At 33.7% G+C, this 70,872-nt stretch overlaps 7 protein-coding genes across 8 annotated transcripts; 3 read left to right on the forward strand and 4 right to left on the reverse strand.

Annotated features, from left to right (window-relative positions):
- Positions 1-1,847: 1,847 nt before the first annotated feature.
- On the reverse strand, positions 1,848-6,222 carry LOC21408939 (eukaryotic translation initiation factor). The gene is made up of 2 exons (XM_010099840.1): positions 6,061-6,222; positions 1,848-2,432 (listed from the first exon to the last, which is right to left on the reverse strand). The coding sequence occupies exons 1-2, from the start codon at positions 6,220-6,222 to the stop codon at positions 1,848-1,850; spliced, it is 747 nt and encodes a 248-aa protein (XP_010098142.1).
- A 1,279-nt stretch (positions 6,223-7,501) lies between these two features.
- On the forward strand, positions 7,502-9,246 carry LOC21408940 (histidine-containing phosphotransfer protein 4). Its single transcript, XM_010099841.1, has 6 exons — positions 7,502-7,561; positions 7,981-8,111; positions 8,277-8,345; positions 8,630-8,701; positions 8,985-9,057; positions 9,199-9,246. The coding sequence occupies exons 1-6, from the start codon at positions 7,502-7,504 to the stop codon at positions 9,244-9,246; spliced, it is 453 nt and encodes a 150-aa protein (XP_010098143.1).
- Positions 9,247-14,873: 5,627 nt separating this feature from the next.
- On the forward strand, positions 14,874-19,598 carry LOC21408941 (protein PAF1 homolog). Of its 2 annotated transcripts, none has more exons than XM_024166690.1 (14): positions 14,874-15,185; positions 15,320-15,737; positions 15,775-16,556; positions 16,794-16,862; positions 17,045-17,152; positions 17,242-17,422; positions 17,514-17,590; positions 17,683-17,802; positions 18,010-18,115; positions 18,358-18,444; positions 18,533-18,601; positions 18,694-18,765; positions 18,904-19,047; positions 19,172-19,598. In XM_024166690.1, the coding sequence occupies exons 2-14, from the start codon at positions 15,543-15,545 to the stop codon at positions 19,313-19,315; spliced, it is 2,154 nt and encodes a 717-aa protein (XP_024022458.1). In that variant the 5' UTR covers positions 14,874-15,185; positions 15,320-15,542; the 3' UTR covers positions 19,316-19,598. The 2 variants fall into 2 exon arrangements, with proteins under 2 accessions (XP_024022458.1, XP_024022457.1); XM_024166689.1 differs by having other exon boundaries at positions 15,320-15,717; positions 15,755-16,556.
- Positions 19,599-19,913: 315 nt separating this feature from the next.
- LOC21408942 (MMS19 nucleotide excision repair protein homolog) lies at positions 19,914-31,305 on the reverse strand. Its single transcript, XM_024166696.1, has 20 exons — positions 31,109-31,305; positions 30,341-30,403; positions 30,212-30,266; positions 29,854-29,951; positions 29,071-29,229; positions 28,893-28,952; positions 27,738-27,926; positions 26,956-27,009; positions 25,971-26,057; positions 25,164-25,854; positions 24,004-24,380; positions 23,628-23,701; positions 23,317-23,422; positions 22,272-23,161; positions 21,764-21,839; positions 21,559-21,670; positions 20,820-20,896; positions 20,567-20,647; positions 20,347-20,426; positions 19,914-20,231 (listed from the first exon to the last, which is right to left on the reverse strand). The coding sequence occupies exons 1-20, from the start codon at positions 31,178-31,180 to the stop codon at positions 20,216-20,218; spliced, it is 3,417 nt and encodes a 1,138-aa protein (XP_024022464.1). The 5' UTR covers positions 31,181-31,305; the 3' UTR covers positions 19,914-20,215.
- Positions 31,306-42,349: 11,044 nt separating this feature from the next.
- LOC21408943 lies at positions 42,350-45,240 on the reverse strand. The gene is made up of 4 exons (XM_024166683.1): positions 44,602-45,240; positions 44,075-44,185; positions 43,019-43,988; positions 42,350-42,919 (listed from the first exon to the last, which is right to left on the reverse strand). Exons 1-4 carry the CDS (start codon positions 44,842-44,844, stop codon positions 42,684-42,686), a joined length of 1,560 nt encoding a protein of 519 aa, XP_024022451.1. The 5' UTR covers positions 44,845-45,240; the 3' UTR covers positions 42,350-42,683.
- A 5-nt stretch (positions 45,241-45,245) lies between these two features.
- Positions 45,246-48,735, forward strand: LOC21408944 (clavaminate synthase-like protein At3g21360). Its single transcript, XM_010099845.2, has 3 exons — positions 45,246-45,762; positions 45,843-46,096; positions 48,230-48,735. Exons 1-3 carry the CDS (start codon positions 45,400-45,402, stop codon positions 48,588-48,590), a joined length of 978 nt encoding a protein of 325 aa, XP_010098147.1. The 5' UTR covers positions 45,246-45,399; the 3' UTR covers positions 48,591-48,735.
- A 71-nt stretch (positions 48,736-48,806) lies between these two features.
- On the reverse strand, positions 48,807-54,088 carry LOC21408945 (lysM domain receptor-like kinase 3). Its single transcript, XM_024166682.1, has 11 exons — positions 53,313-54,088; positions 51,978-52,058; positions 51,087-51,386; positions 50,696-50,841; positions 50,498-50,587; positions 50,287-50,392; positions 49,945-50,096; positions 49,752-49,849; positions 49,521-49,662; positions 49,321-49,428; positions 48,807-49,177 (listed from the first exon to the last, which is right to left on the reverse strand). The coding sequence occupies exons 1-11, from the start codon at positions 53,920-53,922 to the stop codon at positions 49,013-49,015; spliced, it is 1,998 nt and encodes a 665-aa protein (XP_024022450.1). The 5' UTR covers positions 53,923-54,088; the 3' UTR covers positions 48,807-49,012.
- Between the last annotated feature and the right edge of the window lie 16,784 nt (positions 54,089-70,872).

The following is a 70,872-nucleotide window of genomic DNA, read 5'->3' on the forward strand; positions in this document are numbered from 1 at the left end:
ATTTGAAAAAAACAATTGTATAAGTTGAAGATGGATGAGAAAAGTGATGTTAGGAACCATATAATAATTTTAATAAGAGTATAACTCAATTGTTAAGTGTAGATGTCAAAATTGATGAGGAAGATAAAGCAGTAATTTTGTTGGCCTCCCTAACCAAATCATATGAGACTTTAGTGACTACACTTTTAGTTGGAAAGACGACGTTGACTGTGGATGAGGTGTCAATTGCTCAGTTAGAGACTGCAAATATGAAAAAATCTAATAGTATGTCTCATAATGAACAAGTTTTAGTGGCGAAGTCAGATTCATATAGGGGTAGGAGCAAGTTACGAGGGATATATTATGATAAGAGAGATGATCATTCTCAACCCTGACCAAAGAAGGATATTGAGCGCTATTATTGTCATAAAAATGGGCATATTAGGAGAAATTGTGAAGAACTGACGAAGCATCTAGAAGAATAAAGAAAAACAATAACCCAAGGAGACTTTAGATTCTACAAATGTTATTGGCGACTGGTATGACAATGAAGATAATGTTTATTTTGTTATTGCTGATGAAAATATTTTTTACTCTTGGATCTTAGATTCTAGATGCTCAGTTTATATGTATCCACATAAAGGGTGGTTTGATTCTTATAAACCTTATGATGCCGGTACTTTGTTGATGACTAATGATTCTGGTACTAATTAAGCTGTTGGAATAGGTACTATTAAAGTGAAGATGTTTGATGATATTGTGAAGAAATTGACAAATGTTAGATATGTTTCTCAACTAAGGAGAAGTTTGATTTCTTTGGGAGCTTTGGACACTTTGGGTTGTGAGTATTATGCGAATGGTGGTTTTATGCACATTAAGAGAGGTGATTTTTTTGGCCATGAAGGGTGAAAAAGTGAAAAACTTATATAAACTGATTGAGACTACAGTTGTAGCTGGAACTATGAAGGTGGAGCCATGTCAAGAATAGTCGTCTTTTGTTGTCAAAAAAGTTGCAGGAGTAAAAAAGTGTAATAAGATAATAACAGTTGAAGATGATAAAGATAAGATAGTGAAAACTTATGGCAGTGAATATGCTTTGAAGAAGAAGAAGAAGAAGAAGACAGTTTCTCGTGTCAAGTTTGATGAGAGTTTGAACTTGACGCATATTTATTCTTGTTGAAGTTTGCATCGTCTGTGCAATGACGGGACGGGTGTCGAGATTGGATACTCAATTATATGAGTTGAGAGACTTTGAGTCAAGGTGGAGATTTTTAGGTAACTCACTCAAATTGGTTTTGAAAAAGTTACTATTTTGTGTTTTTTGGTAAGTTACTGTTTTTTTGTTTTTGGACGAGAGTTATTTTATGGTTTATTATAAGTCTATAAATAAGCGTTTTGTGTAACCCTTTATGTGTGCTTAGAGAAAAGTGTAGAGACAGAGTACCTCATTATGAGAGAGAGAGAGAAAAGTGAGAAGAGAGATAGACAAGAGTGTAAGGAGTTTTGGGTAGAGAGAGAAAGTAATAGTTTATTAAATGTGTAATTTTTAAAACTTTTAGTGAATTTTTTTTCCATTTCCATTTACGTAAGAAATTTTTCTAAACTATCAAAATCTTTGTCTTATTTATTTTTCTATTATTTTTATTTCAGTTTATTTTTTTTTACTACGTGGATGTAGGACGTGTTCTTCTTCAACACTATATATATATATATATATATATATATATGTATATTTTTATAGAGACCAATAATCGCTATATTACATCAACAAACAAAACACATAAAATATTTGATCTACTTGGTTTTCCTCAGTAAACAGAACATCAAAATCTGCAACGAGTTGCCAGTATTCGTAACAATTCAAGTAACTAACATGTAGAGATCCATGTAACAAAATCGTCGAGTGACAGTTCATGCATTCTAGAATCATCGTGGAAGCTGTAAGTGATCCTGTCACTGAAGTCAATTATCTGCTTCCACTTCCTTCCAATGCTAATCTGGACAGCCTCATTTGCAACTGTCTTGGTCCAGAGTGAAATTTTGTCCTGCCGCGGGCGCACACTCGCCACCACACCACAAATCTCATCAAATTGCTCTCCAATCAAAGCCATCAAAGTTTCTAACCACATCGTATCGAGGCTAGATTTTTTGTTGCTAGAAACAGTCCACTTGCCTCCATTGGCACATTTGGGATCTTCCCACTTGGGTTCAACACCAGTTCTGAACAAATAGAAATCCGCTTGCGCAGGCAATTTGCTGGGCTTGAATATTTGGTCATACAAACACCAAAATTCCTCGACGGTGTCGAAAGTGTAGACCTGGCGAAGGGAGGTACCCCAGGCGGCGCCTTGGTTGGGCTCGGACTGGTTGTCGAACCAGAACGTCCACTTCCTCTCCAGCTTGTGGGCCCAGCTTTCGAAGTGTTTTGGATCAGTTTTACACGTGATTTCTCCCTAACAAGTGGTATCAGAGTCGATGGTTCGTTTGGGTCAAGCGATCACACTCGATTACAGTTATAAATGCAGATGGTGGAGCAGTTGAGAGTGTGATGCTTTAATATGCCAGCTACTTAAAATTTTAGTTCAAAGAGGAGATCGGTGAACACACACATGAAGGGGAGATTATTGATAAAAATGCATGTATGTGTTGTCTCACATAAAAAGTTGATGAAGATGTAAAATAATTTATATACATAAAATGGATATATATAGTATGTATATATTCCTATTCGTTAATCAATTTGAGGGGAACCAACCTTTCGTATAGCGAATGGTCAGTAATGCAGGTGAAAAACTGATCAAGCAAAATTATCGAAGAATATATTAACTTGCCAAATCATGCCACGCCAATTAGCTAGTGTAGCACTGTTACATATAATATACGTACCTTTTTCAAAATTCCCTCTCAACCTTGTCCTACTGACAAACAAGACAGCTTTTTACAAACTGTTCAAAACTATGTTAGGCCAATAAAAACTTAACTTTTTATTGCATATGTATTAGCAATAGCGAAATCAAACATATATGCTAAGTTTTAGCTAGGGTGAAAAATTTGGTAAAATTCTGACAATTCTTTATCTTTGGTTCTCTTTAAAATAGCAAGATTGGGAGAAACGAGGGTTTCTGCAAGGAAAAATCTCCAACGTGAAAATCTCTTGACAGAGTTTTAATATGAAAATCAAGAAAAGCGTACCTCTTTCCTCGAACTCTTTCCTACTCATTATAGACTTAGGAGTGCACATAAATTTGGGTTCAATCTGATCTTATTAACCGTTGATTCTCAATGGTTTTACATTAGATTAATTTTGCCAATTGTTAAAATTAATTTTGATTTCGATATCCATTGTGTCTAATCATAGATTATGCGCTAGGGCTTTTTGGGCATTCTAATCTTTATTAGTTTTAGCGCTATGCAATTCAGAGCCTTTAATAAAGAGGACTCAAATTTACTGTTTAATTGCTATGCGATTCAGAGCCTTTAATAAAGGGAACTCAAGTTTATTGTTTAATTTTAACGTCTTAATTGATATCTAACAAATTAAATCATGTCACGTTATATAAAAAATTTAAATTACTTTTTAACTAATTCTTTTGTATTTATAATAGAATGATGTAGTGTAATTTAATTAGTTAGATACTAATTAAAACACTAAAAATTAGACAATAAATTTTGATCCGAATAAAGGTGCTCGGGGGATTTATTAATTTTTACGTAGTCGTCGTTTTTCTTGCTTTTGATTAGAGAAACGCCTCCGTCCTCTCCTTTACGTAATGTAATCAAAATGCCGTCATTTTATATACAGATCACTCGGACACTATGATTAGATTCTACATTGTTACTCAGGCAATAGAGCAATTATGAGAAAAAGAAAATGTTAGTTACGACATTAATAAAAAGCGGAAAAAAATAATAATAACTTCACCACAAACAATGCGTTGTTCTACAACCAACATTAAAGACTACAAATCATAATGGCCCAAAATAGTCTCACTTGGCTTAAGCGTGTAATATAAGTTGATCAAAAAGACGTCAATGTCCTAGGTCAAACAACATGGATCGGAATGAGACGAGGCTTTAGTTAGAAAAGGTGAGGGTTCGATCGACAAAACATTTTTTTTTTAATGGAGAAATTTTATTCAATAATTAAGAGCTCGTTTGGAATAATTTGTGTTTATGCTTGTTCTTTTAAATAGTAAAAGAAGATAATGCCTTAAAAAGTGTTAATTAGTATTTAAATAATACCTCAAAAGTAATTTTATATTTAAGAAGAGTTTTTGAATTTATTTGGGTAAAAAAATCAAAAACACTTCTTATTATAAAAAGTTATGTAATAAAAGAATATGTATGAGATATTTAATTTGTTGTTTATAAATAAAAGGTTAAAAATGTAAATAAAAAGACTTTTTATAAGCACTAAGGAGATGACTTATTTTAAAAGTACATAAAAAAGTCAAAAATACTTTAAGGTTGGCCATCTAAACAAGTTCAAAAGCGGCTTTTAGACAAAATAAGCTAAAAATAGTTTTTTTAACCCAATCCAAATGGACCCTAAGTTGATACCACCAAATACAAAGAAATTTGATAGTTAACAATAAACATTTTTTTTTCCTTATGATACCAAATACAAAATATCTAGCGGGAAAAATAAAATCCTAGAAGTACTAATATGCAGTGAATTGACGAATTCCTTAATTAGGTCATATGGCCCCATTTGAAACATAAAGGGCGCGTTTAGAACTCGTTCTAAAATGATTTTATTTTTTATATAAAAATAAAAATGAAAACGTTTTCAATTTCAGACAGAAATCATTTTTGAAAATGCGTTTGGTAATTTTATTAAGATATTATTTTCAATATAAAAAACCTATTAATGTCTCTCTTTCTCTCTCTCTGCTCGAGAGAGGAGAAAACGAAAATAAAAAATAAAAAACGACTAAAAGTCATTTTTTATTTCTCTCTCATTTTACACTAAATTAAAAAATCATTTTTATTTCTATTTTTTTATCTTTATTGTGTCAAACGCCGTTTTGTAAACGTTATTATTTTTTCTTTCTTGAAAAATGTAAAAAATAAAAACGGGATTAATTCCAAACACGGCCAAAGTAAAAGTTAGATTTGTCAAGATTTTATTGCTGTGATATGGGGTAAGTTTCTATTGACTGATAGGTTAAAAAAAAATTGATGCAAAGTTGAAAGAGGAAAGAGAACATTAATGTACATGTTAATGATATAGACACATTGATGCAGCTGAAAGCTTAAAAAAGTGATTAATTAACTGTAAAAGAGATTCATTTTACTAAAATATATACATGTAAAATATTTTGATAGCTTTTCGGATCTTCGAGGATAAATTCTTGTCTGACATGCGATGCCCAATAAATCATTGCCAATTGCTGAGAATTGAGAAAGAACTAATTAATAAACAGTTAAGCAAAAAGTGGCATATGCCAAACTATATTGCTGAACTTTTGGTTTATAAGTACGTGGCTCAATTTATATGGCACCTTCAAAGCAATTAATACTTCTAATTTGCTACATTTCTTGTCGATTTTCACATTGAGTATTGATGAAGAGACGTTTGGTTCATGAATTAGAACCATGTGATTAGAATTATTTTTTATTTACGTGTATTTTTTGTGAGAGAAAATACTGTAACGAACCACGAATCATGATTCGAATCAAGAAACGAATCTAAGTACCAAACATCCTAGTGAAACACAGCTAACAAGTAGCCAAAAGGAATATATTTCATGCTAGGGTCTCGACTCGACACGATTGACTCGATATTAAATATTTTTATATCAGAAAAATATAGACACATATTTTTCATATTTTTAATTTAAATAAGATATGTTGGGAAGGCATTACATGTGAAATTAACCCAATACACTTTAGGAGTCCAACTTAGGTCTAGGATCATTTTATGCATATAAATCATTTCACATCCTCATCTACTTTTCATTTAGGACAGTATACACATGCATTTTTCTCAACAATCTCCCTCTCATGTACGTATTCACAGAGCTCCCCCTCGAACTAAAGTTTCTAGTAGCCGGCACATCCAAGCATCACACTCCAAACATGAGCAAACTCGAGCATGGGTAAGGGGCCGAAACCATGCAAGTCCACCAAATGCTCCACCATCTGCACCTGTAAATACACCAACTGCGGGAACACCAACACTCCTTGAGAGACAACGTTGGAACTGCAACCGAGTGTGATCGCTTGGCCCATACGAACCATCGGCTCTGATACCACTTGTTGGGAAAACACCACATGTGAAACTAGTCCAACACACTTCAGGAGTCCAACTTGACCTAAAAGGTTAATTTATTGGGTCTAGGGTCATTCTATGTATATAAACCATTTCACATAATCCTTATCCACTTTTCATTTAGGACAACACACATGCATTTTTTTCAACAAGATGAAAGACGTGATATTTATGGCCCATAAAATGAAAATAAATTAATACTTAAAATTGGTTTTATTAAATTTTATTTGAATGGCCTTTACATTTAATAAGTGATACGTAGACCATTTCAAAACTAATAATTTAAAATATTAGATCGACGTGAAATCGACTTAAATTGTCACCCCTGTTTTATGCCAGCTAGAGTTTTATCATCTCATACATCATCGAACATTTTATTCTTTCATTTTGGTGTATCAAATATTATAATTGATAAAGAGTTTCCATCGTTGTGATGAATGATTGATTAAGTTTAGGCAGAAACTTGGGGATGCATGTATAATGCAAAAAAGTTTTTTGAAGGAACATAATGCAAGTGGTTGAATATTCCTCAATTAAGCCCTTCCCAATATCATAAGGTCACAATACTGATGTGCAATGACATCATTAATAATGCTCTAATTTTATTTTTATTTTTTATTAATGAGCCTGCCTTTCCAAAAGAATATTATTGGGATGTGAGTGCATTAAACGCTACAACCTATTTCACTTAAAAAAAGGGTATATATATATATATATATATATATCTGGAAAAAGGGACAAACATATTTAGAATCTGCATGCATATAATATGCATAAATTAAGCTTAATATGATTGACATAGACAAATCCTCAATTTGTATACACGTAATATAAAGAATCAAATTTGCCGCATAAGCCCCAAAAGCCCCCACTGACTTTATACCGCCGAAAAATCTCAATCACAATAACTTATAATTGTCCACGTATATATATGTAAGTATATTATATATTTCATTACACCGTTTTATACTCCCCACCATGATCTCTCTCACTCTCTCACAATAACTTATAATTGTCCACATATATATATATATATATATATATATATATACATGCATGTATATTATATATTTCATTACACTGTTTTATACTCCCCACCATGATCTCTCTCTCTCTCTCTCTCTCGACTTTCCACCATTATATATAGCCAACTTATCCTTTCATTTTCCATCACCACAAACCCCTTTAGGCGTACGTATCTTTCTCGGTCCTTCTCTTACTTTGCTTTTCTTAACATTCGTTCTCAAAATGGAGAGAAATCAGTCGCGCAGGCAGATTGCCGTCACGAGGCAGTCCCTCTTTGATCAGGTTATTTTCTCTTTAGCTATAGCTCTTTTTCCTTTTTTCAAATTTGCCCTTTGTTTTCCTTTCTTAAACATTATCTTGAAATTAATACTCCCTCTTATACTAGTTAATGCATATGCTTAATAAAGCTATATATTATAATTAGCTCAATTTTTTTCTATCCGTGAGCTCAATGCATGCATGTAATTTAGCCAAAAATATGGAAAGAGAAATTCATATATCATGTAGAATGCATCTTGAGTTACAATCATTATGTTCGAGTTAAATTTTCCTGTATGCATGTTTATATGTACAAATATATGCAACTTATTATACAAAAATACTTAAATTAGTTAATAAGGCTAGCTTAATTTGTGAGTAAAATATCAAGCATGCATGATAAAACGCGAGCAGATCATGATCCGTCCAGCTTTACTTTTCAGGGGTTTCTTGACGAACAATTTGTCCAGTTGGAGGAGCTACAAGATGATGCTAATCCAAATTTTGTAGAGGAAATCGCTACATTGTATTACCGAGATTCATCTAGACTAATTAATAACCTGGAGCAGGCACTGTGAGTCCCCTAATTAAAAACCCAACATTAATTAAAAAGTTAATTATGTATATGTATATGTGTGTTATCATGAAGTTAAAACATGATATATATATATCATTCATCAGAGCTAGTAATTGTATACATCTACTAACTACTAAAGTCTTTGATCATGTGTATATGCAGAGAGAAAAGTCCTCTGGATTTTAACAAGTTAGACAACTATATGCATCAGTTGAAGGGAAGCAGCACAAGGTTATCATTATTATCATTATTATTATTATTATTATTATTATTATTATTATTATTATTATTATTATTATAAAACTTTTATCTAAATAAAGAGATAGGATTTGTATGTGTGTGTGTGTGTCCTTCTTTAGAAAGACTTTTATCTAAATAAAGAGATAGGATTTGTATGTGTGTGTGTGTGTCCTTCTTTAGAAAGACTTGATAGAAATGTATCATAAATTAGTATATTCGGTGTTGGGTTTAAAACGACAAACTTTAATCGGAAACCTTCTTTTTATTGGTTGCAGCATTGGAGCCAAAAAGGTGAAAGCTGAGTGCACTCAATTTAGGGAATATTGTAGGACAGGAAATGGAGAAGGGTAAATCAATCTCCCCACCTTCCTAACAATCTCTTCTTCATCACACACACACACACATATATATATATATGGATGGTTAACGAGATAAGGACTTGTATATATAGCTCTAAGATTGGTACAATTTTCTAAGAGATCAAATTTTATTTTTTTATCAAGTTCTAAAGAGCGAAGCTAAATAGGATCTTGTACAATGAAAATTCATATTTATTTGCCTAATATTATATGTTGCATGTACTACCAGTAGTATTATAATGAATGGAATTTTGCCACAACAACCATGCAGATGCGTGAGGACTTTCCAACAGCTGAAGAAAGAATACGGTCTTCTGAAAAGGAAGCTTGAAGCTTATTTTCAGGTGCTTATATTATATTTATTATATTATATTATATTATATTATATTATATTATATGTGTGTGTAAGTCATGAGTAAGAAGTATTTTTTCATAGCGTGTCTTTAATTTGGTCTTTTATTTATTCTTGTTTTTTCTTCATTCAGATGGTAAGACAAGCTGGGCCAAGTCAGGTTGCATGCCGCCCCAAGTAATGGGGTAACAAAATATTCAGCGGCACAAGAGGCTGCTAGTTTCCTTCTTTTTTTTTCCCCTTTTTCGTTTTGCTAATAATTAATAAACATAAATCTGCTTATAAGCAGAATTCTGAACCCTCAGTGAAATGGGTTTAGTTTCCAATGTAATCAGGATGTAGTTTAGGGTTAGTTTTTAAATCAAGCTATGTCATAATTAAGCTGTATGGTTGATTTTCATGAATGCAAAATGTAATGGAAGTATTCACTCTTTCCATAATATTAAAATGGACTTCATGAAGAAAACTATCTGCCCTAATATTATTGATAGTGGCATATATTAATTTCATGTAATTTGCCGAATTGCCTGGAAAATATGCTTTCACTTTTCTTTTTTATTTTTAATCCAAAAAAAAAAACCATTTTAACTGATGACGTACATTTAATTTTGACTCAACCAAAAAAAGTTCTTTCATAAATTCTTACCTGAATATATACTCCTCTCTCACTTTCATATACATTATACGGGCAAAATATTAAATATATATAATTATTAAGTTGTGGTTGCATATATACTACTACAATTAAAGAGTTTTTTTAGGGGACAACTTTTTTTTTTCATTGCTAAAAACAAATTTGCGGGCTGAAAGTCTTTGGTGACGACTTTTTTCGTTGCTAAGAGTTTGCTGCATAAAGTTTTTATGTAACGCCAAAACAGTGTACATTCAGCCATGAAAAATTAATCATATACGTAGAAAATTGGCCAACAGCACCATTAATTTCATCGCTAGAAATACCAAAAGCCACAACATAATTGGTCGCGAAAGGTTCTTCTTTTTTGCATAATAAACATTCACGAAAAAAGCAAATAAATATTTTATCTTACCCCCAGACAAAGCAAGCCAAACCCAAACTTCGAGTTTAAAAGCAACGAGTGAAGAAATAACCCAGCAAACTAAAGAGCAAAAATAGTTTTTTCAAGTGCCTTTCTCCGATGAGGCCTCCTGATAGAGTCAATTTATAACTGTTAAATTTAATCAAAAGCATATCAGGTTAAAAAAGTACGCAATATAAATATTTTTTTATATAAATATGAGCGACTGAAAATAAAACATTTTCGGTAATTTATTTTTTTTATGCATACTTAAAAAAATCTCATTTTCTATTGGCATAAAATTTAACATCATAATTCATAATCAACATGTTTTTGATGGCGACCATATTAAAGAGGATCTCTTTGCGGCTAGTCACGCCGATTATTTGCTAGCGGAAGTTGTGGGACTGATGCGATTAATAGATTAATGGTCGATTAGAGAGCAAATTACATTCAACAATAAAAGTATTACCGTAGTCCCACATCAACCACATGTAAGGGTTAAAAGCGTTTATTAATCTTAGCAACACCCTTCGGCTATTTTTTGGGTAGGCAAACCAATGTCATATTTAACACTATTTTTTTATAGCATGCTAAATCTCTAATAAAGTATGACATTATTATGCGCTAATATCAGATTTTAATATATGTGTAAGAATATCACTCCCCAATACAATATTAGTTTAAGTATTAAATCTAGCATATGTCATAACAATGTTACCAATGAACGTAAAAATGTACGAAAATGTGGAAAAAAAAAAAAAAAAAAACAATGAGGAACCATGGCACATTCATCATCACAAGCTCCCTATCAACATCGATTGAGAAAGAATGAGAAACCTGAACGGCATTGGAGTTAATAAACGACAATCAACTGTACAATAAAACGACGACGACGTAGAAAACACAATTACCTCAAACAACGACAACAATAAAAGGGCTGAGTAAAAACGACGACAAAGAGAGTGACCAGTGAAACAACAAGAAACAGAGAAACGACAATGACCTCAACCAACGAGAACAAACTAGAACCAACGATTAAGAAATGACAAATTGTCAAAAACGTCGAAAACGGCAATCGCCTCAACCAACGAGAACAAACTAACATAAACGACGTGGAAAAAACTGGAACCACAACAAATTGAGAAACGAAATGAAACACAACAAACAAAAGATGAAAACAAACGTGGAAACAACATCAATATGCACCTAAATACTAAGCGGCAATCCGTTTTTGGGGTGGGCTTCTCTTTTTATTTTTTCTTTTAGGTTTTTTTTTTTTCTCTCTTTTTTCTTCCTTATCTTTTCTTATTGCATCTTTTAACCTTTAATTTTTATATGTTTTTAAATATATCTCATTTAAATAATTTTCTTTTCTTATTAAATCTTTTAACCTTTAATTTTTATATGTTTTTAAATATATCTCATTTAAAAAATTTCTTACAGTTATCTAAAATGTTATTTTTTTTCCTAATTATCCTACTAAATTAATTTATTCATCCCTGTATAAATATTTTTTTGACTATGATCCTTATAAATTTTAGATTCAGTTGCATAGCATTTCGCACAAATTTCTTTCTATCTTTAAGTTTTTTTATCCTATCTTTTGATTTAGATTTTTTTCCACTTTTATCTTTATTTCTTTTATTTATTTATTTTTTCCTTAACGATTTATACAAATGTTATACACGCGGTTTTTTAGTAGTACAAGAAATCACAGCAATATATATAAACTACAATCGCCGTAAGGCACGACAACAAAATAGAAATGACAGTTGACAAGATATAAGGACAAAGGACAAAAACGACAAGAAAGTGGATTGCCAATGAAACGACAACAATTGGAAGATGCTATGAAATAACAAACGACAACAACGTAAGAATGACTAAAAAAAACGAAAAAAAAAAGTGGGCAAGATAACAAAAAGGAAAATTGATGATATTAAAACGGCAATCTCCTTAAAAAATGATAACCAAAACAAAAACGACAATCACCTCAAACAACATGGTAAAACGACAAAGATTGGAAAACAGCGACAATAATTAAACAAAACAAATTGAAAACGACATCAATAATACGTGGAGGTCTGGAGGATGGCAATTTGGTAAACGACAATCTTTTGGCAAACGACAATCACCTCAACTAAGGACAACAAACTGAAAACACAAGAGAATGATAAGAAACGACAGAGATTATAGTAAATAACGACGACAAAGATGCAACGACATAAACATCAACAAACGATTACAGCTTCAACCATGTGTGTCTATCGTGGTTGCTTATAAATTTAGAAGGGAAGAAAATATTATATTTCTGATTTTTAAGTTTTTTTGAAAGTAATATTTATCCTTCACAATAAAGGACGAACTTTTTTTTTTTTTTAAGGGAAACAATAAAGTGAAAGTTCTGTTATGGGAATAACCCATTGCTACGAGCTTTCAATTATGTTTTTAAATTTTATGGTGTAAAATGAGCAATGAGTTTTGATAAGTTTAAATGTTCATTTTTGGGTTCACATTCTATGAAATATCATATAAAGTGTTAACGTCCTCTCTGTTGGGAAAATCGGATATTTCCCACTCAAAAACAAGTTCACTATGAATAGTACTCTAAGAACAGTACAATACGCAGCCTACAAACCCGACAGATAGCTACTGAATACTAACAATTATAGAAAAATACCATAATGCAAAATTACTAAAGCAAGAATAAAAATAAAGAACACACCAGGATTTAGCGAGGTTCAGTAAATTGTCTACATCCTCAGGACACCACTGTAGTAGACCACTTCACTAATCTCAAAGAACAATTACAACTTTGGGGTACTTATGACCCACTACTAGGATATTCTTATTAAAGAACCTCCTTAAAGTTGAGTAAGAAGAGATGATTTTTGGATACTAAACAAAGGAGCAGAAAGAGCTTATTTATAGAAGCCAAAAGTCCTAAGCCCCCTTCATACAAAAACAATGTGAGACTTCCCACAAACAAGCTAAAACACAACACTTTCAAGGTAGGTATATAATCTAACTAAAAAAATAACGACGCTTATTTTTATTTTTTATTTAAAAAAAAAAAGAAGAAAAAACTCATGTTCCTTCAGTTTTAATGCCCGAAAGAACTACTAATTTCTAGGCTTAGAAGTCTTTAAAAAAAAAAAAAAGGCTTCATTAGATCCTTAACTTCATGTGAATTTTCTTCAACAATTCGGTTTCCTACAACAAGAGCAACACTTCCGATCTAAAAGCGAGTTTAAACTTGGACAAAATTCACAAACTTGAAAAGAAATGACAAAGTTCTTTATCCAAAACAAAGGTTTTAAGCTTGCATAATCGGGGAAAAGTTCAAAATTAAGGCCCCGTTCATTTCGCTGATTCGAGTTTAGAATTCGAGTTTTGTTACAGTAAAAGGCTCTTACAAACAATCACATCTAACTTTTTTGCTACAATAAAAAATTCTCACATAAAATCACATCTCAACTCGAATTAAAAACTCAAATCAGCGAATTAAACGGCCTTTTGGTTGCTTACATTATTGCGTGAAAATTTTTTGATGCATAGTGAGTTATTATTGTGAAAAGTTGCAGTTGCGACAGGATAAACAAGCAAAACAGAGGATCGCAACTCCTACTACTTCCACACAAGTAACACACATATATTCATAAGGGATTTCATCACCTTCATTCTCCCACCAAAAAAGCGAATATTGAGAGCTAAACGACATTAACGAGGCTGTTTATTGGAGAGAAACTGACCTACATATAAAGCCAATCACTTTCATGTCGTTTAATGTATAAGAAGAATTCCCACATCGTCCTCTACTTTATGCAACAGGGTATCTAATCCTACGATACTTTTTTCTTTCTTTTCTTTTTCTTTTTTTTTTCTTTTTTGAAATTTAAAGGTGGCGGTACTCAGTCGCTGATTTTTTTTTTTAAAAGGAAAACTGATCACTGGAACTCTATCCTATGGAATAAAAAGATGTAAAATTAATTCAGCTAAAAAAGTTAGATATAAAATTATCATTAAATTGCGCCTATAATTAAAATAAAATACTATTTTTTTTGTTGAATATAATAAAATACTTAGACCTCGTTCATTTCACTAATTTGAGTTTTCAGTTTTAAGTTTCTACAGTAAAAAGCTTTCAAAAAATATCACATCTAACTTTTTCTGCTACAGTAAAAAGCTCTCAGAAAATGTCACATCTCAGCTCGAATTGAAAACTCAAATCTGCGAAGTGAATGAGGCCTTAGGTCTTGTTTATTTCACCGATTCGAGTTTTTAATTTTAAATTTTTACAGTAAAAAGTTATCTGAAAATATCATATCTAACTTTTTCTGTTACAGTAAAAAGCTCTTAAAAAATGTCACATCTCAACTCGAATTAAAAACTCGAATCTGCAAAGTGAACGAGACCTTAATCATAATGTGTCTCTATTGATGACATTAGTTTCTACCGAAATTCATATTAAATTAAAAAAGTATATAAAATGGGCAGTTATTATATAAATTTGATGATTAAAAAAATCTATTTTTTTTAAGTAAAACATAGATTTTTCAATAGATCATTTTTAATAACCTTTGACAGGAACTCCCTGCTAATAAAAATGACATTCTATTAAAAAGAGATAGATTATATTTATTTCACATAAACTTAAATTGTGTGTATGAAAAAAAAATTATAATAAAAAAATTAAATTTAAATTTTTATAAAAAAAATACTATAACAATAAATTTTAGTTATGACTTCACTAGTGCAACTTGATCAAAAATATGCACACACCTAAGAAAAATTACATTAAGATCTAGTTTGGGAAAATTACATCAAAATTGCAGGGTCTGACAGTCGGTGACGTGGGAAACAAAATCCGAGATCTCACAAGAGTAGACAACACCGAGCTGGCCGAGGTTGCCGTCTTACTTCTCTCCGGTCACTCTTTCTTCCTACTTTCTTCTACCACCCTCCTCCTCTCAGTCTCAGTCTAAGACCTAGGGTTAGGGTTTGGATTTGGATTTCTTCTCTAACATTCCTCAATCCTAATTTCACTCTCGTCGCCATCGATCCCTCTCTTTCTCTCTCCTAGGTTTGTCTTTTTAACTTGATATTTTTCCTTTCCTTTTTGCTCCCAATTAAGCCCTTAATTTTTTATTGGATTGGATTAGATACTATATGAAATTTTTTATTTTTTTTGATTGCCATGTTTGATCTCCTCTGAAGCGTGGAATTAATCAATCTGAGGAAGTTTCAAGTTTGTGATTCAGTTTGAAGAAGTTTGTGCCTAGTATTCTCTCTCCTAGGGTTTGTTTGCTTTTCGCAATTACAAATTTTTCTTCTTTCTCCCTCTCCACTCCAACTCTCGGAGTGATTTAGCTCTTAGAGAGAGAAATTGGAAGGCTGGGAATTGATCGAGTAGTGTTGGCTTGGGTTTTGAGGATCGATTATGGCCTCGTACCGGCCGTTCGCGCCGCAATCGTCGTTCGGGCCGTCGCCGAATCAGAATCCTCTGGCCCCGCCGCCAAATCAGAATCCTCTGACCCCGCCTCCAAATCAGAATCCTCTGGCGCCGCCGCCGCCGCCGCCGTCGCAGCAGCAGCGGGGAAATCAGTACAACCAAAATTGGGGATTCAGTGGCGGGGGGGGGGGCGAACCAAAATTGGGGATTCAGTGGCGGTGAGGGCTCAGCTCCGTATAACAACAGTAGCTACGGGCCTTCTTCGTCTTCGTCCCAGCATTACGGCGGACCTCCCAGAAGTCAACACCCTCCTCCACCGCTTCCTCATCAGCAGTACTCTTATCCGCCGCCTCCTCCTCCGCCAGATTCTTCGTACCCGCCTCCACCGCCGCCACCAGCCCCCGCGATGCAGCAGCCTCCCGCATACTACCCGCCTTCCCAGTTTCCTCAGTACAACAATCCCCAGCCAATGCAGCCATTGCAGCAGCCCCCGCCACCTCCGCCACCACCTTCGTCTCCGCCTCCGCCTCCGAGCTCACCTCCGCCGCCTCCTCCTCCGCAGAGCCAGGGGAAGGAGAATGTTCACCATAGGGGATTGCAAGAGCGGGATAGAGGGGTTTCTAAGGAGGTCGCCGGGTCTGGGAGGCGAGAACACGGGTACTCGAATCACCACGGGACTCACCATAAACAGCATAAGTATCCTGTCCCCTCAGTGCCGGTGAAGAAATCAAATGGGCCTATGGGAAGAGTGGAGACGGAAGAAGAGAGGAGGTTGAGAAAGAAGAGGGAATTTGAGAAGCAAAAGCAAGAGGAGAAACATAGGCAGCATTTGAAGGAATCTCAGCACTCGGCTCTGCAGAAGACCCAGATTTTGTCTGCAGCCAAGGGGCACGGTTCTATTGCCGGATCAAGAATGGGGGAGAGGAGGGCTACTTCATTCTTGAGCGGTGAGAGGATTGAAAACAGGCTTAAGAAGCCAACGACATTTTTATGCAAGTTGAAGTGAGTATGTTGACATTGACTCAGTCTTTGTTATTACACTTTTTGTTTCCCATTGATCTCGATATTACTCCAATGAATTGAAAAATAAGTGAAATTGTGGACAAAGTAGGAGAATTATAGCTATAGACATTTGGAAATCATTCATATTTTGATAGAAAGTTTAGCAGATAGTAGCTTTGGGACGTATAGAGCACTTAACGTCCATGTACTGACATTTAACTTTTATGCTCTTTGAAGGTTCCGTAATGAACTTCCAGATCCAAGTGCACAACCGAAGCTCATGTCAATGAAGAGAGAGAAGGATCAGTATGTCATTCTCGTTTGTTTTTTAAGACTTTAATCTGTCTTGGACCTTTACCTCTGCGACGAAAATTTCTCTGGCTTGAGTTTTATTCACATTTTAAAGTCGTTGAATTCTGACCATATTCCATAATCTAATTTATTTTGTTCCATATCTCCTGTGGTAATTTTGAGATCCTTTTCTGCAGATATTCAAAGTATACAATCACATCGTTGGAAAAAACATACAAGCCAAAGCTTTTTGTTGAACCAGATCTTGGGATTCCTCTTAACCTACTCGACCTCAGTGTATACAAGTATCATTCTTGACAACTTTTGAGCTACTATGGTTTGGGCTTTTTTTGTGGGTTGGAAAATCTGAACTGTTTATAATTGGTTTGTTTAGTCCTCCCAGTGTTAGACCACCCCTCGACCCAGAGGATGAGGAGTTATTGCGTGACGATGAAGCTGTAACCCCTGTAAAGAAAGATGGCATTAAGAGAAAAGAAAGGCCTACTGATAAAGGAGTTGCATGGCTGGTTAAGACGCAATATATATCTCCTCTGAGTATGGAGTCAACAAAACAGGTAATAGATCAATACACAACTTTACAAAACCTAACTTCTTGAGAGAATGTTGTGAAAACTATGTTATGACCGAATCTTTTGGTATATGCAGTCTTTAACTGAAAAGCAAGCGAAAGAACTGCGAGAGCTGAAGGGAGGCCGCAACATTTTGGAGAACCTTAATGACAGGTTTGCTTGATCCCAACATGGCTATGTGAAATGTCAACAACGGCAAAATCCTTGATCTAATTCTTTTACTAAAATTTTCAGTTATTTTTCAGGGATAGACAAATCAAGGAAATTCAGGCATCTTTTGAGGCATGCAAGTCTCGCCCTGTTCATGCTACCAATAAGAGCTTGTATCCTGTTGAGGTTCTTCCTTTGTTACCTGATTTTGATCGGTATGGATTTTTTTTTGCGCTTGTCAAAATCGCTTGTGGGCAAAAAATCTAATTGGTATCTGCACTTATATTTTTATTTATTTTTTAAAAATTTTAAAGAAAAACACTGCTTTTTTTTTTTTGGTCAACGCCATTAGTTAGTTACTATGGAGAGCTTCAGACACATTTGCAATAATTCAACTGTTGCCTTGTATGCTACTCTTGTAGGTATGATGATCAATTCGTTCTTGCGGCATTTGATAGTGCTCCTACGGCTGATTCAGAAGTCTACAGCAAGATGGACCAGTCTATTCGTGATGCTCACGAATCACAGGTAATTTACCTGGTCTTCAGGCATGCATACAAGGAAATAAATATCCCGGATGTGATTATGTAAAAACATATAATTCACCAATATTGATGTATCTCATTACAAGAACTACGAGAATGACATATACAAGTCATTTTTGTCATGAAGGGAAAGTTTACTGGATGGAGCTTTTTCTTCTGACATAATTAACAAAGTTTTCTCAGAAAATTGTGTTCTTGTTATTCATGCCATGATTTCATATGCAGGCCGTCTTAAAAAGTTATAAGGTGACTGGCTCAGATCCGGGGAACCCGGAGAAATTTTTGGCTTATATGGTCCCTTCTCCAGATGAGGTATAGAGATATTCATGTCATCTTCTTGTATGAGACAACCAATCCTGTTGACATGAAGCAACTTATTTCTATTTTTTGTTGGTGGCAGCTATCAAAGGATATTTATGATGAACATGAAGATGTTTCATATTCATGGGTTCGTGAATATCATTGGGATGTACGTACCAGGCTCTGGACTGTTTAAAAAGCTAACCAACATGCAGGGTTTTTGATTGATTACTGACCTTTTTTTTTTGGACGTCTCAACAGGTACGAGGAGATGACGCAGATGACCCTACAACTTACCTGGTTTCGTTTGATGAAACAGAAGCACGCTACTTGGTATCCATTTGAACCAGACTTTATTTCCATTTTGTGTGTGCACGACAGTATCTCATTTTGGAGACTGGACATGAAAAACATGAAACTCATGCATATGAGGCCGGTGGGTTCTTATAAATTCCTTTTCTGTGCATGCAGCCGCTTCCTACGAAGCTTGTTTTAAGGAAAAAGAGGGCTAAAGAAGGAAGATCTGGCGATGAGGTGGAACATTTTCCAGTACCCGCAAGAGTGACCGTAAGGAGGAGACCTACTGTTTCTGTGGTAGAACTGAAGGATGCGGAGGTATGATTATGGGGCTTTTCGTGTGTGTGTGTGTGTGTATTTTGGTTGTGCTTTAATCATTAGTACAACAATGGCCATTATTCTTGATGCTTTAATATTATTTGACTTGATATGATGCTTTTAGGTTTATTCAAATCCGAGAGGAAGTCTTTCAAATTTTAAAAGAGGCGGCTCTGATGTTGAAGACGGTCTTGAGAGATCGCATAAGGTGGCGCGACAAGAAGACGTTGATGAGTATAGTGGTGCTGAAGATGATTTGTCTGTTTAATTTGCCGTCATAGAAGAAGTTTCGCAATTTTTGTAGCTTTTAGTAGGTGGTTTGGCACTTACGCTGCTCCAATGCTAAGTTATTAAGCCAGAGTGATAAAAATTCCATACTCTGATTTCATTACCATATTGCTGTGTACCTTATATATAGTTTTACTTTCTAACTTTTAGGGGGGTTTATTCGTTGTAGATTTTTTTATCAATACCATTAAGTAACACATGTACAAAAAGATTGGACATGATAAAGAAGTCTTCCACCGCAAGCAACTTTTTTTTTGGCTAAATTCCATATCAAGTAGTTGAAAGAATTCAATTGTAATACTTTTTTTTTTCAAAAAGGAAAAATAAATAAATTCCGTTTGTTGCTTTATCTTTGGTCAGCATTGTGAAGACAAGCGTATGGCATGTCGGCCTGAAGACAAGCGTATGTGCAAAATTGCTACTGATTTTAAAATGTTGCAAAAGTGATAGAACTAGCCAAATTCAAACTGATAATGATGTTTTATCCTAATTGCCTACCAACACAACGACAAATATATTCCTTAAAATAAGGAAATAGAAACATTCCATTAAATGATAATATTGTTTTTAATAGCGTCATTATTATTAAATAAAAAGGGCATATATGATACGACTCTCCCACTGATGTTGCATTTGAGCACTTAAAAGGATCGTGAGATTACCGACCAAGAATGAAATCAACCATCACTCAGAATTTTAATTCAACTATAAACAAATAATTTGCAGAGAAAGAGAGAAGCTAGAAACAAAATTTCAGAGCACTTAGTGTTGATGAACATATATACAATGCTAGATAATCACAAACAAGATATGAATCTTGTATACTCTGCGGGAAGCTCTATCATCCTTGTAAAAATGAATGCTCTTCTATAGTCTATACTCATGCAATTGACGCCCTGTTAAATATCCAAGCAAAACAAGAACCTGTTAAATGGTGAACTGTAACCAACCAAAACAAAAATTAAAACCAAGACAACAGCGACTCTACTTAAAGGTACCCAGAGCACTGACCACGCTTGCTGACATCTGACAGCTTCCTGACGAACAGCCCTCTTCGGATCGTCAAGTGCCTTTGACATAGCTTGTAATACCTGAACAAGTAGTCATTATTATAAGAAAAATGATAAATCATTATGTTTAAGCATTAAGGTTACTATGCCAAAGGCATTATCATATTTGTATCGGCAATCATAGTGTACACAACAACCTCTTGAGATAAAACTCTACTAACCTTTGTTCTCATGGGGTAGATTCTTGTGTGGGGCAACTTAGACATGGCAACAAGACATTGAATTGTTGTCTCTCGAACAAGCTGAATGAGTTGAACAGATACAAAAATGCAGAGTTGAATCACGAATTTTATAAAGTGATGTGATTTAAAATCCATGACCCTACTAGTACAAACTATTTGAGAAAATTTAACAGCAGAACTTGAAGCATACGTCAGAAACAGAATAAACTCCTTAGTAAGAAAGACATCATACCATCATATGAGGGTAAGCAATCAGTCCAATTAGGCAGTTGATAACAGAATGTGCATTCTCTATGACAGCTTCCTCTCCTGCATGGACATGCCAAAAGCGAGTACATTTAGTCATGAGCCACGTTTCATATAGACCAGATGCATGTGCTAGTTTTGTTTTTCCCCTGAGTCTATATGTGTATACTGAAACGACAAATATCTTGCAACAATTCAATTTCATGTTTATAGTTCAGCCAAAATATCTGATGCACGGGCATTCTCGTCTTCTGAGATGTTGCTTTGCATTTTCTTTGTTGTAGGTGTTTTGTTTTGCATTTTGGAATTAGATTCCCTCCTTCACCTGAGATTTCCATCTCAGGTTTATCTGGACTCCTTTGTCCCTACGTCAAACTCTTACATGATTTCAGGTATTTAATCCATCGTACCAACTAAATCGAAGAGAAAAGGCAGTCCGTTCCTTTAAAGATCCAAACCAGGCCAAATTATTAAGCAGATGGTCCTAGGTACAGAAACCTTAAAATTATTTAGAAAAGGTCCAGTTTTTTCTCCAGGTGCAACCTCCAACGGAACGAAACCATTTCTCTATTCTGTTATAGAATGTTAAATACTACAAGGACTAAGGGCATGTTATAGTAAGCAAATTTCGTGGCATCTATGTTTACTTACTGCAATAAGACAAACGTAAACATACAAGTGCACCATAAAAAGCATGTAGGCATGCAAATACATTTTAAACTTACCCTTTTTATCAGTCAATATTGCAGATAAGACTAGCAAAAGACTGTAGAGCTGGTCCTTATCTAGAATATCCTCACTTAAAATAGATAATCCCTCCAGCAGTAATGATATTAGCTGCAAGAGTTATGTAGTATTTTATTGTGTAAAGTTGTTGATCATATACAAAAAATCGCGGCATATATAAGCTTAAGTTTCCTTGCCACCAACCTTCTTAGCTTCACTCACGACAACTATTAGAGGAGCATCTGCGATGATATGCACAGAGGCCCGATACAGCATAGATCTGTTTAAAAGCAGCACTTTTAGTATGTAAAATCAGAAGATTGCTTTCAGATAGGACTTTAAAGCTTAAATTGGTTGACACGAGATTATTCAAGGTGCTAGCTTCAAGCCATCATTCAAAGTCAACAACGTTAAGATACAGAACTAAGTTCTTTAATCTTGTACTTCAAATAGCTAATTACTACGGAAATCTATTTGAGGCCAAATGTTTGCATGTGATTTATGTGCCAATTTAAGCACCTCTATCTCATAGAACATAGGCAAAACTTTTGTTATAAATGGGTACAAATGAGAGCATGCTCTGACGAAGTAATTTTTTCTCATGGGAAAGTAATCTCATCACTATGAAATCATGTCATGTCAATTTGGGAACGTATGGATAAATTCAAAAATTCCACTGTAATTAGTAGTACAGATTAAGAAGTGTGTGTACCTTGAAAAGGATGGATCAAAATTCTTTAGTAAAGACTGCAAAAGAGGCATCACTACTGAGAAAAGATGCTGCTTATAGAGTGGACGTATTATCGCATGAAATATTTTATTCAAACAAACTCCAGAATCACTCATAAGAATATGAAAGGCATCTGCAGCACTTCTTCTTACAGAGGGATGGAAATCTTGCTCAAGAATGTTTTCGAACGAATCCTGCTTCAACTTTGCAGCACGAGTACTGCTGTCTGGCATTAAGCACTCCAAAAGAGTCATGATTACATCTTTTACTTTTTCATGACCACGCAGAAGTAAACCTTTCCCAATCCATGCTAGTCCAACTATGGCATGGACTTGAAGCTGTATATTGTTCATGAGACCAAGGCATAAATCCTTAAGACCCATTCCATTGCCATTCCTCTGTAAGACTTCATTGTCACGAAAAAACCATGATTTTGTTTTGAAAATTATATCCATTGCATCTTCCAAAGTGGACTCCCTTGAGATCTCAGTGCTCTTGGCTTTCGTATCAAATTTGTTGATCATAGAACCCAAAGCCTGAGCTGAAGGAACATGTCCCCTGAGGAGGGTTGTCAGAAATAAATAAAGTATTTCCTTCATGTTTGGAATTTCTGTTCTTGGCCGAACTGCGATAATTACTGAAGCAAATAATGATAGAACCAATTCATCTCTGTGGGAGATATTGTCTACATGCTGAATAAGTTGTGACTCTTCAAGTTGGACAGGAATGGAAGTCAACGAGGATTTCTTCAATAGAAGAGATGTATTTGAAGAAAGTACAGTATAGGCCTTCTGGAGTATGATGTACTGGATTTCTTCTGAACAACTCCCAACAGTAAGCTTCATTGCCATCATTATTGCATCCAAAAGCCCCTAGAGCAAAAACAAATACACCTTTACCACTTCTTGGAGTAGATTTAACACTTTTTAATTAATAATCAAACCAGGTAAAGAAGCAGAAGTGAAACCAAAGATGCTTTTAATAACACCAACAACAAACGAAAAAAGAAAGTAGCAGGTCTACACACTTTTTCCTGAACCTCAACATTGCAAGATATCCAACTTTCCACGTGGTCCCAAATGTTAGTAGCAAAGCGCAACAGGATTTCTTCAAGACCTTCAGTTTCATGGATCCTGGGTTCATTAAGACAAAGGTTTTAATTAACAGAAGAACAATCTAATAATACTACTGCAAATCTACCATATAATATGTTTGGAAAATATGATGAGAAAACAGAGAAATTAAAGCTGAAGTGAGGTTAATTTTCGGTTCTGGTGGTAGCATTTAGCTTTAAGAGAGGGAGGTCGAGCAAATATCTTGGAATGTTAGAATTCATACCACGGAATAACCTTTTCAGAATAGAATTGCAGAAGTTGAATTGCTACTTCGGCAGAGCTCACATTTCCATGTACCTAAACAAACAGATTACAAATTGAAACAGCAATCAGGGTCTTTTCCTAAAAAATATGTTTGAAGAAAAAAATGAAATATCCTCAGTTCTTTAGACGTCAGGCGTCATCAGGCATAACTATTTCCCTTGGATGTCAAAAGAGAATATCCAATAACATAATCACATCTTTTCTCATACATTAATCAAACCAATGGATGTCCAAAGAACCAAAATATCAACTTCTTGACTGAAGACATTCCGAACGTCTCAAAAGAACAGTGTTTGCAGTCTATCAAACAAGAAGTCATAAGATGATTTACGTACATAAAAATCAGATACGTAAGAAAATATAGCGCCTTCCAACCCTTGAACAATATTCAGCATATGATTTCGCCCACTTGCACCAATTTCAGAGACTGCTTCCAGTTTGAGTGGAAAAGGTAAGGTACAATTATCAACAGAAACCCAGGAAACCATCTTTTCAACAACTATAGAATTGTAGCTCTGTGCCTTCTCAGACTCATATCTACTAACGAAAGAGCCAATATGAACTAATGCCTTCAAGGCGAGCTTCCATAAAAATTTCTGGTTGAAATCTTTGAAGATGATTGACATGAGTGTTGTTAAAATATTCTTGAATACATTATCCGATATTGCTAAAAGATCTTCAGGAAATGTGGCCAAGATCTGCAAGCTCCTCACTGCAATATAATGCTATTAAAATTTACACGCTGGTTACTAAATTATAGTATGAACAGCAACTTGAAATGAATGGGAAAAAATCAAAAGAAATAGCATGTAGGATTTAATACTTGAAAATGGATTCCAGTTTGCATCTCTCACAACATCGCATACGAAAAATCATTTGGAAAAAATAAATGCCAATTTGAAACTTAAATAACTTGTGCTTCCGAGGAACCGTCCTTAAAAAAATGCCAATTTTCTTCAATCCCTCCGGAGGGACCGTCCTTCCAACGTAACATGTAGTTATGAAAATGTAACATGACAATTATTAAACGTAACATCGACATTGGAGAGAAGCAACATAGCCTATAGATGACTAAATTCTTTAGTGTCACTTCTCTCTAACATTGTTGTTACATAAATAATTGTAATGTTACGTTTTCATAACTATGCGTTATGTTGGATGGGCCTCCCGCCGGAGAATCCGAAGAAAAGCAGTAATTTATAAACTCTCCGTAACAGATTATAAGAAGGTATTGCAGGAAAAAAATTCAAAACTGCCCCAATATATGATCCTAAAACGCATGTTCCTGTTTTCACTAAAACATGAAATTATGGGTATTGACGTACAGATGATTATTAGAGTGGAAGTACAACTATGCATAATTTTCAGAAACTAAGCACGCATTATTTCATGCTACAGTTTCTAAAACTAGTGTAGGGCAAAGAAAAAGTTATTACGTAACGAACATTGACTTGTCTAAACAGTTAAAATATCTTAACAAAACTAGAGTATTTACCTCGGAGGTAAATATCCACATCATCAGCACCTTCATTAGCAGTTGTTTCAAGGATAGAACAGAGGGCATCAATTAGAGAAACACAAAAACTCTGAAGGATGCAACAAAATGTCTCATGAGCTGGAATAGAGTTTGACGCAAGCTCCCTAGAGTATATAACCAAATCTCTGCACGCTGCAAGGAGTTCCATACAGAGATATAGGGCTCCAAAATTTAGAAACCAATCCCTGGATGAACTTCTAATGGAAAGCTGTAAGATATCCACCAAAGGGCGAAAGAACGTTTCAAGCACTCTATTACAGGAAGCAATAGAAGTCTTTGTGGTAATATATAGAATGCGACCAACCACATGTAACCTCTGTTTGCCTTGCAAAGGAATATCCTTATAACGCCCATAACTTGTCATGGTGTTAAAAACAGTACTTATATCTTCATCATCCACAATCATACTTAAAAGTAAATTGTTATTTTGCATGACAACTGTTTCCAACAGCACTAGAGCTTCAGATACAACTTCATTCTCCTGAAAGCCAAGACCATCTATCGATTCTGAGTAAAAAGATTCAGTAGGCTCCTTCAATGAAGTGCTTATTGCGTTTTTTATAGAACTCCAAAGAATTCCTGCATGTCTTGCCATCCTGTCTGCTCCATACTTTATTGAGCAATAGCTTAAATATTTCAAAGAATCAATCTGCCAACAAAAAAAAAAAAAAAATCAGCACAAAAAATTATGGTGTACTTTCTGTGACATAAAAGTGAATGCCATTGCTCTCATAACCATCCGGAGATGTTTCAAATGGCACCAACCTTTGCTGATGACAGAGAAGAAGAGAGTTTTTCAAGAAGCAAGGGAATGACAAATGGCTCCAAAAGAGGTGTTGATGAGAATGCTATCTGCAGAAAAATTAAACTGTACTGTTCAATTTGGTTGCAAATGTAAATATTGTACATCAAACATTACATAAACTATGAAAGTCACGTGCTAAATTAAAAAGATGCCAATGACAAGTGTAACAACCGTTGGTTGCCTTGCAGCCTTTTTTTACAGGATCAGATCTCTAGGGAAAAAAAACAAAAGAAAAAAATCATCTTGTTCACGCACCAAAAGAAATTACTCATCAATTCAAAATATTCATGAGCCCTCTTATTTTCAACCATGCACTGTGCAATTGGTCTTCTATCTTGTTAATTTTTTCATGAGTTTGCCCATTCCAAGCAAAATCTTAATTGTCTCTAAGCCAGTCCCGGTGCCATAGTAGGGGTACTAAAGACTACCATGGGCATACATACACAGTAAAATCTCTTATGCAAACATGAAATGGCTAAAATAGAACCAAGTAAAGTTCACTCAGACGAGTGACTTAGACTGCACTTGTATGAGGAGGGATAACAAAAAATTCAAGCAGAAGGCAGAAAAAAAGAAGCAAGAAAGTCAGGAGACAGACGGAGGAGTAACAAACATATCTCATATTACTTATCATGATCCTTGGAGTATTCTTTTGGTGGAGTGGAATGGTATAAATAATTGTTTAAACATTTATCCTTGAAAATGATTTTAATTTGAATTAATGTGCAGTTTTTCCACCTTCAAATAGATCATGGGCATATTATTAATATTTAGTTACACCAGAGACTTTCCTGTCATGTTTCTATGAGACCATGACAATCATGCATTTCATAAAATTGTTAATATTTACAGTTTGAATGATTAACGTACCAGAAAGATATAGCACACATAAATCACGAACTACAAAACACTGTAAAATGCACACAAATTTCAATTACTGCATACCATTAGGGCCCTTGACAGGTCATCTCTTTTCACATCAACGTCCTCTACCTTATGCTGGATAACATTAAGAATGAAAACCGCAAATCACATACGATTTATATAAAAAGAAATAAGTAAAATAAGAATGAGTAAAGAATAACACATGGAAAACTAATTTACTGATCAAGGTACCTAGATGGTAAGCAAGGAGTGAAAGAAAATAAAAGAAAATGCATCAAACGTGATATGCTTTTGATGTATAATGTCACTAAAATTGATCAGGAATTGTTCTTTATTTTTTTTAACAAAAAAAGGTTCTATAGCTTTTTCTGTATGCCACAAAAGGCAAAAGCTTAAGGATAGATCTCGGGTAGTTTATTTGGTTAGTTATTTAGCTGAGATACAATTAGTTAGAGTTAATGAGCAGTTAGTGAAGGGGATTGTGCTGTTATAATGAACTGATACGTTGTGCAGGTTACTTAAAGGGATTAAGGGAGTATAAATAGGGGAAAATCAGTTAGAGAGATAGGGAATTCGTGGGAACCATTTCAGCTTAGTAAGGGAGCAAGATGAAGTGCAATCCTATCAACACCTGTATCATACATATTTCTCATATCATACAAGAATTACTTTCTTCCCGTTCTTTTCCTCTCTTTTCTTCTGTTATCCTCCTGTGATTCTCAGAACAAGCTGGCGTCCTATCACTTGGGCCTACGATTTTGTAAACAAGCATGCCAAAAAAGACGGGAAAAAAGAGAAAGAAAATTACAGGGCAAAAGAAGTTGAGATAAAAAATTCCTTACATGAGTAAAATGTATGGGAAAGTAACAGCCCAAAACTTCAAAAAGATCTCTAGGAAAACTTGCAAGTGACCCAGATGGGTTTGGAAATAGTCCAACCAAAGCCGGAATAATGTGAAATACTAGCATCAAGCAATGAGGATCCTTCTCTCCATCCACGGATTCGCAGACTGAATATATGATGTCTTCACCCTTGCCAACACCAAGAAAATTGGTTAACTTGAATGAAGGGGCAAAAAAGGATAGGATAAAAGTCCAAAAGAACCAAAAACTATGAGAACTTCCTTGTTCTATGAGAAACCTATACGGGCATGTCTCATCAGACAGAAGAGAGCACAAGACTAAGTTATATGTAAAAGTCATGATGTTGCGGGAACAGAAAAATTTAGCTGGACAAAGTGAGTGAATAGTTCATAACTTGCAATGATATCCACATTCTGGTGTCCAACCGGTTAAAAAAAAAAAAAAAAAAAAAAAAAAAAAAAAAGAAAAAGAGGGGGGGAGAGAGAGAGAGAAGAAGAAGAAGAAGAAGGTAGAACATATAATTTGGATGGCAAGCTTGGAAGTAGTACCAGTGAAGCGACCTCATTGGGATAGGTTACTAAAAGGCACTCCAGAAGTTCAAAGCAAAGCTGCAAGAACATTTTGATGTTTAACTTAGAAGAATAAGATTTTGTGAAAAGACAACAGGTAAGATAAAAGCACGTCATTTTTTTTCTCAAATTTGAATTTATGGTTGCACACTCCTACCTTCCTATCATGCTGACCTAAAGATTGCACCTGGAGGTTCTTTACGTAAGACAGAGCAACTGCTTTTGCATCAGTGGCAGGCACCATACCAGCAAAAAAAAAAAAAAAAAAAAAAAAAAAAAAGAAAGAAGAAGAGAGAGAGAGAGAGAGAAGAAGAAGAAGAAGAAGGTAGAACATATAATTTGGATGGCAAGCTTGGAAGTAGTACCAGTGAAGCGACCTCATTGGGATAGGTTACTAAAAGGCACTCCAGAAGTTCAAAGCAAAGCTGCAAGAACATTTTGATGTTTAACTTAGAAGAATAAGATTTTGTGAAAAGACAACAGGTAAGATAAAAGAGAGAGAGAGAGAAGAAGAAGAAGAAGAAGGTAGAACATATAATTTGGATGGCAAGCTTGGAAGTAGTACCAGTGAAGCGACCTCATTGGGATAGGTTACTAAAAGGCACTCCAGAAGTTCAAAGCAAAGCTGCAAGAACATTTTGATGTTTAACTTAGAAGAATAAGATTTTGTGAAAAGACAACAGGTAAGATAAAAGCACGTCATTTTTTTTCTCAAATTTGAATTTATGGTTGCACACTCCTACCTTCCTATCATGCTGACCTAAAGATTGCACCTGGAGGTTCTTTACGTAAGACAGAGCAACTGCTTTTGCATCAGTGGCAGGCACCATACCAGCATCACTTTTTCTCCTCAGCAATGCCAAGCAACCAACGAGAGCCCCACGTAAAGTTCTCCAATCTACCTGATATCAGCGAATAATTGTCTATTATACTATGGGAATCACAAAGTAGTACATGAGAACATTTAGAAACCGTAAAAGTGGAATAACAAACGTTAAGAGTCCAATCAAATTAAAGCGATGGGGTGCTTTGCCATCACATCATTAAAGTCACGGTAAAAAAATAGTAATAACTTTTCAATATAATAAGATTTCATAAAAACGGGTTTTTTTTTATAAGAAAAAACTTTAGTGATGATATAATCAATTACAAAATTCATAGAAACAGTTATCAGGTATCAGTTGTAGGAAACCTAAGCACCACAATACAACTTTTTTAACTTACAAATTGCTCAAATTAAGAAAATATATGAATGTGACATTTTAATACAGCCAGACTATACCAATGAAATTGAACACTGTATTCTTGTTTTTACATTTATACAGATATTAAAAAAGTATGTTCATAATTTATCAAAGAAAAAAGAAAATATAAGGAAAATAAGATATCATGCAAAGACAGAATTAAAATCAAAGAGGAAGATTGAACACGCCCAGACCAAAAGAACACCATTAAAACACATCAAAAGACCAATAAAAGGTGCATAGGTATGTGTGTGTTGTGGAGGGGACAGAAGGTCAACTCACCAGCCTATCTGCGAAGAAATCAATTAAGCTATGAATTGTGACATTGTCGAGTGGCTTTAATGAAAGATTTGTAAGCAATTCCGCAAGAAGAAGAATACCTGAAGATGGATACCATCATGAACTTTTAAAGATTTTTCTTTTTAATTATGATTTATAGTTAAGGAGAATGGGAAAAAGTGAAAATACAACTGTCTGGACTTTAGAACGTCTTTTCTAATTTCTATTACGAACGGGAAAAAAGAAACACCCAAATGTACTACTTTAGCACATGGGAAAATATAAGAATATCAAATACCAAACTCCACTTACACCAATATCAAATTGCTCTAAAAATGTAGAGAACTCAAATTCAAGATACCTCTTGCACGGATGACATGATCTGTGGTGGTCAGATACATGTCCATCTCTCTGACCTACATGTAAGGGTTACAGATATAAGCAGCAAAAATAGTTTCAATCAACCTAAAAAGGAAGAAATTTTAAATACCAGTTTTTCAATAGTTACTAAGCCATTCTTTACAAGAGAAATGATAGAATCCAAGCTTGCCGCCTGCAGTCACACACGTTAAACAGACTTAAGCATCATTATCCAGGGGCAAAACATAAACTGCGCGACATAAGTTGCGAAATGCTAAATTGAATCAACAAGCTGTTATCGTTACTTGTAAAAGCTTCAACCTCAAATAAAATAATCCTAAAACTAAACTTAAAAATGCAAACAATTAAAAGAAAATGCTTTGCATCGAATTTGTTCTCTACAAATATGATTCAGCTTGTTTCAGCGGGAAATTTCTTTAAAAAAAAAATCACTTCATACTGATTTACACTCTTTTTCCAATACTTATGGGTATAGATAAAAGTGCATTTTACATGGCATATATGAATTATGATCACTATTTAATATCGGAGAAAACTGTAATTCTAATTGGAAAAGCAAAAACTTTTAATTCATAGAATAGAAGCAAAGAATTTATATCAATTTTCTTACAGCATTTAGTTTTCCGAATGACAAAAGAAAAGCGAAATGTTAAAACCTCTACATAATTAAACAATTTATTACATTCCATTTGCTAGAGCAGAGTCCTAGGTCCCAATTAACCAGAAGAATCACATATTAACTAGAGCTAGGGCTTTTTTCACTTCCGCAACAAAGAAACACCGAATAATCAGGGAAAATACCTACAGTATTATAAATGAACGAACTTCACTTCAAATTGGTGATAAAATTTCACAAAAAGAGAAACGGAGCACGAACCTGTTCGTTTAGAGAGCGAGTCGTGTCGACGTATGACTCAATATGCCGAGTCAACACGCTCGGTTCCGCCATTGTTGGCGAGCAGAGAGATTGTAGGGTTTTGTGGAGCCTTATGAACTGAGAGGTTTATAAGTCGGAAACAGGTTTTTCTGATTTTGGAGCAGAGCGTGCTTTAAAGAAACTGTTATTTGCCTCTGGAACCCTATCATTCCAGTTATTTTCTTTTGACTCACCGGAACTTTTGTGAGAGAAAAGAAATTTTTGAATTTAATGGCTTCTTTATTTTTATTTTTTTGAGTTAAGGTGACATAAGTTTAGATTTTGATTTAAGTTAAAGTGTATTTGAGTCTAGTCTTAATTGAGGATTTATTTAGTATGAGGGTTCAAAATTCAAATCAAGGTAATTTTAATTTTGATTTTGGAACCAGAACATGATTCATGATTTTGGATCCAAATCATTATTCTGAAACTAGAATCAGAATCAAGGGTTTGAACTACCCTAAACGAAGTGGGTGGGTGGTTTTAGAATCAGAAGTGATTCATAGTTTAAAACACCACATCATGATCAAACCGTGAATCAGAACCATGCAAACTAAACACTAATTATGGATGAGTCAAATCATAACCAATTTTTACTTTTTGTAAACAAATATTAGTTTGGACCCAGAATCATGATTCTGGGTTCAAAATTCTTATACCAAACAGTCACTAAGTTTGTGTTTGGATGAGCACATTTTGAGGTATGGTTTGAATTGAGAATCTATTTGAGTTTGTGTTTGGGTGGGTCAAAACTTGAATTTGTATTTGAATAGTATTTTAATAATAACTCAGTGGTGATGGAAATTTTAATATGGTATATAAATGTGGTTTTATTCGTATTTTCATTGTGTACACAGAAAAAAAAATCACCTCAAACGGAATTAAAACGAAAAAAATATGGTGTTTTTAATAATAGAAAAAATAGTGTTCATTAATTTGAGTTTGAGTTTAAGAACTTGAGTTGAAGAGGAAATTTGAACTCAGATTTTAGCCCCAAACTCAAATTAAAACTCAAGTTCAAACTCAAATTTTACAAAAGAATGTAAATTTGAATAAAGTTATAACTTGAGTTCAAAATTTTTTCCAGTTTGGGTGCAAATGAACAATGGTTCAAGTATAGCAACTAAATGGGTCATGGGCTTTAAAGGGAATTGTTGTAAGTTTTAGGCTTAAATTAACATATGTCAGTGGACATAATTATTGTAGAAAATACTATAGTCATGTCATCATACTTAGGAGTGTTCACGGATTGGAATTCGCAGATTAGATGTCAATCCGTATCCAATCCAAAACTTTGGATTGAGATTTTTTCAATCTGTGTCCGATTCAAAACCTTTTTAGATTTTACGAATTAGATTCACAAATTCCACAAATTACAACTTTTAAAATCATAAATTAATAATCCATATAAAATAAAACACAACATGAAATCTTCGTCATTTATCACAACTCAAAGTTTGCAACATCCATAACTCAAATAAACATAGCATAAATATGACATAAAGTTGTTCGACTAAGTCTAAATTGTTACAATCCAATTAACGATGACCAACCAACCAAGTCTGAGTTTTTTAATTTTTTTTAAAAAATAAAAAACTAAACTGAAAAATATTATATACATATATACATTTAAATTATATATTTAGGTTCAGATTCGCAGATTTTACAGATTGAAAAGTGTTTAATCCGCAATCAGATCTAAAACCTTCGGATTGAAAAAATCTCAATCCTTGTCTAATCCAAAACTCTTTTCAATCCAATCCAAAATGTTTGATTTCACAGATCAATCGGATTGACGGATTCCGTGAATACATTCACACTATATTTAGAATACTAAATATACCCTTAGGATATCAATAGGTCTATGACCACGATACCAGTATCCGGCCAAGATACCGGTCATATGTTGGGAATAGTGTCCTAAAAGCATGAGATGTAAAATGATATTTACTATTTATTTAATAAAAGAGTTTATTCATCATTTTATGTGCATATATTTATGAATATTTTATGAATATCAAATAAAATTCCTTGATTATTTATGTAACCTTAAACATGGTATATAAGTATTGTATACGAGAGGATAATGTTTAAGGATAATAATCAAAAGTAATTGATCATAATGAATTTAATTAAAGTTCAGAATCTTTAATTAAAACATTATTAATACATGGCATTCCCATTTAGAATGGAACGGTGTTATCCGCACTGTTAATATGGCGAGATATTGAATGAGTGTATTTCGCATAATGAGATTATGTGGAACATGGACGCAGACACAATATGAATTTCTAATAATTTCCGTTAAGCATAGAAATTCTAATTGAGTCTACCGATGGTCATATATAGGATGATCTTAATCCTGAGTTCTTAACAAACTCCTATTTATGGATTTATGTCTTTTGATTTACTCGGTACGGATTCCGAGACCCTGAATCCTATTCCTTGTATTTTGGAGACATGATGAAATAGGTAGCTGGGAATGTTATTATACGAGATGGAATCCATTCCTTCTTGAGAAAGAAGTAGATAAATAATTCTCTTGAGTGTTGATTCGGTACTTGGATTAGTAAGAGCGCTCTGGTTCATGAATGTGTTTTATGAATCACTATCCATTAGAGAATCAATGGTACTCAAGGATAAAGATGTAATTAGAGAGGTTAACGGATTCTACCTGACTCTAATTATGAATTATTTATGGAGGATTGATCTATATGTAATGACTATATCAAATGGACACTTCGCAGTTTAAAAGTAATTAATGTCTATAATTTCGAGAGTTCAATTCCAAGTTTATAGTGGAGTAACTATTGGAATTAATAGAATTAATTAATTAAATAAAGTGTTTAATTAATTATTAATTTTATTGGAGCTCGGGATTATAGGTCCATATGTCCCCGCGTCGTCCTTGTAATTCTACCAGACACAAAGGGCAAAATGGGAATTTTGGAATTACGGAATTCTAAAATTAAATACTCGAAAAATAATTAATTGAGAATTAATTATTATTTAAATAATGTGATTATTTAAATTTGAATTTGAACATATCTAGATTTATCCATTTAAACTTATTTGATAAGTTGTTCAATTTAGAATTCAAATTAATTTAAGTTTGACTTAAATTCGAATTTGAATATGAATTAAAATTAGACTACTGAATAAAGGATAAAATCTCTTCCTTCCCTATCTGAGATAGGCGCCACACACAGGGATAAAACCCTAGAGTGTGGCCGGCCACCAAGTGGATGAGGGGAAGGGATTTTTTGTTTAAAATTCAAAATTGGAGATAAGGATTTGATTCTATTTTGAAGTTTGACTTCTTCTCTTTAAATATGAGAGAGATAGAAAATTGTAGAGACAATTTTTAACAATTTTTCAGCCCTAGTTTTTTAGTGTGGCCGAAATTCTCATAGAGGAAAAGAGAGCAAAATATTTTTCTCTAAAAAATTTCACATCGTGCATGCGTTGGTGTTTGTGGAAATTTGAGTGTTTAAGAAACATGTTTTGTCTCACGTGTGCCCACACACACGTCTACATGGAATCAAGGAATTGACATGGAAGACTTTGGTATTCTAAACACAAAGCTTGGAGCAAGGACTGTTCGTGGTCAAAGAAATTCAAGTTATCATCCGAGTCGGCTTCCAGGTATTTTTTCGGTTGATTCTTGAATCATGTAAATTAATATGATTAATTTGTTCGTGCATAAATTAATATAATCTATAGAGTATCTCAAAAGTTTTATGAAAATTTTTGTTATACACGATCCGTTGTTTTCCTACCACGCTTCCGCACCCGAATTCGATTCGGAAACCAGCATCATAGAGATAGGAGTCTTATCCATAGGTACTCGCCCCCAATAAGACGGGTCTGGGGATACTATATGGGGGTGGGGTGAGTATGGGGTTAGAATTAATCCCTGAATCGCGTATGAGGTGGGGGTGGGGGAAGCTCCTCATATCCGCCCCGACCCAATTATATGTACTTTCATTTTATATAGTATACTTTAAAAAATCCTAAAATTTGTGTTTAATAATGTGACGACCCTCCTTGGAAGCCACCACTGTAGCTGAATTTTAACTTGTACTTACTGGAATTTCTTAAAATTTGCGAAACATTTTTTTTTTATAAGAAGGAATAATTTCATAAATCGTAACAATAATTTTGAAAAATGAATCACTAAGTTTCTTAAAGCTTTTCTTAATTTCAACTAAGATAAAACCTTCTAAAAAATATTTTTCAAACTGAGTGGCATTTGAACTCTTGTTTCAAATATTCTTTAAAAGCCTTTCTAAAACTAGCCAATATAATCGGGCCATCTAATTTGACTTTAAAACGAATTTCATGAGAAATCTTAAATTCAAGTACTTCTTAAAGTCCTTTCAAAATCAATCCTTTAAACTGCCGCATTTAAAGTTCATTTATTTGTTGCATGCATTGTTGCAACGTTCTAAAACTTAAATACTCAAGACTAGGGTTGTTAGCTACAACCTCAGTTCTCTTAACATACATATGTACATATACTTTTTAAACATACTTGCTTGAAACCTTTGAATCATATATATTTATACATGATTTTACTTAAACTTACTGCGAAAGATTTAACTGTGAGCGATATCTATTCTCATCTCCACCATTCGCCCGCCGCTCGCCACTGTCCTTCAAGAATTACTGATAGGTTTCTTACCAACAGCATGAACATATCTAATTGAGCTTTCGCTCAACAAGTAGGAACTATCTCTCGCAAAATAACTGTAAGTTCACATGAATAAATATGCATGAGCTGATTATGCTTAATTATGATGTCTTATCATAGTCTTATTATCTTATCTTATCTATCTTACTGATAGGCCCGAGTGCTCGTACCACTTGTGCACAATCATCGAGACGTAAAGGTTTGCAAGGTCCCTAACAACACCGTGATTTAAATTGAACTGAGTGCCTCCCTTGCGGGGGACCCTTTTTTTTTGTTCCTTTATCTCCCTTGCAGAGTATGAGACTGCACAACTTACCCTTTCTTGGCCTTGTGCCTCAAGGGATTGATGGTTGTCACAGAGTTACCTCCCTTGCGGAGGCTGGGACTGCACAACTTACCCTTTCTTGGCCTTGTACCTCAAGGGATTGATGGTTGTCACAGAGTTACCTCCATTGCGGAGGCTGGTACGGCACTCAACTGCAATTATTCTTATAAGTTCCTCTTGACTTATTAAGGTGTATGCAATATGACATAGCATAGCATACTATAACATGGAATGTACTCAAACACATATAATTCATGTGCACTGCTTAAGTGTATGCAGTATGATCTAGCATAGCATACATAACATTAAATTAACTCAACCACATATAATTCATGTGTACTGCTTATGTGTATGCAACATGACATAGCATCGCATACAATACTTAAAGCATAAACATGCATATATAACATGTGTAACTTTTTCTTTAAAATATATTCATACTGTAGGCGAGATTCCTACTTACTTGATTTACAGAGCTGGAATCCACTTTTCGTCAAACAGCCTATTCTCTTACTTGCTTACTTCTGAAAATGAACACCCATTGAGAGTGTGAGATTATCTGTCATGTGCTTATCTATTTTAGCAGCTTATGAAGGAAATCTAGCCCTTTACTTAAGGCATGTATTCCATTCCTTTACTGAAGGATAATTTACTATAATGATCAATTTATTAAATTCTCAAAATCTTATTTTCCTTAATTGCCCTTAACATTCTTATGTCCAGGTTAAAAATCAATTACCCAATCTAGTAACTTATTCTCCATAATTTACCTCATGGGACTTATTATGCTCTTAAGGCCCAATTCGGCCTAGAACTTATTCACGGCATTGTAACTCTTAGGCCGTTGAAATTTAAACTCAAACGGGGTCTCTCGAATGAATGCAGGTGTTGGACCCACATCCAATCTTCGAAATTCTAAGGACCTATCGTATTGGGCTCCTTGGCACCCGTCGGGATGATTTGCTCGATAAACCATTAAGTTCTTTAAAAGAAAGCATTTTTTTAAAACTTTCTTTACGAATACTTCCGTTAAAACAAGATTTAACACTACACTATTTTACTGAAATCACCTCTCGGGTTATTTGATAACTTTTTGTTAAAAACCAACACTGTGTTAGTTTGTTTTGTTAAAACTGTGTAATTTCTGATATCTGCATTTTACTACATCTTACGGTCTGATTTTGAAAATCTGTTCTTCACGAAAATTCTTCACCTCGTCGAGATCTAAAATTTTCATTTTTAGTGAAAACTGAAATTCAGCATCTAAAGGCCTCGTTTGGCTGAAAACAGTAGCTGCAGTCTTTTTCCTGAAACTGTGTTGGACAGCCTGCCCGTTTTTATAAAATGGTTTCAAACTTACTTTTAGAGTTAAAGTTGGGTTTTCTCATAGTCATATAAAAATGTTCAAAACATCAAGAACTATAAGTTTAAATTTTGAAACACTGAAAAATCCCTCTCTAGGGTCCTCATTTTTGCGTTCAAAATAACCGAAAATTTTTTCCTCCAATCCAAAATAAACAACTTAAACCAAACATAAGCTTACCACATAATATTAATCACATTAACCTCAAAACACACAAAACTAACATAAAACTCACACACCCTTATTACAACTCATCTCTTCAAGAACCACAAATTACATCCATAAATTCAAGCTTAAAGTTGGCTAGAAAATAATGGAGAAGAGTTTAAGAAATTACCCTTGAAGAACTCTATCTCATGAAAACTTTTGAACTCCTTTAAGATTTGTTAATGGCTTGGAACTAGAAGAGTATAAGGAAATTTGAGAATAATATTTCTACATTTCAAACTTTACTAAAACATGAGAAATAGAGGATTTAGAGTTTATACCCTTGGAGAAGTGCTTGACTAGACTCCTCCTAGAATCCTTTGATCTCCTTCTTCTTCTTCTATTGTTTGCTAGTGGCTTAGGGTTAGGGGAGTGAGAGAAAATTTTTAAGAGAGTATGGGTGGAGTGTGGCCAGTTTTGAGGTGGAGAGAAAATAGGAGAGTAAAAAATGAGGCATAGCTTATAATGGTTCCTTTTATAGACAAGTTGGTGATCATTTATTTAACCCCAATTCACCCCATTAATCAACCAAATTTTTGGTTCAAATCTCCTAAGTCATGGCCGGTTCTAGGTGGAGAAAAGAATGAGCAAGTATGCCATGATTTCTCCTTCAACCACTACCATCACATCACCTTAACATGAAACCCTCTAGCACACTCAATTAGCCAAAATTTGGCTCTAATTTCACTATGCATGGCCGGCCAAGTGGAGAAGGAGAGAGAGAAAAATATTACCTACCCCTTGTACTTTTGTCCACTTTCTTAAGTTTCCTTTGAAACTGTTAAAAATTATACTGAGTGTAAGGAAGTACTTAGCCAACAAGAAATTCTAGTTTCTGACGGTTCCTTTTCTACTGCTTATTTACAGTTCAATATTAATCCCCGACTACTTCGATATCACGTTAAGTTATTACTCGCGTAATATCTTGAACTATTTCAAGTCTTGAAATTAATTCTAGACTGAACAAATTCTAAATTTAACTTTTCTGCATTATATTCCGGGAATGACATTGTTTCTGATGGTATCAACTCCTGAGCTCACATTATACCATTCTACTATAGGTATTTATCCTGTGACTTTAACCTAGTTGTCTGGCAATTAAGGATTTTCTCTTCTTTTAAAATGTCAAAGCATTTTTTTATACGCTGCTAGCATCGTGCTGTGCTCGGAGATTCTTGAAATTAAGATTCTCAAACTATATTTGTACTGAAAATTCTTCCGCCTTAGATTACGGTGAGAATTTATCGATCGAATTTACTCGATCGTAAACATGAACTTAACATGAAATCTACTACAGAATTTTAGGAATACAAATATTAATTCCATAAATCATTCAGTTACAAATATAACATAATATTTTCTAGGAAAATCCTTGGCTTAAATACATAAATTGTATTATTTAAGGTCTGAAATTTTCTCAGTCATTAGAAATAATTAATAATTATAAGAAAAGGGAAACTATCCTCTTAATTACAATATTTTTCTATTATAAATAACAAATTTTTAATGAGATATTAGTGAGTATGTTGTTAAATTTTATAATTAATTTAATGAAGTTTGCTTTCAGTTTTATAATGTTACTAGAATTGTTTTGATTTTTCTTTCTTTATGGGTAAATAGGTAGGGTATGGGCATATTATCCCAGTGGGGACTCCTTGACCCTGACCTTGACATCGACCCCAACCTCACCTAAAATTAGCCGCGTATGGAGGCAGGTAAAAGGGACAAAATAGGAGTAAGGCAAGGGTGGGAGGAGCATACTCACCCCCGCCCCGCCCGATTCTCATCCTAACCGGTCGGTTTTCGACCACAATACTGGTATTTGACTAAAATACCCACCGGTATCCGGCCAACAATTGCCAGTATTGGCCACAATCTAGCCGCCAAAGTAACCTTAAGTTACCAATTAGTATGCACCATGATACCGGCCGATATCCACAGCTAATATCAATCGGTATCCACTACTCATCAGCGATTATCGATCAGTAACCACGGTGATATCAGCTGCTAGTGGTTACCGGCCGGTGACTGTCGGTATCCAACCGTAATACCACTAGTATTCAATAGTAATATCGCTCAATCAGATTGAATTTTTCATTGGAATGCTAAAGAATCACTTTAATTCACCAAAATCACCGAAATCACATAAAAACACAAGAATCAATAACGATGATGGATAAGTAGAGAAAAAATTAACAGAAAAAAAACCCCTTCATCAGTTGGTATCCACCAAGATACTGAACAGTATCATGACTGGTAAATACCGGAAACCGGCGTTATTAGTGGCAGTACAACCATCACCCCATCATAATATTCAAAATACCATGGAAAAACAAAAAATATACATAGAAACAATAAGAGGACGTTTGGTTGATGGATTCAGAATCATGATTCGGAATCATTCTCGATTTACGTGTGTTTTTTTGTGAGAGAAAACACTGTAGTGAGCCACAAATCATGATTCGTACCATGGTACGAATCCTTAAACCAAATGTCGCATAAAACAAAATCCAAAAAAGTTAGCTAACCACGTAGAAAAACAAAAAGTTCACGAAATCCACAAACCACCAAAAAAGATCAACGCTTCGTAAAAACCATAAAACTGTATTTCTATATCGTTGAATCATAGAGGAGATCTCCACATGTCCACCACGGCCAAGATCTAACCACTAACTCGTCGTGGCACTGCACAGCCACGTGCCAGTCTCAAATCTCTCCATCGCTTATCTGTTTGAATGTCTACATTGCCATTAAACCATATAAGGGTGATAATTTATGTGTAATGGGTCGTGTTCGTGTCAATTTATTTATTAATCGTGTCAGAAAATATCAATTTAAGCACGACTCGTTTATTAAACATGTAAAAAATATTAATTTAAACATGACATATTTATTAATCGTGTTAATCGCGTCAATCAACATAATCCGTTTAAATTAATATATTAAACATATAATTAATATAATAATAACTTATTTAACATAATCATGATAGATTTAACATATTTATTGATCAATTTATCTTTTTTTAAAGAAAAATAAATGAATTTTACTTACAAATATTAAAATTCATATTATTTGTATTTAATATATCATATAAATTTTCATGTTATATTACATACTATTATATTGCAGATGATATATATAATTAATCATGTCATTTTGTGTTAAGAAATCAATCATAACCTAATTTATTTATTAATCGTGTTAATCATGTCAATATGAGTATGATTCAAACTCATTCATAATAAATTTGAACCCATTAACTTCGTACGGATCATGTCATCACCCAAATTGCAACCCCTAAAACCATAGAGGAAATCTCCTCCACACATCTAACTCGAGCTTCTCCATGGTGAGTTCTCCTATTCTTCATCGATTCTAACAACGTCTTGTGGAGAAGCACGACTAAGGTAGATCAGTCTCCTCCCGATGAGATCGCGCATATCTTATGCCATTGACAAGAGAGGCGTCGACGAGAAAAGGGTTGCACGACGGTGTCACTGAGAAAGGGTGGGGATGCATAAGAGAGAGAGGGGAAAAGAAGATGAAGAGAGAGTAGAGAGATGAGGAAAAAAGAAAATCAAAACAAAAGAAACTCCTAATTCATTTGTGGGTATTAGGGTATTTTAGGGGATGTTCTTTTGCCCTTTTTGAATTAGGTGACTTGAATGTAGATTTTGAGTTGAGTTTGAGTTATAACTTGAGTTGAAGTTATAACTTGAGTTTGTGTTTGGTTGTGTACATTTGAGTTATGGTTTGAGATAAGAATCTTTTTGAGTTTGTGTTTGAGTGAATCAAAACTTAAATTTGTATTTAGATAGTATTTTAATAAAAACTTAATGCTGATGGAAAATTTTAATAGGGTATATGGGTGGGGTTTTATTCGTCTTTTCGTTGTCAACGTATAGAAAAAAAATCATCTCAATCAGAATTAAAACGAAAAAGTTATAGTATTTTTAAGAATAGAAAAAATACTATTCATTAATTTGAGTTCGAGTTTCTGAACTCGAGTTGAAGGGGAAATTTAGGGCCCGTTCGGTTCGCCAAGTTGAATTTTTAATTCGAGTTGAGATGTAATGTTGTGAGAGAGCTTTTTACTGTAACAAAAAAGTTAAATATAACTGTTTCTGAGAGCTAATTCTAAACTCGAATCAGCGAAATGAACGGGGCCTTAAACTCGAGTTTTAGTCCCAAACTCGAATTCAAACTTAAAAGAACATGAACTCAAATAAAATTATAACTCGAGTTGTTTTTTTTTTAAAATTTTTAACTCAAAATGAGGCTGCCGAACCGCTTACTATCTGGTAAATGTCAAGTCTTTTTCACTCATTGGCATTGACTTTTGTCCCTCCGGACAAACGCGCTTGAAAACATTGCGTTTCTCTCTGTTTTTTTTTTTTTTTTTTCTCAATAAATGCATAGGTCCGAAGTAAGCTAGTCCCAAGAATTTTGGAATCAAACGAAAGAACACTTTTATCTGGACCCCAAAAAACAAAAACAGAAACAGGAAAAAAAAAAAAAAAACTCGGGGTCGTTATGATTATGATTTTCTTGATCAAGTTTATAAATTAACAGAAAAGGCATCAGATAATTGTATCAAATTTCATTCACCGTATGCCAATAAATTCCACTTCTGATCCCAAGAAAAAATTCAATTCGTAAATTATTGGGAGATTCCAATATCAGCGTATAAGATTCCAAATTACTGCCCAATATTGGGAATCTACATGCATTAGCTAGTATTGATGTGGTAAAGGACAATTATAAAATAGAATTGCTTCCCATTAAAGAGAAGGAAAAAGGACCAAAATGCAACTGACAAGCTCTGAAGCCAATGTGGAAGCGATACAAGAACCAAGTGATACGCACCTTAATGCCAAAGAACAATCACAAAACCACATCAACCTGAAGTTCAGAAACATCTTTGCAAAAGATTGGCTCAGGTGTTTTAAATTTCTCCATCACAACAAACCTCATCTAATCGATCGAGAAATCCTTTTTGAGAAGGTTCTTGTAGTACGGAAACACTAATGTGAAGCCCCTTATTAGAGGCTGCTTCAAACTTTGTCCACAGCTCCTTCTTCAAAGTATTCTCGCCAGGAGGTTTGCCTCTTCGATTTGTGCTTTGAGGTTCCTTCCAAATAGGAGTGCTCGCAACAAGGCTGAGATTGCCATCTAGAGGTTCTGCAGTTATACAAACGGAGCTGTCGTCAGTAATGCCTAGTTTGCAATCGGTCTTAAAACCAAAACAACTAATAAAAGAGTGAACGTGGAAAGCTCTACCTTGAACAACAGTTTTCTTCACTTGCTGATCGGTATCTTGGGAATCAACTTCTGGTAGAGGCACATTCGTTTGGCTTTTCGGAGCATGCCCAGTTACTGGCATTCGTAAGCGGCAATTTGCAGCAGCAACGTCATTGTCCAGAGTTGGCTCATCAGAAGGGTCGATTAGAACACAAGTTTTAGGAGGTGATCTAAACCAATCCGGCGATGCTTCAATCTGTTTCTTTGTAACCCCTGATTTATATGGGCCTCGGATGCCCAAAAGTTCTGGATATTTCAAAGCTATACCTTCTGGAGCTTCACTGCCAGAAGAAGAAGACTCAGAAATATACGATTCACTGCACTTCTTAATCCCAACAGGAAATGGGGTCGACTTATGAATCCTTTTTTTTCCTGCATGCGTGGACTCAGAAATTGCTCCGAGCAATACACAAGATTTCGGAGGTGACCTTTCTATACACGGAGTCATTACTACCATGGAGCAATTGCTTTTAGAGAACATTAGGGGAGACACAGCACCAGATTCTACATTGCTAGTTGTTTCGGTCGCAACCAAATAAGAAGGCTTCACTGGAGTTGGCTGTATTTCTATATCTTCAAGCAAATCATACTTTGTGCCCATGGATATAGAACTAAAAGGCGGTATCTTCTTCAAAGTATCTGAAGCAACCCTTTCAAACACCAATTTAGGAGGGTCTGGGTGTTTGGATGATGGTAGTGTCTTTGAAATAGGAAGAGGGGTAAGCAAAAACATCTGTCTTCCTCTCTCAATAGTACAGTTAGCACGCCAAGACACAAGAGGTGAAGGAGAGATTAAGAAGTCTAGATTCGTTTTCTCGGGACTCTCGGGCACCTCAGTTTCAACTTCATTTACAGCAGAAACAGATTGACTTACTGAAGACATTCTCGACTGATTCTCAGACTCCAAAGAACTACTGGTGACCACCCTCGCTAATCTGGGAACCCATGGCTGAGCATACAGAACATACTATTACATATCAGTTCTGAAATATAATGTATAGATGTGGAATAAAGTAACGTGACTAAAGACTTAACCTTCAAAGAGGACCTCATTTCAGATAAATCATGTGCAAAGGATTCAAGTTCTTCTCTCGCAGCTTTGCTCGGTAACTTCAATTTAGATGCTTTCACAACAAGTTCATCAAACTTGCATAAAAAAAAAAACCAAATACAAGGCTGAGTCAATTGAAAAAACCCAAAAAAAATTTAAAAAATAAAAAGGAGGCAAGTTGCGGGTGAAGATATATTCAAATATTGTGTAAGTTTCTATGGTTTATGATGCGGAGTCAGAAACATCTAAAGACAAAGATATAAACATCGCATTAGGGTTTTTTCTGATTTAAGAAATAAAAATTGTTCCTTTTGTTCATAAATGTGAAAATTGAAAGCCAAATGCGTACAAGGTTCATTTGATTTCGAATCTAAAGGGAGATTTTTGACAAGGATGCATCAACCAATCGAGAAATGTAGGCAACAACAGAAAAGAAAATTACGCAAATCAATCAAAGGCACAGCAAATTCAGTTTAAGGATCGAATTACCGATAACCAAAGGAATAGTCACCTTGCCAATGATGTAAGAAAGGTCTGATTGAATGAGAAGAAGTTCTTCATTTTCTTCTTCTTCTTCTTCTTCCTCTTCTTCATCATCATCTTCTTGAGCCGTAGGCCTGTAAATCTTCTCTTTCTGGGTAAATCTCTTCGTTGCGGTGGTCACGGGTCTCGAGGATCTTCCACCGCCGATGTTGTTCGCTAAGTCCCTCAGCGGCCTCCGAACCGACTTCGACTTTACTTCGTTCTTCGGCATTTCTTTCTCTCTCTATTGTACGGACTCTCTGTCTGTGTTTCTCTCTCCACTGTGTTTTTGAATTTCTCAAACGGGCGGGTACGCTGGCAAAGGCTCTCTCTTCTCTTTATCTCATGGGGCGGACTGAAGGGGCTAATTTGTAATTGTGCGTAATCTTCTAGAGACCGAGAGTCACTCGAGCCACAACCCGGCCGAGTCCCGAGTGCATTTCTGTTTGTCGTTTTGTCGTTTGTTTTGCATTTTGGGCTGCTACAATCATAGGCCCAATAAGTGGATGTTGGAGATATCAGAGACAGCCCATTTTCATCAGCTCGAAGACAAGCTATGTTCATTGAACCTGGTCACGACTTCACACACGACAAGATGTATCTCCACGTGTCCACTCCGCATTATCATTTCCCAAACCAGATTACGCAAAAAAAAAAAAAAAAAAAGAAAAGGAAAAAAATCCAACATCGACATAAACATCAACTCACTGTAACCGCGGCGCGTGTACACACGCGCCACCGAGAGGTTCAGAAGCCAGAGAGCAGATAACGAGACGGAGAAAAGGCCATGGCGGAGATGAATCTGGTGGAAATCCAAATCCCACAGCAAAAGCTCTACAACGGAGTTCATTTCCCTTCAGTCTTATCTCCAACATCCACACCTCTCTCCTCTCTCTCTCTCCTCACCAAAACCATCCAAACCCAAAAATCCTCCCTCCAGTCCCTGCTCCAAAAATCAGGGGCTGTTCTCTTCAGGGGCTTCCCGGTAAATTCAGCCTCCGCTTTCAACGACGTCGTTGAGGCCTTCGGCTTCGAGGAGCTCCCTTACGTCGGCGGCGCCGCCCCCCGGACCAACGTCGTCGGTCGGGTCTTCACCGCCAACGAGTCTCCTCCCGACCAGAAAATCCCCTTTCACCACGAAATGGCTCAGGTCCTCTTAATCCCACTTTAATTGTGTTATTAATTAGCTTAATCAATTACTAATCATGGTTTTTGTGTGTTAATTAATAGGTGCCTGAGTTTCCATCGAAATTGTTCTTCTTCTGCGAAACGGAGCCTGCAAGTGGAGGAGAAACTCCTATAGTTCTAAGTCACATTGTGTACGAGAGAATGAAAGAGAAGTACCCGGAATTCGTTGGTCGTTTGGAGGAACATGGTCTGATATACACGCGTGTGTTGGGGGAAGACGATGACCCTTCGTCTCCTATCGGCCGTGGATGGAAGTCAACCTTCTTGACCAAAGACAAGGCCGTCGCTGAGCAAAGGTTTGTAGTACAGTCAAAACTATACATTGTAGCGAAATTTATATCTGGTATAGGTAGAGCCGGTAATATGGGTTATGACATGACGACACGATTCGAAAACGACACGAATTTTACGGGCTAGGACTAAAAAAAAAGAGGTTCGAGTTAGAATTGGGTTGACCTGAAATTGACACGAAAAATACGGGTCAATTTCGAGTTGGACCTGCCTAACCCGAATACGACACGAAACTCGTAAAAAACTAAAAAATATATATATTTTTCATTTCATATTTTAAATTTTATTATGAACTTGTGATATTATGATAGTTATATTCAAAATCTTATACTATTATTTGCTTAATTTTAATAGATGTTATTGTAATTTAGTGTGTTATGAATTTTAAGTTATTTTTAATATGTAAAAAATTAAATAAAAGTATACAATTTTATTTCGAGTTCACGGGTCAATTTCGTGTCACGGGTCATTTTCAGGTCGTATCGTGTCAACTCGTAAAGTGGTCGTGTCGTGTTCGTGTTCGTGTTGCGGTTTTTAAAAAATTTCGTGTCACAGGTCGTGTTCGGATTGACTGCAAATTTAGAAAGAAACGATTAAAACACGACACGTGACACGAATTGTCACCCCTAAGTATTGGTATGTAGTTTGAACTTATTTGTATCAATTTTTTAAATTAGAAAATCTTGATCTTAGAAGATTTCATAGTTTTAGATAACTTTCTTTATATGGAGTTCATTAATAAGAGCATATATAAGGGAGGTCTCTAATTCAATTTTTAGAAAGCTATTTAGTTAGTAATTTTTTATGATCCACTCCAAATATACTTCATATTTTAACTATATATAGATTAAAACTTTATTGAATTTGAAAATAACCTTATTGAATTTGAAAATAACCTTTAATTGTAGTTTGAAATAATAAAATAATAAATAAAACAAATGATTAGTCACTTCTTGCTAACTACATTTAGCTAGTGTAAAATGCATTTTTCAAAATAGCTAATTATTTAAGCTAATAGTTGGAGTGGAGGAAAGTTTTAAAAAAAGTTAAATTATTAACCATTTTGGCTAAAAAGATGAAATTGTTAGTATGGTTGGAGATGCTAACAATGGCGGATTTAAGTACAGCTTAGTGGGAGTTACCGTCTCCACTCAAATTTTTTTTAAAAAAAAATATTACCTTTAAAAATTTTAAAATTTTACACTTAAACCTACATTGCAATAATATATGCCCTCACTAAAATAAACATATTTTCTTATATGCTCTCATTAAGATAATTTGTTAAAAAAATTTATGCTATGTTTGGTAGGAAGGAAAGAAAATAAGATAGAAAGGAAATATGGAAGTTATGGAAAATAGCAATGATGGAAAGGAAATTGATTTTCTTTTATGTTGTTTGGTATGAGAAGATGGAAAGAAAATGAGCTTACCTTCACTTGTTTGGTATTGAAAGTTAAATTGGGAGGAAAGAAAAAATTTTACTCGTAAATTATTTTTATACCCTTAAATGTTTTGCTTGGATGTTAATGGAGAAAATGGTAGTTTAGTAACTTTGCTCACTTTAATGAGTTGTCCCCATTTTCCATCTCATTTTCTGCCCACTTGTGGAAAGAAAAAAAATGGTGGGGCCTACATGTATTATTTTCCACTCCATTTTCTCTTCCTTTCTCTTTTCTCTCCTACCAAACAACAACATTCTTCCTTCCTTCTACTTTTCTTTCCTACCAAACATACTCTTAGTGTACGCTCCCACTGAAGTGAAAAGTTGGCTTTGCCACTGGACGCTAATGCTCCAAACTTGTGTGTTTTCTCCTCATATTATGTGCATGTAGACACATTACCAAATGACTTTAAATCTGTGTTTTCCTTTTCTTTTCTTTTTTTTTTGTTTAAATTTTCCTCTTTAGTTTTTAATACGTAACCTCTAAATTGTCACAATTATATATGTTTAGTCCTTAACTATAGATTATAAATTTAATAGAGAAATAATGTTATTTATCATTATTGGTGACCTGAACTATACAGTACAACCTTTGTTGAACTTGCAATTTAGGGACAAAAGCCATTTTGTGGTAATATAGGGACTTGTGAATAAATGAAGATTGGTTTCTTAGGAGTTGTTTGGGTGTTTTTGGCAGGGCTGCTAAGCTGGGGATGAAGTTGGAGTGGCTAGAAGATGGAGTGAAGACGATAATGGGTCCAATCCCGGCCGTAAAATACGACGAGACTAGGCAATGCAAGATTTGGTTCAACAGCATGGTTGCAGCATACACAGGATGGGAAGACGCGAGGAATGATCCCATTAAGGCAGTAACTTTCGGCAATGGAACGCCACTGCCAGGTGATATTATCCACGACTGTCTCAGAATTCTTGAAGAGGAATCTGTTGCCATTCCATGGAAGAAAGGCGATGTTTTACTTATCAATAACTTGGCCGCCCTCCACTCGAGGAGATCCTTTACTCCACCTCGTCGAGTACTTGCTTCACTATGCAAGTAATAATAAGATCTTCATGTTGAGTGTATTGTTTAGGTATATACTCAAGTAGGAGTTGTATAAATAAGATGAGATCTTCATGTGAACCTTTGGACATTCAATTTTCGCTTCAGAATCACGCTGCCACTCAAGTAACCTTTTGTATCAAGTCATATTTCTACATACATCAAAAATTTCCCACAAATGAAACAACAAAGAATGTGACAAATCAATCGGGAAAACAGACTCAAAAGCATGAAAGAATCGGTAGCCTATAGATACACTACCTTGCAATACTACCTATGATGCCACTATACACGCATGATCACGCAGACAGATAGATGATGAGAGTGCAAAATGTGGTCAAAAAGGGGGAAAAAAAAAAAGTGGAATGGGTCTCTGAAGTAGTGGGGTTCAAAAAAGTTGGCTGAATCAACTATTGTCAACTATCTTCCTTGGACAAGACCACTGAAAACTTGGCTGGTCCCTGCAAGAGTAGCTTCCCACTCCACAGAGGAGAGAAGGATTTGAGATAATGAAATCACGACTTGTTTCATGTCAGGCCTTAGCATGGGATCGTCTTCCACGCATGATTTTGCCAGCACGGCCATCTACATGATGATGAAACATATCACTCTCTAAGTAGAAATGTGTTTTCACAACAAATCAAGTGCTTTATTTCGTTATAAAGAAACAGTTCACTTTATAAGCTGTTCTCTTTTCTAATAATGTTGAGAGGGATAAAGAAAGTAACCTTGAACAGACAATCATGTGGATACAAATCCATCATGTTGGGATCAATATAGTCTTTCATGCTTGACATACTCAGGGAATCGGGGCAGTTCTTTAGAGCTGCTAGCATCTGTAATTTCCACAAAAGGAAAAAAAAAAACCTTGTGTTAATACAAATGAATAACGACTTTTTTAGGGAAAAGTTTAGAGATGTTTGCTTACAATGGATACCAACGAACGTCTTTCAGGATTTTTCAAGCCTTCAGTTCGAATAGTAGCCTCCTTTCCCGATATAATCTCAAAAAGAACGACTCCAAAAGCATAAACATCACTTTTAGCCGTAGCACGGCCATCACTCAAGTATCTGCAAGAAACCATGATTATCACTTGAAACTCCTTGCTTTGAAGAACTTGTTAAAGAAAAACTAGCCAACTTTGAGTGAATTTACTTACTCTGGAGCTAGATAACCAAAGGTACCAACCACTTTTGTCGTTGTAGATTCTCCGTCAGTTGGTTTTCCTATGAGTTTTGCCAACCCAAAATCTGAAATCTAAATACAGAAAGGAAAAGAGACATTCAGCGAGACATGCTTGAGTTGTAAAATGAATAAATGATATCGATGAGTCTTAGCATGTTAAATTTGACCTTTGCCCTGAAGGTGCTATCAAGTAAGATGTTGCTTGTTTTAATATCTCGGTGGACATAATGAGTTTTGGTGTGCTCATGAATGTACTCAAGACCTCTAGCGGCATCAAGAGCAATCTGGACCCTCATGATCCAGGAAAGTGACGTGTGACCTGCAATAAAGATGCTTCACCAAGTAAATATCATATATACATCCATGGCTTGGTCATGCAAGGCAAGGCATGGCATGGCATGGCACATACAGAAGTCCCTCCATTACTGTTAAATTTTGACGACAACAGGGAAAAAAGGAATTACATCAAACTGAGACAAATAAGGTCTATGAAACTAGTTGAGTCTTACCCTTGCTTTGAGGATCATGTAAATGACTTCTAAGTGAACCTTTTTGTGCATATTCATATATAAGAAAGAGCTCATCGTCGGTAGCTGCATACCCAATCAATTCTACCTGAATATAAAGAGCCAAATAAAAGTCAATGGTTTGAGATACTCCAATCAAGAGGGCTCTAAAAAGCATAAAAGAGATTATCCAACAAACAACAGTGGGTATTACCAGATTGGTATGATGAACCTTGCATAGAACTTTCATTTCTGCCATAAATTCTTTCGTTTTTGTAGCAGTCATTCTTTTAATGGCAACTTCCTGAAACATCAAGTAAAATAATTACATACGCCAATGGTTTTAATAAATGATTATATATGTATCACAGTATATATTACGAGAAGAAGCAAAATAGATACGGGTGAAAACCTGGTCGCGAAGGAGCCCATAGTAAACAGAACCATATGTCCCATTCCCCAAAACATTTGAATCTGAGAACCCATCAGTTGAGGAAAAAATGTCTTCATATGTGAAAACCACGGGCTTCTCCATTTCAAATACATCGGTCCCAAGGGCTTTCGACAAATAAACAAGACCAGTCAGACAGCTTAACCTTCCTATCCTTATATAAATAAGGAAGAAAGAGTAGCCTAACATCTTATCAAATGCTTAGTCAATACATTTCACTAGTCGTGAGAATAAATTAGAGACCCATTTATCAGAGAACCATCAAATCAGGTATTGTTTTACCAATATATAGAAAGAAATGCCCAACAAGTATGCACTGATGGAATAAAAAAAGATGGTTCAGAATGTCAACCTTTAGGGATGGTTATTTGGTGGCTTTTAGGTTCTCCATTAGTTTGCTTGCAATCTCCAGACTTGCAGCAGATATATCTTCCTGAAGCGCAACAAAAACTTGGCTTCCGAAGAATCTGAAACTTACAAGACTTCTGGCTCTCTGAATCTTTTGGATGACCTCTTCGTGCTTTATTAAAGCATCTCGATGACCTCAACGAAACATATATAACTATACTTATCACAATAAGAGCAAGAACAAGCCCCAGACTCCCAACAATCCATATGTATGGTGCATGAGCTTTATGATTTACTTGATTTTCTGTGGACAGATAGCAAACAAGTTGTCATAAAATCATAAGAGATCTTTTACAATTATGGCAATGTTAATCCTTCCCTGAAAGTAAATTACAAAAATATTTGCCATCAACACTGCTATTTGGTCCGGTAAAAAAAAAAAAAAAAAGACTGCTATTTGGTTAGGTTTTTTTGGAAGAAAAAAGACTTATACCAGAAGAACCAAAAGATAAAGTTTAATTCAGCATTGTATAAAGAAACGTCTATGACGTAACTGAAAGTCAAAATTAAGTAAAATATCTAATAGCTCTTTTCGAATTTTCTTCACAGCAGTCACATGACATATTGCAGAAAGATTGTCAAGGATTGTTTTACCTTGTGACTCGAGCAACTCTTTCCTTTTCTTTATCAAAGATATGTAGCCCAAACTCGAATTTGGACAGTTGCTTCAGTTTGTTATATTTTAAATTTATGACCATCAATAGGTTTCCTAGTATACACCATAACTAACCAGCTCTCAGCTTCAAAAATTTATATATTCTTTAGGAACAAATAAGCAGTTGCGCTCTCTGCAATGTTACTTGATATCCTTATATGAAGACAAGTAAAACAATACCTGCTAAATCGCCAATTGAGGGAGCTGGCGCAGGAGTACTGTGAGGAACATCAGCCTTCAAAGGATAAGGGTTGCCGGGAACTATAATTCATGAGAAGAACGATTAGTAAATGTTTAAACCCCTGTCATAACAAGGGAATTCGTCGTTAATATAACTCCTAAGTCCTATCAAGAATGACTAGGACATTAAACCTTATTTGATCATCAAATGATTAAGATAATATTCAAAGAGATCAACAGTACTATGATGAATCAACTTTGAGTTCATTCATTGAGAAATTTCTATTTAACACATAAAAAATACCGAGTTTCTTCTTAATCCCTTTCAACAATTCTTCATTTCTTTTTATGAAATCCATTCACCACAAAGCTTAAGTTCACAACGCAAAAGTCAAGTTCTCATACTTGCTAACTGCCAATTTGTCATTTTTTTTTAATTATTTCAACCAGCATTTCGAGACTTTTGTTCAGGACAAAAATAAGGAATGTCCCCAACTTAACTAGCAGAAAGTGCCAAGCTTCCAACTATTTCTGCAGAGCTTCCTCATTCTCACGCCATGAAAAGGACTGTCCTTAGTTCCTTTCGGCCAAAACTAAAATACTAAAAACAAGGAGAGAATTTGGATACATGCTATATACACATCAACTTCATAACAGCAATGCATTATGTGATGGAGTCAAATTTGACATCTCATATGCACCAATTTTCAGCGTGATCATATCCTTGTCACAGCTCATAAATTTATAATAGTTAGGTGAGTTCAACTAACTTAACAATTAAGAGACCCATTACATCTTTTTATCAAGGCTAATCTTAGTAGATTTCCAAATAATTATGACGCATAGCTCTGACATTGACACTAATAATAAAAAAATGAACTTTTTTAACAATGTATAGAGCCCTCTAATATATCCTAGACTATTTACGAATTCCAATTCAAATATAATCTAAATAGAAAAGCATCACTAATCCTGATAATAAATAATAAAGAACCCGATCAAACTCAAACTAAATACAAATAATAATTAAATAAAATGGAAGTCCTAATATTACTCAAAACTCCTTAACCATTTGTCATAAATCAAACTAGAGCAATAAGCCAATTGAGGCTACCTTAATTGAAGTTTAATGGGTGTGTGAATTCTTTTCAATGTTTTTGAGTTCTGGGTTCAAGTTCATCAACAGTAAAATTTTAATAAATTAATACACACACACAACCCACCACATACATCCACGCCAATTTAAATCAAAATCCAAAACAATGTAAAAATAAAAATAAAAATAAAATAAAACTAAAAACTGGGTTTAGGAAAAAATAAGATGAGGAAACTAACCCGAATCAAGAGGGATATAATAGAGGGAACCCGCAGTGACATTATCAGGATTTTCGATCCCATTGACCCTCTCAATACTATCCATGCTAACCCCAAAGCGACTAGCGAGCGATTCAACGGTGTCGCCATCCTCCAAAACGTAGCTCATCAAGTAATTCCAGAGCCCACTGGAGCACCCACAGAACAGCCTCAGCGATACCACGGCGCCGTACCTGGCGACCCTACTGGTGTTGGGGAGCATTGCCAGCCCGTCGTAGGCGCCGGCGACCAGGTCGTACACCAGCCCCTGACCGGACCGGACCGTGAAAGTCGTGTTGGTCACGTACTGCTTGATCCCCTCAGCGCAGGAGCAGTTCTTCCTTACGAAGACGTGTCCCCGTCCGCCGTCGGAGCCCTCGACGGTGACGTCGCCGGGCAACACGTCGAACATGCTCTTGATCACGGCCAGGGTCTGGTTCGCCTTGGGCTTGAAAGCCAAGAACGAAGTGCAGAGTCGCGTTGTGTCGGTACAGTTTATGGGTGTCGTTGAAACCATGGACCGGATTTGTAGAAGAAGAACAACAACAAGAAGAAGGAGAAGAAACCCAGGAGCTCTGAACTCGATTTTCATGGTTTAAGACTCTGATCTGAATGGGAAAGTTGGGGAGGGAAGAGAAGAGAGAAGGTACGAGGAGAAGTGAGAAAGAAGAAGCCAGGCTTAAGGGGGTTTGAAGGAGGAGAGAAGGAGGAAGGAATTAAGGGATAAACAGAGCATTGTTTCTGTATATAATTTTGTTTTGCACAAATGATAATAATAATAATGATAATAATACGTTTTTTGTTTTGTGTTTCGTGTTTGTGTGTGTCTCTTCTCTCACTGAATACTGATCACTATTTTTTTTTTTTTTTTTGCTAATCGAATACTGATCACTATTTGTTAAAACTGCTTAAGCGGTAAAAAAAGAAATAAAGAAAAGAAAGCGACTTACAAAGAGAGAGATGACCACCCACCTGGAGATACTACTATCATGGACCCCTTTTTTTCTGAATGGACTAAACTACCCTTTACTTTTTACAAAAAGAGCAGAGAAAATTTCATTTTAATACCCTCTATTATATTAAAATTTGAGTTTAGTATCTTCTATTGTTAAAAATTTCACGTTGATACCTCGACTTTTTTTAAAAAAAATTTAGTACCTCAAAGTCAAAGTCATTTTTTTAGAATACGGAAAGATAAAATTATATTTATTGTAAAAATTCATCTGTTGATTAGAATTTTTAAGAAAAAAAAAAATTTTGAAGAGATGAATTTTAAAAAAATTATGCTATACAGGTATAACAATTTTTAAAAATTTTAGTCAACAAATGAATTTTTATAATAAGGACAATTTTATCTTTTTGTGTCCTAAAAATAATATCAAGGTTTCAGAAAAAAAAAATTAAAAAAAAGTTGAGGTACCGCATGAAATTTTTACAAACATAAGATATCAAGCTCAAATTTTAATATAACACAAAATACCAAAATGAAATTTTCATAAAAAGTAAGTGTATGTGATTAGAAAATTTGTTTGTAATGTAAGAGAAAAGAACATTAAAAAATTTGTTTCTACGTAATTAATGATGTTACTGGCATTCCACAAAGGCAGTTAATGATGCCACTAAAGAGCAGTTCAAAAATTATGAGAGACTGTTAATTTGGTGGAACAAAAAAGAATTAACAAAATTGAAAAAAAAAATGAAAATGAAATAAAACTAAGAAAAGAGAGTGGAGAACCAAAATACAACTCATCCCATTTGTCATAGAATTTCCAGCCACCAAGCAGAGCTTATCGTAATATATCTAATTACTTTAAACAATCATTGATAGAAACTACTGTACAATACCCACTAACAACCAATTTTATTTCAACATATGATTTTACAACAGTTAAAACTTTGAGCATAACTTATTACATGACATTGTGTAAACATATGAAACAAAAAACTGTAGCAAAAATATTTATTTCAGTCTACAACTTTCTTTAAGTTCATTTTTTTTTTTTTTTCGAAAAGTAAAGTATACAAAAATTACCACTTTATCTTTAATCACTAAACTATGACCAAAAAAGTATATATTTAACAAAAAAGGACTTAAAAAGGAAGATTGTTGTGGTTTCTAATAATCTCTAAAAAAAAAGAGTATTTTAAAAAAATTATTAAAAAAAGTATTTATTTAACCTGATATATTTGTCAACATAAAATCTAATGCACATATGAAAGGGGAATATGGTACATATATATACATGGAAGATATTGAAGAAGGAAAATTAATTGTAAAATCATAATGATTCCTTTTTCTATGGAGAATAGTTTTCACTCACTAATTTCTAAACAAATGGAAGGAAATAGTTTTACTCAAACAAAATTGGAAGGAAATACTTCTTTTTTGTTGTAAATTAAATAAGTGTGGATGCCACATCTTCGTATTTTATAACCTCTCATTTAGCTCTCATTATCTCTTCATAATTCCTCCCTTAATGTTGTGTATTATCTTTTCATAATTCACATCTTAATATTGTATGTAACTTGTGTCTTTTGATCTAACTTTATTCATGATTCCTAGCTTATAAATAGAAGTTGTGTTGAGTTTATTTTGAACACACCTATTACAAGTGAATGAAAGAATATAAAATGATAGTCTTTCATATTTTTCTTGTGTCTTTCTTTTATTTATGCTTTGTAGTTTATCTTTTGTGCTATTTTTATTTGTTTTATAATACGTTATCAGCACGAGTCTCTAACCATTTTTGTTGTATATAAAAAGTTTGAAGGTTTTACAAGATTTGAAAATTCTCCTCTATTATCAGCACGAGTCTCTCTAACCATTTTTATTGTATATGAAAAGTTTGAAGGTTTTACAAAATTTGAAGATTCTCCTCTATTATGTCTCTAATCATTTTTATTGTATATGAAGTTTTACAAAATTTGAAGATTCTCCTCTATTATCAACACGAGTCTCTAACCATTTTTATCTAACCATTTTTATTGTATATGAAAAGTTTGAAGGTTTTACAATATTTGAAGATTCTCCTCTATTGCCACTAGTACTATTCAACTCGTAGAGCTATATATATATATATATATATATTATGTCCATACCCTATTATCAATTTCAAGGTGTTTAAAGTATATTCGTATACGAGGTAATATTTCTAGTTTTCATTCCTTGTGCTCGCGGATTGGTTTCATTTTGCAAATGGATTTTTCTTTTTAAAAATAATTAGATTCTGGTGTCCATTCTTCTATGTATACATAAATACATATATATATATATATATATATATATATATACATTTATCTTTGTGTGCTATATCAATTCCTTATATTTTGGGTGTAAATATTGTTGGAAGGCTTTTATTTTATTCATAGATTAGTTTGTATGCTCATATATACTGTGCACATGATAATTAATTCCTATTGCACAAGAAAGCATGGATTTATTTTTCGCTGCGTATCTACGGCTTTCCAGTATGAGTTTTTAGACATCTACGATGTTGTCTGTTGGTTATGGCATCAATTTTTAACTTATGATATTCCTCTATATAATAATTTGCACTTGATGATTGAAAGTTATGTTTGTATTTTTCATATCAAGATATATAGTTATTGCAATTTCCATATATATGCCCCTTTCGTTTACTGCATGTATGATGACTTCTATAATATACATTATTTTTAAACTGTTATCCTCGTGGATATATTAAATTTATATTTATTTTCAAAAAAATAACGTGAGCAATTATGTTTTGGTAAAAGCTATTATTTTTACTAATTAGCTATTTGGCTTTACGTGTTCCATGAATATTGCAATTATGGTGCAATATAACATATGTGGTTCTTATTATTGATCACAAATATGAAAAGACAATCAATTTTAATTATTAAATTTGCACATTTTATGAAGTGAATAGTGCATATTTGGTGGCTATGTGATTTTTATAGTTCCTTGATGTTTTCGTTATTAAATAGCGAAAAATAGTTCCATCAAGTTTGGGGAAGCATACTAATACGATGAAAGGTTTGTCTAATTATTTTTGCATATTCCCGAAGTGAATATTGGATATTTGATGGCTATGGGAATATTATAATTTCTCAGTGTCCCCATTAAATTATCATAAAAAGCCACAAAGTACCACTGGAAGTGAGAAGTGTACTAATTAAAAGGGAAATTAAAAAGTTAGCAAATCCCATTAATTATGAAAATTAGTCGCTATCAATGTGATATAAACAGGTTTTGGTGCGTATTTGTTATATGCCTAAATATCTGGATGCTTTTTGTCAAGCTTAAAGAAAGGGAGAGGATAAAATTCTACTTATCTAGATGATTTTTTTTTTTTTTTATCACAATGGTGTTATTATGCTAATACTAGTATCCCCTAATTTTAAAATGTCACACATATCACCACTTGAAGTGTGAAATGGGGTTTGCGATATCATGAGGCTCCCATGATGACCAAAATTGATTACTGAAAAAGGTTTGGGTGTGTACCTATTATATGGATCTTTGATATATATTAACTAAATAAAGGGAGAAATTATATGATAAATTGATCCTAAGAATTTTAATTTGGCATATGAAAAGGCTATGAACTAATGTTGATGCACCTGTCTTGCGAACATACATGTGACATTTACAAGGGTAAAATGGGAAAAGAAAAAGTAGAGCTATATATTATCTCCTCTTTATTTTATTCAAAGTTATTTTCCTAAATTTATTTTTGACGTGGTGGAGTTATTATGGTATCCTCTAATTTTAAAAAGCTCATATATGCTATCACTAAAAGCGGAAAAAATGTTAAAGAAATCAAAAGGCTTGTGAGTTAAAATTATTTGATGTGTGAAATGTCACATTTTTATCCAATATGCCTAAGAGATACAATTTGACTTGGTCAATACAAAATAAGGGGGAAAAGAGAAGAGAACAAAGAGATTATATGGCCTAGTCCATCGATGGGCAATTGGTGATATTTGGGATTTTCAATTTGTTTGAGAAAATAAATTACATAGTTAATGATGAATTCTCAAGTTATTATCATCTGAATGATGAGAAAATAATCAACAGTAGAGATAAATAAGAAATGTCTCTATATTATTTCAGTTTTACATAAGAAGATGGATAAATATTGTTGGTTACATTCAGCCTTATGTGAAAATGATGTATTAGAAAATATTTACATTTTCTCTTCTAAATTGTAGTAAGACAATTATATGAATCAATATGACGAATTGGAAGTTCAGTACACCAAGAGGTATAATGAGTATGATTTGAGATACTGATCATTTTGAAAAATCCCTACAGGATATTGCTTGAGAAAAAAATCTTCCCACCATCAAGGGGAGGGAAGTTGCACTTGGATATTATTGATCCTCGCATAAATTTATTGATTAAATATTGCAATGCAGTATAGAATTGTTAATATGACAAAGAAAATGACTAAATCACTTCTCCAACTACTGTTATTATAAATTTGATTGAAGTCTCTAAATGAAAATCGACTAGACTATTAATCTAAGATATGCCTGAAGCGTTGAAGACTTAATTGGTACAAAATACTATATCTTTTAAAAGACCATATCCCTAAAAAGGTTGTACACATAAAATGTCATTGACAAAACAAATTGACACTCTTGTTTAGAGATCAAACTTCTGAGATAAATTGAACTTCTGAAGTAGTCCAACGGGTATACCTGAAATTTTAAATAGTGTGAAAAGAATAGATAAATCTCAAAAAGTTATGTCAATATATGAGTAAAATTGAATTGCAATAAAAGTTGTTGTCGACAATTACAAATGCAAAAATTTTGAATATTTTGAAAAGAAAGTGAGGATCTTGAAAGAAGTATAAAATTTGTCGAAAACCTCGATCTCGAGATAAAATTAGTCAATAAGAAAAAGACTCAAATCCAGGCAAGAGTTACTCACAAAAGCGAAGTATTAATATGGACTACTAGTCCAAATGTTGTGAATGCATAAAGCTTGTAGGGTAAAAATGAATACTCAAATGAAATAGTATATATGAGAAAGTATTGAGAATATTAATTATGAGACAATGAAAAATTTCTTACGGTAAACTTATAAAATATATGAGTGAATGAACTCATGGATAATAGATAAGCAATAATGTTTTGAGAGTCTGGTAGCTTGTAAATGAGTTGACATGCATCAAAAATTATGTTGCAACATTATTTATAAAAAGTCTTAAGAGACTTAAAAGGTTTGAAAAATATATATTGAAATTGCGCGCTTTATTGTAAATGTCACAAAGATCTTTGTGTGAATAGATGCAATCCAGATATAAATAGTACCATACTGCTTTTACATTAAAGAATGGAAGTGCTAGTAAATTAATTTTTTCATTGCTTTATAATAAGCTCAAACATGTTAGGTTTGCTATTATTTATAGATTCTTCTGAAAAGAATACAAGATTTGATATTATTTACGAATTCTATTAAGGAGACTATAAGAGAAATTTAAGAAGACAAATCTCTTAGAAGAAAATTTTGTTCATACCTGAAAATTGAGATTTACTAAATAGAATGCTTATCCATAATTTCTCTTATGTGAAAGAAATTCTTGAAGAACTTTCATAGTTGATTTATAACTTGATATGAGAACAGACTTTTTCTATATTTTGAGGAGATATTAAAAGAACTTTATGTGATGAGGTATTATTTTAATGTTTATATGTTATCTGATTATTTAATTTGGTATCTCATAGTATGAGATATAATTGAAAAAAAAAAAAAAAAAAGAATGACAAATGACTATGAAGTGCAAAATATTTCATACTCACATGAAGATAAATTTTTATGAAAATGGTTACTGCACTATGATTTTATCGATCGAAAAATAAATGTGGGTAGTGGTTTGTTTGATGTACTCATTAGAGATAGCCAATTTATCATAAGCTCTCGAAGAGCAATAATGTAAATATTAGCAAAGTGCTAAGGGTACTCAAGGTTAAATAGTCGACTGCAAAATTTCTTGAGTTATGAATAATACTTTGTGTCGACTTAATTATTTAAATATAAAATTACTAGCTATTAAAACAATCATAGATATTTATATGAGGATGTGATAAATACGCATTGCACTTTTTTTCTCTTAGTCATAGTGTTGTCCCATTAGATTTTCTTGACAAGGTTTTTAATGAAGCAGTTTTAGTAGCGTATTATAAGAATGAGAATATTGTACTCTTTTTCCTTCACTAGTATTTTTGTCCCACTAGGTTTTTACCTAGTAAGGTTTTAATGGGGCATATTAACTGTTGAACGTCCCAAGAAGAGATTTATCGATAAATAGATTTATTAATGTAGATGTTTACCTTCCTAACACCTCCAATAAATTCTATTATGGTTGTTTGATCATTTGATGTGAAAGAGGATTCTTTTCATTCTCATGGCCTGGAAGTGCCATATCTTAAGTGCTATTGGCGCACTATTGTATTTTCTTACAAGATTTAATATAGCAGTCTTTGTCAATGGTGTTAAACAAGTATTGTTTTCATGAACACCTGATAAAAATTTATTTTGGTCACAACTTAAAGTCAAACTTTAATTGTATTTGTTTACATATGATGAGATTTTTATATCTCAGCCCTCAACAAATCAAACTCTTACCATAACATTTGAATTATGTTGAAATATTGGCAATATATGAGGTAAGTTCATTCGTTAAAGGAATTACAATTGTGTTATACTAGTAGATGCAACCTGTTTAACCGGAGTTAAAAAGACATAATCAAGCACATTTCATTGAAGTTCATATTCACGTATAAACTCCAAAGGACAAGAGATCAAGACGTCCATCAAATTTGTTCTAGTGGCAACTTGATAGATTTATTAATTGAGGTACTCTCTACAGCTATATTTAAGAAACTGATGTGCAAGATCAATACGTGTCGACTCAGAGATCTTTATTGTTGTTGAAGAAGACATGTTGACATGAGGGGGAGGCTACTGCATACTGTACTATTTTTTCTTGGCATAGATTTTGTCCCATTAGGTTTTTCTTGCAAGGTTATTAACGAGACAGTTCTAAATGCAAGTTCTACAAGAATTATGCACTCTTTTTCCCTTCACTAAGATTTTTTTCCCACAGGATTTTTTCTTAGTAAGGTTTTTAATAAGACATATTTTTTGGTAGGTAGACATCTAAAGAGGAGCGTTATAAATCAATTAAGTATGGATATTCCATAACCTCTCATTTAGATCCCATTATCTCTTCATAATTCCTCCCTTGACATTGTGTATTATCTCTTCATAATTCTCATCTCAATATTGTATGTAACTAATGTAACTTGTGTCTTTTGGTTTATATTTACTTATGATTCCTAGCTTATAAATAAAAGTTGTATGAGTTTATTTTAAACACACCTATTATAAGTGGATGAAAGAATATAAAATGATAGTCTCTCATATTTTGTTTTGTGTCTCTCTTTTTTATTTATGCTTTGTAGTTTATTTTTTGTGCTATTTTCATTTGTTTTATAATATTTTTCCAATATTACAGAAAATCTGGAAACAAGATTCCCGAACTAAACAAGGGCAAAAGAGGAATTACAAAGGCTGGTTTTCGGGAAAAGGATGGCACAAGTTGCGAAGAGCTGGCAATGAGACCGACAGTTGGTCGGTCCCACAAAATGTGGCGCCAAAATCTCAAAAACTCGCCGATTAAAATTGTCTCGTGCCTGACAAATGAGGATTTTCACTTCACTAGGTGAAAATATTCGTTGACATTTTTTATTTGACACAATCATGAGTCTGTGATTCCCTGCTCCAACACATCATAACCAAAGTAGTAGAAGCCCGTATATTTTATTAATTTAAATTTAAATTTTAAATTTTATTATAATAAAAAAATTTTAAAAATAATTATATTTAATTTTTTTTTACAATTTAAAATTTTCATATAAAATTATATTTTAACTCAAATTAAAAATTTAAATTAATAAATTAAACGGGCCACAAATCTTATTCGCCAAAAGAATATTAATACATCAGAATTAAATTCATTAAAAATGGGACTAGTTTATTCCTTTTGAAATTTTTTATTTATTCCATCTCATCCAAATTATAATTTGAAATCTCTACTTTTAACTTATTTGTGAAATTTAATGAAATTTACCTGAAATTTCATAAAGGTAAATATCATATTCAAAATTTGGCTAAATTAACGTTTATAAATTGGTCTTACTAAAGAAAAGACCCGTGAACTAAATGTAAAAGAGCGCGCACAGTACTAGTGAAGTTAGGGTATTGATCACTATAGAAGTAATGTGAAGATATATTTTCAAAAAAAAAAGTGAAGAATATTATGGAGACGTTTGGTTCATGGATTAGAATTATTTTTTATTTACGTGTATTTTTTATGAGAAAAAACACTGTAGCGAATTATAAATCATGAATCATGGTTTAAATTCTCCAACTAAATCACGGTAATGCAATGTAAAATGTAATCTCATCTAAGTAAATTTCACAACACTAAATTTAAATGCTAACAATATAATTAACACTCTAGTATGTTTGGTAACTTGTTATATTTGACCTTGGATTTTATTACCACAAAGATAGACGAACATTTTCTTTTCTTTTCTGTTTTTGCTAAAGAGGGGGACATTTTCTTGAATATTAAGCATGGTAATTAAGGAAAAGAGAAGAGAATCAATCGCCGTGTTTGTTTGGCCAGGAATTCACGTGGTTCGTTATTACAGTGGAAGCAGAAGCAGCAAACACTTGGCGTATAATTTAACGATTTATTGAGAGCAGAAGGAAAAACATTAACTGGAGGTTGACTGGGTAGGCCCCGCACGTGAGAAGGAGACAATTGCAAAAAATATAATATTGAGGCACCAAAAACCAAAAGGGGGCAGAGTAAGCTAACCTGGTGCATACGCCAAATGACACCTAAAACCAATCCCCCCCCAAAAGAGAAACCATCATTATTAGTTACCTACCACTACTTTCTGTCCCTATCTCTCAGTAACTCTCTCTTACTTAACACTGGCGAAATTTATTTGAAGGGTTCTATTTAGTTTAAAATCATATAATTTTGTTATAATGTTTTTTTTTTATAAAAAATTTAAATGTTAAAAATTAGAATCATAAATTATGATTCTGAATTTATGAATCAAACGTCATCTAAGAGTGGTAATTTGTGTTGCCGTTTTGTATTCGTATCGTGTTGACTTTTTCAGTTAAAACGGTAAAATCTGACATGAACACGATCCATTGTATATTGACGGGTTGCACGAAATGATATGACTAATCTATTTATTAAACATATTATAATAGTGTCGTGTCAATTTATTTTTAATAACTTATTTATTAACTCGTTTATAAAATAAGTGATAATAAGATCGTGTCAATCTATTTATCAACTTGTTTTTCTTTAAAATACATACAAATATATATATATATATATATATTTGTAAACGTAGGTAACAAACGGGTTGTAATTGTGTTGTGTATTCATGTTACCTAAGTAACAAACGGGTTGTGATTGTGTTGTGTATTCGTGTTACCTAAATATGACACGTTTAATAAACAGGTTACGGCAGGCTAAATGCTGGTTGGCAGATCAACCTGAAAACGACACGTTATTTAATCACGTTTCACGGGTTCGACCTGATTTTGACCCAAACCTATTTATGATAAACTCAAACCCGTTAATTTTGTGCGGGTTTCAAGTCTTGTCATCGTGTCGTTATCCGGATTGCCGGACTTACTCTTACTCTTTTTTTTTTTTTCCTTCCTGTTTGTATTTTTCGATTAAAAATTTCTTGGATTTGATGTTAACACTAGACCATGTGAAAAAATTTGAATATCTGACCATGACATTAGTGTGAAATTTTCTTCTTAGTTAAGATAACAACTAGATTTCCTTATCTTTTTCAATAGGCCCACATCGGTAAATATGTTTTAATATGTTTCCTTCTTGGTCGATCTAAGATTCGGGTATGAGGTGAAATATTGGGACATTTTTGTTGTTCCTCTGCTAAAAACATAAAGAGACACATCAATAATATAGTATGAAGATGAACAAAATCTTCTAGTCAACATTTTTGCTAAGAAGGAAAAATGTCTTAATTACAGCTCACCTTGACAATCAAGTCAAATTTAGTTCAACCTAACACGTATAGTGTATCAATCATGGGTATTAATTTGATATTTTCTTAATTTTAAAGGATAAGATATTTATTGAAACTTCAAGATACTCTACCAATAGTAAACGTTTTTAAATGTTAAATTTGATCACAATCACATGAAATATAAAAAATTAACAAATTTTAATACAAATCTAATGGTTAAAAATAGGGCCGGCAATATGGGTCACGACATGACGACACGACTCGAAAACGACACGAATTTTGCGAGTTAGGGTTGAGAAAAAATATGTTCGGGTCAGAATTGGGTCGACCTGAAATTGACACGAAAAATACGGGTCAATTTCGGGTTGGACCCGCCTAACCCAAACACGACACGAAACTCGTAAAAAACTAAAAAATACATATATTTTTCATTACATATTTTAAATTTTATTATGAACTTGTGATATCATGATAGTTATACTCAAAATCTTATACTTGAAGTGAAAGTACTTAATTTCAATGGATGTTATTGTAATTTAGTGTGTTATGAATTTTAAGTTATTTCTAATATGTAAAAAATTAAATAAAAGTATACAATTTTCGTGTCAATTTCGGATTCACGGGTCAATTTTGTGTCACGGGTCATTTTCGGGTCGTGTCGTGTCAACTCGTAAAGTGGTCGTGTCGTGTTCGTGTTGCAGTTTTTAAAAAATTTCGTATCACGGGTCGTGTTCGGGTTGACTGTAAATTTTTAAAAAACGATATGAACACGATACGTGATACGAATTGCCACCCCTAATTAAAAACATAGACATATCAACGGTGTACGTATTTTTCATACTTAAAATAAACCGTCATTATTCCAATCAAGAAATGCTTAAAGAAAATCTTTTCAAATGGAGTATTTAGGAGAAAGATTAGCTTTCGTTAATTTGAAACCAAATTGATTTTCTGCAACATATTAAGATGATGAGACAGTGGGACCCATGCCCACATAGAGAGCATGTGGTTTGGTTAATGTCCTAAGGCCCGTTTGTTTATTTTGTTGATTTGAGTTTATAATTCGAGTTTTTTTACAGTAAAAAGTTCTCATAAATAATCACATCTAATTTTTTTGCTACAGTAAAAAACTCTCACATAAAGTCACATCTCAACTCGAATTAAAAACTCGAATCAGCGAATTAAACGGGCCCTAATTGTGCGACAAAACGTAACGTAGCTTCGATTCCATCTACATTTTAAAATTGTATGTGGAATACAGTCCCACATTATCAAACATTGTATGGTATCAATCTTAATCTTAGGAATAAAAAAATGGATTAGATATTTAATATATATATATATATATATATATATTGATGCTAAAAGATCTTTCTTACGGCAAGTAATCAATTATCCAGACTGGCTTGTAGGACAGAATATACTAAAATAATTTCCCTCTTTTTTCTCAAGGCATGCGATCACTTAATCAAGGCCCCACAATCCTTGGATCTTCGCCTGTGTTTGGCTTTTATGTCTGCTTCTAAGGGGGTAAAGCCAACTTTCTTAATCACTTTCAATTGGACGTATTGAAAGGCTTAATTATGATTTTGATGACCTTATTTGAAACTTTTAGGGCTGTCAAAACAGTGACCCTTAATCATTTGATTCTTAATACTCCAATCACATATTTCCTCACAGACCAAAAGCCCAAAGACATTGGAATAAAGAAATAAATAGGTATATCTCGTTCATCATTCACTTGGTTCATAAACTAAATTTGCTGACTTCTTATGATTTTTATGGAAAAAAAAAAGGAAATTTGTGCTCAAAGTGGAATGGTGCTCAACAAGGACATCAATTTCAATACCTCGTTGATTTGAAATGTTTAACATGTTTTCTGCTTTTTTTCCCCCTTTGTTCTTACTGTGGAAATTTAGCTATTTTGTTCAAAATGCAAAAAGAATAATAATAATAATAATAACAATAAACCAACTTTGAGTAAATGTATGAGCTAAATCTAATGGTTCTTACTCATTTGGCGTCACATTTCAATACAATTCATTAGGTGGCAATTGTTAAATATTGGGCATGGAACATTTGAAAATATGTGTAATTTAACTGTTCGGGACCTTTCTAAATTCAAAAACGATTTTGACATGAGCCTAAACTATCCCCCCTCAACCATCAATGGCCAAACCAAATATGCAAATGCGAACTTCCCCTGTAATGAAAACAAATTATAAGGCAAAACGGAGAATGCTAAATATAAAACTGAAATCTAATACGCATATAATTTAAGAGGTATTTGTAATATAATACGCAAATATTTTAAAAGATATTTGTCTCGTTTTCTTATACGACCCCCGTACTACTGAAAATCTAACGATGTCACAGCCCGTTGAGATTTGAGTTCGTGTTGTACTCTGAAATACGGATTTTAATGGGCCAGATGTTTCCACAACACTTTGATTAAGGTCTTTCTTCATTGCCGTAGAAACTTGTGCATAAGCTTGTTTCACTGATCTTATGAACATCAGCCCAAATTATCTACGGCCCATCGACCTGGATCAGAGAAAGAAATGTTTCTCTTTTCTTTTAAAGGAATTAAACTTAACTAAGAAAGAGTTCAGGAATTAAACTTCTTTATAAATTATAAGCATCCACACGGAGACAAAGAGGAATTATAGAATTCATCTTTAACAAAAGGATAATGAAGGAGAAGATTACAGAGTTGTGATCACATGAGAAAAAAAAAAAAACAGAGAGAGTGAAGCGTGAAATCAATTGAAAAGTTGGCAAGATAAGCTGATTTTTTGCGGAAATTCAAAAACAAAAAAAAAAGGATATTGTGTAACGAGATCACTATATTCTTGGACAGTGGGCAGAAGAAAAGCCCAAAAAAAAGTCAAATCCACAAATATCGCAGTCTTTGTCCAAAGACATATATGAGGGGGGCATTACTGCAACGACCCAAGAAATTGCACAAAATATGGAACATGAAGGAAGAAAAATGATACTTTTGGTCAAACAAAGGAATAAAGTATAAAATAAGAAGGAAAAAAAAATCTTAATCAATGTTTCAGTGATCAATTTATAACTCTAGGAACGCATATTTTCATGTAGATAGTCAAATTACAGCACTAAAAAGTCTAGTTAACCATTTGAATTTACCTTTCCTATTAAAAAAAACTCCAATAAGGATTAGTTTAATGTTGCGAAAGACATGCATGTGTGTCTTTTTCCGGTTCTCTGTTTGTCATTATTAACCAAGAAACTCCAGATTTTCAAACCTTGGACTTGAAGCGTGGATTATCAAACGTGTACAGACAGACATACATACATAGATGACAAATCGACAGTTACAACTGCTGCGCGTAGGAATCAAGATTACGGCGCGTGCGACCTTTTAATCATTTCATAATCAAGCAAAGTGGAAAAAACATGAGAATTTACAGTCCCTCTTGCCATAACTAGTGTGGCAAAGTTTCACTCTACTTCAAGAATAATTATTACGAGTTTTTTAGTAGGTTACTTTACTGGTAGTTCATATTTATATATATATATATATATATAAATAAATGTATGAGTGTGGTTTGAATATATATCTATCAATAGGTATTGATATTTTAACTATAAGATATTGATTCAGCGGTTATAAATAATTAGATAATTAAATAAAAAAATTAATAATAATTAATAAGATTAGATTCTTATCACGACACATTATTAAATTTTTTTATTTAATGGTAATCATCGATAGAAACGTAACCATTAAAAATAAGTCCATAAATATATATATATATATGTGGATTGATACTTCATATTTTTTAAAATGTTAAATCTCGTCGAATTTTCATCAAATGAAAATTATGAAAATAAAAATGACAGGTTGATATAGACTGTTAATAATGTAGGAGGTTCTAATTATATTAGTCGTTATCAATTTAGCTTTTATTTTGTTATTAATTTATTGACATTTTTCTATTATTCGTCGTTCGTCTTAATGGTTATTTCGTTATTCTTTTTGTACGTGAGCTATAAATAATCACAGCTATTGTAATAGTTAGATTTTTATTCATAAATTTGATATTAGATTTGAGTTTTCTCCCAATTTGGAGGTTTTTCTTTTGTAGGACTTTTTTTTGAATGGACTTGAACCGTTGAGTCTCGTCTTCTGTCCAAGTTAAACTAGTCAAATCCTTTCCTATCCTTCTGTTGCATCAGTTAAAAGTTAAAACAAATATCTATTATTAGTGGGCAATTTTTTTAACTACTCACATAGAAGTCACAAGAACCAGCAGTAGTTTAGGACCAAAATCTTGACTGAAAAACTTCCATATAGACCCATAAAAACAAGTGTTCCCTTTGCAACCAACAGAAATTTCCTTTTTCTTTTTCCTCTTCCTTTTTAGTAAATCTTATCAGCAGTATATCCCCCAAGTATAATAGAATTATGACACCCTTTTAGAAAAACTCTGGTTTGCTTGGGGGCTGGCTCTCCACTTAAACTGACCATAACTGATAAAAACAGTAGCGACCAAATATTATCATAGTAAAAGGAATATTGGGAAGTAAATTTTTTTTTTTTTTTTTTTTTTTCTCTCTTTTCACTCTTTAGTTTAATGGGTAGTTGTGACGAGGTCACTTGCAGATAGAACAGAAGAGGTAACTTTCACTCTCCAACCCATTTGTTGGATACTTAGAAGATCTTGAAACTGTACCCTGACCAGATTAAATTGCCCACGTTTTTAGAAGAACAATCATATTGCAGCCTCCTAGTGGCCAATATATTTTTCTTTTCTAATCATTTATCTTTTTCATGAGGAAAATATACTCAATGGAAAACCAGCAATTGGGAAATCAATTAAAAACTTTAAACCAATCTATAGAACTCGTGACAAGTTATAAATATCTCGTTTAGCTGACTATACATTGGTATTTAATTAATTTTCTTTTTAAGTCCCAATTGAGTTAAACGGCAGTAATTTGTACCGGGAAAAAGGGAGGAAATAAAAATAGCATTTTAAGCAAGCATGTTCTATTGTCACCTACCTTTTCCCTTCAATCAACTTCAACATCATTATCACCATTATCATGGTTTTTTTTTTTTTTTTTTTCCTTTTTATTGATCTTAGAATAATATCTATTCAATATGGTTCTCTACAAAGAATAAAATAACGGCACATAGTGCGTTCTCACTACTCATTCCGAGCATATGGGCTTTTGGGAAAAGGCAAAGGGATAGATGATGCTTTGTTGGTGAAGCACTTCTCAAATTTTACGTGTATATCAATATATATGTATGTGTCATATACATATCTCTAAAGGAATGTGCACCTATTAATTATACTTTCATGTGTAAGAATATGAAGAGAGTAATTGCAAGGGGGGGAAAAAATAACAGATAGAGGAACAGGAAGCAACACAATCTTGTATTTTTCACTCATCAGGAGAAGTTTGGTTGCAGACTGTAGAGACTCATAAGCCAGTGATAAGTTTTTTTTTTTTTTTTTTTTTTTTTATCAATTTTAAGGTGTATTCTCAGTTTTCCAATAGTTTATGTTTTTCATTTCTATATCATTCATTTTGAGGTTTTCAAAAAAATCTTATATTATATTTTGGATTGCATCCGGCCACTTATACTTTTATATTTTTAATTTACTCTAAATTCTTATATTTTTCTAGTTCAACAGTAAATTTTGACTAAAAACATCTTGTTGCCAAAATTGCAATAAACAAAAAAAAATAATAAGAATAAGAAACAATTAAAAAAAAATCTATAATGTAAAGACCATTTAGTTTTTTTTTTTGTTTTTTAGTCAAAATCAATATTTGACCCGAAAGAAATTAGTACGATCTTAAAATTATTTAAAATGTGAATTCATAAATGTAATACAATAAAAAAATATGAGATGAAATTTTTTGATAACATCAAAACATAATTATAAAAAAAAAACTCTGTAATGATAGGCTGCCGCCTCAGATATATATGGAATTCCATGAAAGGAATCCTCCAAATGAGTGCTATTAGTGAAGCATCAATCTAAAAACTTATCTTTCATGGTGTCAAGTACAAAACATCCCGTCTCATATAAAAACAGCAATTTGCAATTCATGAACTTGGAATGCAGGTCAGCAAGCACAATAGGTTGAAAGCAAGGGAAAAAAAAAAATCTAAAAGATATGAACATCATAAATTATTATCTAATGAGGTTGATTTGCTTGAGATCAAGATTAGGCCAAGTGCTAGTCTTATCGTTCCCCTATTAATCGTGATTTGGACGACGATCGAAAATCTTCATTAATGTTATAATTATAATTAATCATTGTAGTAAACTCTAGTATAGAACTCACATTCATGAACATTGAAATTTTGACAGTTATTATAGGTGTCACAACTATCTTTATTAACATGACATCTTTATAGCATTCGCTATCAGAATTTGAGATCCAAAAATAAAGTTATTTT

This window comes from Morus notabilis, unplaced genomic scaffold (assembly GCF_000414095.1).
Source record: "Morus notabilis unplaced genomic scaffold, ASM41409v2 Scaffold307, whole genome shotgun sequence".
Classification (NCBI taxonomy): Eukaryota; Viridiplantae; Streptophyta; class Magnoliopsida; order Rosales; family Moraceae; genus Morus; species Morus notabilis.

What these genes read in the sequence shown, in the direction of transcription:
- LOC21408939 (XM_010099840.1), bottom strand. Translation starts at nt 6,222, where the DNA reads ATGGTTCGTATGGGCCAAGCGATCACACTCGGTTGCAGTTCCAACGTT. An exon ending in CCATGCTCGAGTTTGCTCAT is followed by an intron (nt 2,433 to 6,060) that starts GTTTGGAGTGTG and finishes ACCACTTGTTAG; the next exon opens with GGAGAAATCACGTGTAAAAC.
- LOC21408940 (XM_010099841.1), top strand. Translation starts at nt 7,502, where the DNA reads ATGGAGAGAAATCAGTCGCGCAGGCAGATTGCCGTCACGAGGCAGTCC. An exon ending in TTGAAGGGAAGCAGCACAAG is followed by an intron (nt 8,346 to 8,629) that starts GTTATCATTATT and finishes TATTGGTTGCAG; the next exon opens with CATTGGAGCCAAAAAGGTGA. An exon ending in AGCTTGAAGCTTATTTTCAG is followed by an intron (nt 9,058 to 9,198) that starts GTGCTTATATTA and finishes TTCTTCATTCAG; the next exon opens with ATGGTAAGACAAGCTGGGCC.
- LOC21408941 (XM_024166690.1), top strand. Translation starts at nt 15,543, where the DNA reads ATGGCCTCGTACCGGCCGTTCGCGCCGCAATCGTCGTTCGGGCCGTCG. An exon ending in TTGTTACCTGATTTTGATCG is followed by an intron (nt 17,803 to 18,009) that starts GTATGGATTTTT and finishes CTACTCTTGTAG; the next exon opens with GTATGATGATCAATTCGTTC. An exon ending in TGGTCCCTTCTCCAGATGAG is followed by an intron (nt 18,445 to 18,532) that starts GTATAGAGATAT and finishes TGTTGGTGGCAG; the next exon opens with CTATCAAAGGATATTTATGA.
- LOC21408942 (XM_024166696.1), bottom strand. Translation starts at nt 31,180, where the DNA reads ATGGCGGAACCGAGCGTGTTGACTCGGCATATTGAGTCATACGTCGAC. An exon ending in CTTCTCTGTCATCAGCAAAG is followed by an intron (nt 25,855 to 25,970) that starts GTTGGTGCCATT and finishes TTTTGTTGGCAG; the next exon opens with ATTGATTCTTTGAAATATTT. An exon ending in ATGTTGAGGTTCAGGAAAAA is followed by an intron (nt 23,162 to 23,316) that starts GTGTGTAGACCT and finishes TTTTTGCTCTAG; the next exon opens with GGGCTTTTGGATGCAATAAT.
- LOC21408943 (XM_024166683.1), bottom strand. Translation starts at nt 44,844, where the DNA reads ATGCCGAAGAACGAAGTAAAGTCGAAGTCGGTTCGGAGGCCGCTGAGG. An exon ending in TTTCTTACATCATTGGCAAG is followed by an intron (nt 44,186 to 44,601) that starts GTGACTATTCCT and finishes TTTTTATGCAAG; the next exon opens with TTTGATGAACTTGTTGTGAA. An exon ending in GAAGAAAACTGTTGTTCAAG is followed by an intron (nt 42,920 to 43,018) that starts GTAGAGCTTTCC and finishes GTATAACTGCAG; the next exon opens with AACCTCTAGATGGCAATCTC.
- LOC21408944 (XM_010099845.2), top strand. Translation starts at nt 45,400, where the DNA reads ATGGCGGAGATGAATCTGGTGGAAATCCAAATCCCACAGCAAAAGCTC. An exon ending in TTCACCACGAAATGGCTCAG is followed by an intron (nt 45,763 to 45,842) that starts GTCCTCTTAATC and finishes GTTAATTAATAG; the next exon opens with GTGCCTGAGTTTCCATCGAA. An exon ending in AAGGCCGTCGCTGAGCAAAG is followed by an intron (nt 46,097 to 48,229) that starts GTTTGTAGTACA and finishes TGTTTTTGGCAG; the next exon opens with GGCTGCTAAGCTGGGGATGA.
- LOC21408945 (XM_024166682.1), bottom strand. Translation starts at nt 53,922, where the DNA reads ATGAAAATCGAGTTCAGAGCTCCTGGGTTTCTTCTCCTTCTTCTTGTT. An exon ending in ATAGCACCTTCAGGGCAAAG is followed by an intron (nt 49,850 to 49,944) that starts GTCAAATTTAAC and finishes TTCTGTATTTAG; the next exon opens with ATTTCAGATTTTGGGTTGGC. An exon ending in CACATGATTGTCTGTTCAAG is followed by an intron (nt 49,178 to 49,320) that starts GTTACTTTCTTT and finishes ATCATCATGTAG; the next exon opens with ATGGCCGTGCTGGCAAAATC.